At 45.7% G+C, this 72089-nt stretch overlaps 2 protein-coding genes and 1 long non-coding RNA gene across 3 annotated transcripts in view; all 3 read right to left on the reverse strand.

Annotated features, from left to right (window-relative positions):
• mindy1 (MINDY lysine 48 deubiquitinase 1) overlaps positions 1-862 on the reverse strand; it is a 32978-nt gene extending 32116 nt beyond the window's left edge. Inside the window, exon 1 of the mRNA XM_040024859.1 lies at positions 852-862. The gene's annotated coding sequence lies outside the window, so the exon portion shown is untranslated. The remainder of the gene's footprint in view (positions 1-851) is intronic.
• Positions 863-21341: 20479 nt separating this feature from the next.
• On the reverse strand, positions 21342-22169 carry LOC120729306. The gene is made up of 2 exons (XR_005694884.1): positions 22004-22169; positions 21342-21764 (listed from the first exon to the last, which is right to left on the reverse strand). It is a non-coding gene; the product is annotated as an uncharacterized LOC120729306 (long non-coding RNA).
• Positions 22170-55099: 32930 nt separating this feature from the next.
• LOC120729307 (toll-like receptor 13) lies at positions 55100-57538 on the reverse strand. Its single transcript, XM_040024861.1, has 2 exons — positions 57006-57538; positions 55100-55869 (listed from the first exon to the last, which is right to left on the reverse strand). Exons 1-2 carry the CDS (start codon positions 57170-57172, stop codon positions 55635-55637), a joined length of 402 nt encoding a protein of 133 aa, XP_039880795.1. The 5' UTR covers positions 57173-57538; the 3' UTR covers positions 55100-55634.
• Positions 57539-72089: the final 14551 nt, after the last annotated feature.

Here is a 72089-nt window from a genome sequence, read left to right on the forward strand (position 1 = left end):
TTCAGAATACCTGATCTGTAACTCACGCACCATCCTTGGATGTCATCGCAGCTTTTCAGTTTTCCTTCCACCACACCTGCCAGAAAGAAGAACATCAGCGTCGGCTATCGACCGGCAGGTCAAGTATCCGTGTGTCTCTGCGTGTTAGTCACAGTGTCCTGGCATATTGTGTGGGCAGGTTGTCTCTTAAAAGTCTAACAGGGACAAAGTCTGTTCATTAGCTGTGGTGCATTTATCTAAAGCAGCAGCGCTACTGCACAGGGAGAAATCCACTAAACTACATTTAAACGTGTATTACTCATACAGCTGCTCTTATTGTTCTGTATTTCTTCATATATTCTTCATATATTTCTGTATTGTGTATTTAGAATAGAATAGAATAAAATAGAAAACTTTATTTGTCAATTTCTTCAAATGTACTTGCCATACAAAGGAATTGAAATTACGTTTCACACTGTCCCATGCGTAGACATTGACAACAATAAAGTGCAGATGCACAACAAAAACAGCCCTAACAATAAGGTAATATTAAATAGGTAACAGGATAGACAAGACTGACAAGATTTTGTTCTACAGTTATTTTATTTTTAACTTTAATTTTGATATTTTATTTTATTCTTTCCTCGTTAAATTTACCCTTTATTTTAATTTTCATATTTATTTCCTATCCTATTCTTAGTCTTTTATTTTAGGTCACGAGCAGTTGTGTAAGCATTTCACTGCATATCGTACTGTGTACGACTGTGTATGTGACAAATAAAATGTGAGTTTGTGAAACTGTGCTTAGTGAGCCCGTGACACAAACCCGTTCAGCTTCCACTCTACTGAACCCGTGAAGAACAGAAGACGAGCAGAGGCACGAGGATGAAGGCCAGCTTGGTTTTTGGTCTCATGGTGTCGGCTCTCAGATTTCTTCTTCTCTTTGTGGTCCTGTGGATGGACGCTTTAAAAACCTCATGTGGAGCTGCAGGGCCAATCAGGCTCCTACGACTGATGCGTGTCACGTGCTTTACATGGTGGAAATGTGAGTCTGTGCTCAAAGGCAGGGTGCATCCTGGACAGGCCACCAGTCTATCACATAGAGACCAACAACTATTTGCACTCACATTAACACCTTTGGGTAAATCACAGTCAGCTGTTGCTCTAATAACTGCATGCCTTTAACTGAGGACGAACCAGAGAGAACCCCTTGCAAACTTGGCCAGATTGCGGATTTGAACCCAGGACCTTCTTCTCTGAGGGAACAGTGCGAACCACCACCACGCCACTGAGCTGCCAAACTTAACAAAAGCAGGAACGCTATGCTTGATGCAGAATTTTCTTCATGTTTCTTTCCAGGTTAAACCACAATCGACAGCCACAGCATACACGTGGTGTGTGTGTGGTTGTCTGCCTCTTATAACCCCAGTGATTGTCCTGTGGTTTGAAATCTCGTGTGATCTTGTGAATTTCGTGAGTGCAGGCAACTAACTGCTCTTCCTAGACTGTATCAGGTCATCTGAAGAAGAACAAACTAAGTTGTTGAATCTCATCCATCATGATTTAATTGGATTCACCATAGAAACATGAAACTATTTTGCTCAAGTTAGACTTTTGTAAATGTAACAACCACCCTATTTCCTTTTTTTGAGTGTACCTGTCTCTTCTGGGTTATGCCCCCCAGGACTGGATGTATTGGAAGTTGTTGTAAATCTGTTTTTGTTGAACGTTATGTAATATGAACACAACATGTATTACACACATAAGTTACATTTGTTCATTCAACAAGATTATCATTGGACAAACAAATATTTTACTAGTTCATGTAACAAGACTGACGTTTGATGTGCCAAAGTGTTTAAACAATATAACCTGAATTTAAATGAATTTAATTAGACTAACTTGGTACAAACATGTTGATTGAATAATTACATACAATTCATTCATTCCTGATGGAAGCTGTTTAAAGCTCCGTAATAAAAGCGCCCTGCAGGGCGAGCGGCTTCTCTGGTTCAGAGTAACCTGCTGTTTGTTTGCTGAGTGCAAACACTGAGAGGACAGAAGATGTTTGTACTCTTGTATAAATATACAAGTATATGATAACAGCTTCAAGTGTGCAGATCTTTATCATCTATCCAAGAACCCCCCCGGTGCCATTGAGACGAGCAGCAGGGTGACTGTAGTTTAGGGATTGACATGCAGGCTGAAGGGTCACGTACCAGCAGCTTGGACAGACGTGTTCAGGAAACTGGACTTTCATTATTAGTTATTCTGACTCAGAATAAAGCAACACCCCCTCCCCTCCATTTAAATTTCTTATTCAGCCTGAATTAATCCTAATTAAAGCTTTAAATCCTCATGTGATAACACAGCAGCAGAAACAAGAGCAATTTTCCTCCAGTAAATAATCAGTGAGAGCGTGCACAGTGTGACAGGAAGGAGCAATTCCATCATTATTATCAGCGAGGAAAGGCTGAATGTGTGACTGTGGCTCCCCCGCTGTGCTGATGGCAAATTAAAGTGCATTTAATGGAATAATTAAAGCGTAATCATACCCTCAAACCCCCCCTCCCGACCAAGGGGTAATGTCCTCTGCCATGACCTCACCGCAGGAAGCTTCGACCTTCCTGCTGAGCTGGAGCTGCATGTTGCCCTCATGCCTGGGCGAGCTTCTTCCCACAGTCCAAAGGGTGGGGGTCTCACAGCCTTCAGACCTGACCGCTGTCCTCGTGCGTCTGAACTCGACTCAGACGCACCAGTTTGTGTCCATGCACGGAGAAAAGAACCAGGTTGCAATTCGAAAGAAAGGGTTGGTGATGTCACATTTAATTATTTTTGAAAAAGGTCATGGTCACAGCGGTCGCCATAGTGACATAGTAGGTGTTTGTGATGGATGTAATTGATGTGCATGAAAGTGATGAAGATAATAAGAACAGATTGCTTCCTCTGACTGCTTGTTGTGATGTTCGGATGTTAACCTGGCGGCCTCACAGAGTTCCTCACACCCACGTATGGTCCTGGACTGTGGACCGGTCGACCCGAGATGCTGCTGAAGCCTTCTGTGAGACACACACGCTGGATTATTGTAGTGTCTTGACCTAACAATGTAAAGCCCCAGAGTGAGTTGAGTGGACCAGTCGCTCCCAAAGAGCAAGAAGAGCAGAGTCTCACATGATCATGATGCTGCTCGGTCCCTGAACCATCCCCACATGCCTGCATCAGCTGCAGAAGACCTGTCCAACAAGGTTGAGGAAGGAACGTGAGTTTGACACCTGATTCTATACCAGGTACATATAAGTTAGGTTTTGGATTGAGTGGTGTGTTTATGAAATGGTGCGGGTCTCGAGAGCCGCACATTTGTCAGCAGTAGGCTTGGGGCTTTGTTGGTACTTACAGCTAGTGCTGCAGTGTCACTGGATGTGTGTAGACATACATGGTAGTGGACGTAGTATCCTCCACATACACCTGTGTACTACAGCACCTTAGTGTTCACCCCATCATATGATATGGCATGCCAAAACATAATCTTAGTTTATAGCATAACATTTAACATCCGTCCATCCTCAGCGAGCCGTACTATTGCAATATGGACAAGTGTTCTTGCGACTGCACTGAGCTCTCAATGCATCCGCATGTCCCAGACATCCTGGTGATCCTAGACTAGACAGAGCCGATGTGTCGAACAACATCCTCACCCCTCCTCCAAAGTGAGATGCACTCTTAGAATAAAACACAATAGTCTTTTATTGTCATTGTACATGTGTAACAAAATTGTGGGTATGTCATACACAGTGTAGGGACCAGCGCGTTATTAAGTAACACGTTACAGTAACTACGTTATTATTGTGGTAACGAGCACGGTAACTAGTTATTATGCCAAAACCAGGAACGCGTTACTCGTTACTGGGATTTAGATAGGCTCGTTACTCGTTACTGGGATTTAGATAGACGCGTTACTGGGATTTAGATAGACTCGTTACTGGGATTTAGATAGACTCGTTACTGGGATTTAGATAGGCTCGTTACTCGTTACTGGGATTTAGATAGACTCGTTACTGGGATTTAGATAGACTCGTTACTGGGATTTAGATAGGCTCGTTACTCGTTACTGGGATTTAGATAGACGCGTTACTGGGATTTAGATAGACGCGTTACTCGTTACTGGGATTTAGATAGACTTGTTACTCGTTACTGGGATTTAGATAGACTCGTTACTGGGATTTAGATAGACTCGTTACTGGGATTTAGATAGACTCGTTACTCGTTACTGGGATTTAGATAGACGCGTTACTCGTTACTGGGATTTAGATAGGCTCGTTACTCGTTACTGGGATTTAGATAGGCTCGTTACTCGTTACTGGGATTTAGATAGACGCGTTACTGGGATTTAGATAGACTCGTTACTGGGATTTAGATAGACGCGTTACTCGTTACTGGGATTTAGATAGACGCGTTACTGGGATTTAGATAGACTCGTTACTGGGATTTAGATAGACTCGTTACTCGTTACTGGGATTTAGATAGACGCGTTACTGGGATTTAGATAGACTCGTTACTCGTTACTGGGATTTAGATAGGCTCGTTACTCGTTACTGGGATTTAGATAGACTCGTTACTCGTTACTGGGATTTAGATAGACTCGTTACTCGTTACTGGGATTTAGATAGGCTCGTTACTCGTTACTGGGATTTAGATAGGCTCGTTACTCGTTACTGGGATTTAGATAGACGCGTTACTCATTACTGGGATTTAGATAGACGCGTTACTCGTTACTGGGATTTAGATCGGCTCGTTACTTTGTGTGGTGGCATCGCAGAGCTTCCACAGATTCAGTAACATTAGCAAGTGGTGGAGGCCAGCAGGTGGAGGAGGGAAAGGGGAGGCAAGAGGAGCAGAGACCCGAGGCAGCTGCCAGTCCGAGTATCAGGTGAACTGAACTTCAGGTAAGAAGTTATGACCTGCAGTCTATCTGGGTCAGATATGAACCAAGTTTAGGTGGAGTTTATTTTCGTTGTGCTGACTTTTTTCGTACTGCGTGCTAGCTAGCATGACGGGGTTTCTATACAGCTGGGTAGGTGCTATGTTTCTGATGTTGAACTTTATTTTTGTTCATTTTGTTCTTTCACTGAGTTGCAGTAGAAACGGCCCTGAAATGCCACAGCGAGACCTCCTCCACAACCAGATCCCCGAGGCTGGCTGATGAAGGAATAGCCGTTCGGGCACATTTGAATGAGGGACGACTAGTCCAAGTCCCGCTGCCAGGTCTCAGGCAGAAATAAGAAGTCCAGTTTTTTAGAAGATATAAAATCGTTAAGCACGAATGATTTATTAGTCAATGATTGGGCATTAAAAAGCGCCATGTTCAGCGGGGTGGAAGCATCATTTTTAGCAGAGGCTCGAGTTAAAGGATGTAAATACTCGGGGTTTGAGCCTTCACGCTCGTAGATTCCACTCACCGAGGGGATGAAGAGCCAGTCAGCAGGAGAGTCTGGATGAACCGTCCTGAGGCAGCACGGTCTCAGAGAGCCGGGCCCTGCGTATCCAAGCAGGGACGTGGAAAACAAATTCCCCTCCACGGAGCTGTTCTGAGCAAATGTAACAAAGCTCGCTCGACATCGCTTTCCAGTCCGCCGCCAGAAAAGCCTAAGCTTCACCTGGATGTCAATGGCAGTCAGGGACCAGTTGATCAAATCCATAATTCCTCTTTTAGGTTTTAGAGAACAGACTGTGAGATTCTTCCAGGGTAGAGGGAGAGAAGTAGACAAGACTAGAGAGAGGCTACGTCCACACTGATGCGTTTTCGTTTGAACGCGCATCGTTTTCTCTCCGTTTTGGCCTCCCGTCCACACTGAGACGGCGTTTTTCCCAAGGAAAACGCAGTGTTTTGAAAACGCTCTCAAAAACCCATACATTTCAAAACGGAGCTGCCCCGTCACAGTGTGGACACTCGAAAACGCAGACTTTCTAAAACGATGACGCATTTTAGTCATGTGATGCAGTCATGTGACCAATTAAACAAAGACAGCGGAGGACGTTATACAGCAGCTGTTTTGTTTGCTCAATTTTGACAGCCCTGAAAAAGATTAATATCAGTTTGTACATGCTCCACGGTCCTTTTGTGCAGGACTGGAACGTAAGCGTTTTCAGCTGTTTCAATGTGGACGCACAACTCTGTGAGAACGACTGAAAACACTAGCGTGGACACGGAGCGTTTTCAGATGAAAACAGTTTTCAAATCTATCCGGGCTGGTGTGGATGGAGCCAAAGACATGAGAAAGCCAAGCAGGAAAGATAAGGGAAGGGAGAGGGAGAAAGTGCGACCGCCTTCGTCAAGAGCCAGAGACGAAGTTGAGGTGGTTCAGGCATCTCATAAGGATGCATCCTGGGTGAGGTGTTCCGGGCATGTCCCACCGGGAGGAGGCCTCGGGGCAGACCCAGGACATGCTGGAGAGATTATATCTGGGCCTGGGAACGCCTTGGTGTTCCCCCGGATAAGCTGGAGGAGATGGCTGGGGAGAGGGAGGTCTGGGCTTCTCTGCTTGGGCTGCTGCCCCCACGAGGCGGCCCCGGATAATCGGAAGAAGATGCATGGATGGATGATAAAAGGAAAAGGATAATCTTGTCACAAAATCTCAACACAAAGATGTCTCAGTAGCTCTCTGTGGAGATCACACAGTGTCAACCGCTGATGACGAGATGCTGGGAGGAAGATGAGTGGTGCAGCTGGAAACCTGTGGTTTTAACTAGCGCCTATACACACACACAGACACACACACTGAATGTCACTGTTCACTGTGTGTGAATTTGTGGTCAGAAACCGCTGGCATCCTCTCGACTATTTTCAGGACTGGTTGTCATGGGAACAGGATTGATATAAAAGTCACCAGGTTGTGGTGATTTTGCATGTGTGCGTGCGTGTGGACGGTAAACACACACTCCTACGTTATGGGTGAGGGCCTGATGTCATCTCACTGCTTCAACACGATGGCGGTGCGGCGGGCAGACGATGACATCACAGAGGTCGTGTCAGAGAGAAGGAGGAATTCAGCGCGTTTGTTTCTTTATCAGTGGATACTGGGTGTAGTTCACTGGTTTGTTGGGCACGCTGTAGCGTGCTGTACTCTGTCATCCACCCGTCGACCATCTGTCAGCCTCCATGCATGATGACTCACACACACACATGCAGATTATGGAAATACAGGCTAATATTAGCTCTCCATATGAGCGTCCACAGGGCGATGATGAAGCAGCATCTTCTTCCTCCAGTCGCTCTGTTTGTCCTGCAGGTTTTAAACTGAGACGTGTCAGTGAAACCCAGAGTCCAAGCAGTCGGTGAGGAGGCATCACAAACACAAAACATCTGAAAAACGCGTCACGTTTGTGTTCTGAAAACACACGAAGCCGTCTCCATTGATTATCGAATAAGTCTGTGTGTGGCGCTCTTTACTTTGACAGTTATAAAGAAGGAAACGATCAACCGTGTCGACACAGCGAGTGAAAACTGAAGAACTGAACCGGAGCTCATCATTAAAGCGCCGCCAGCTGCTAACAGCGACACCAACAACCGATCCGGTGCAGTGTTAGTTTAATATTAATCTTCTGTCCTCGATTGGGTTTTTATTTATTTATGGCCACATGTCAAAGTCCAACCCTTCATTTTAAACAGGAACACCTTTCATGTCATTTATATCTGCAGACTTTGTGGGTATAATGGGAACGTGTGGTTGCTTTTAGGGAACATGTTGAATAGTTTCACTGCTGCTGATGATGAAGGGAGCTCGTCTGTAGGAGGACGGTTCTCCCTCTGACTTTGTGACGTGCTTCATTTGAAGGTAGCACGATGTTTATGCTTTTTAACTCCAAGAGGCTCCTTCAGTCTTAAAAGTTCACGGGGACGGGTCACCTACGTCCACAGTAAACCACCATCACTCATCAGAACCGGTGACACCAAATATAAGTCACCTATCATTTTTGAGGTCCCTGGGCAGGTGATTCAGCTGCCGCTCGTACCTTGACCTTAACGACTCACATGACAACAGACCGGGCCAATGACTCGACAAAGAGTCCGCCATCAGCCCTTAGACCCAGAGAAGCCTGTTGGGTGAGAGGGAAGTACTTACACCCTGAGAGCGAGGGCTCCTGCATCTGGATCCCAGCTGCAACATTTAAGCAAAATCAAGCCAAAGAAAGAGAAGGAAATCAGTTTAGGTCCAATAGTTTTATTTCTTTACAAAACGAGAGCGCAGACTCGTGAAGAGCTCAGACAGAAGGCAGAAAGATTAGTCTACACTTCACTTTAGTCACAACAACTTTCAGCCACGTAGAAAATATAGAGGAGCTCTGTTCACGCACTGAAACACACCATCGGCACGTCACCTGCACCGTAAAAAAATAAGAGCAGATAAAAACACAGCTGAGAGACAAAAGTTTAAGCTTCACTGTGCTGCGTGGTCAAAGACGCAGAAACGTCTTTGTGTCATTTGTGTTTTCCTTACACTGAAACGGGAAATGTTTTATTTTGAAAATCACGTACCATTAAATGAAAACTACATAGCGAAGCATTCAATCACACCGCCCTGCATTAAGTAATCAGATTTCTGCTGTTTTCATTGACATCACCAGATTCAGTAATGCTGAAGTCAAAATGACCCAAATATTCATTTTTCTCACAAAATAAACAAAAGAACTGTTAAAGAAACATGCGCTCGTTCTTTTTATTTATTAAGTTACTGTGAGCAGTGACAGTTTCTAACTTCGTGTTTGTAGTAGGTATGACTGTGCAAAGACAATAAAGAGTTATCTTCTCGAAAATGCAAACAGTTTTGATCAGAAATTGTCCATTTGTGTCGGTTGTGTTTCAGCTCCTCCCACCGTACGGTGACACAACCCCCACCCATCTGCATCGTACTCACAACCCGTTGCACCCTAAAGACCGTCAACATCAACACGACCGCCGTCACCAAAGAGCGTTTCAGGAGCCTCACCCCAGAAACTGACTGCCAACCTCAGACTGAGTCATTTAACTCAGGCGGGAAGACTTGAAGAAGGCGGGTCTTCAGAGGCCTCGTCGCCTGACTGCTATAACCCCATCAGACTACGCTCTCTGAGCGAAAATTGGATAACATCTTGGAGAAGCTCACGGCTCTCCAACGGGAGATTGAGAGGCCAGTGGCGGACATTTAGATCAACTGTGAAATTGACACGCAGTTGTTCACACTAAAGGAAACCACCATCATTTCATGCGGCTACCATATCGGCGCCAGCTGTGGTCTCAAGGCTGGAGCTGAACATAACAAATTCTCACCCTGATAACAGACGTGTTCAGGCTGTTCCTTTCCATCCTACAGACCCCCCATCCTGGATTCAAACGCCTTCGAACGCTTATCCGCGGCTACTACCGCTCACCTCTCACCCCCTTACCCACCCTCGCTGCTTCTCATGTGTTTATGGTGTTGTGTTGTGGAGATGGTTATGCTCTCTGTGCAGAGGAAGGTTGCTGACCAGTATAGTAGAGGTCTTTTTTCCCTCCTCCACTTCCCATTGTCAGCAACCACTTCCCCTCACCATAACCACCAACAGTCACTGATACGTGATTTAGTTTTGGACCCGTATCCAGAAGCAGCCGTCACCAAAGTAACTCTCCCTCCGTACCACAGTCCTCCACACGCCCGTCAAACCGATGGTCGGGTCACCCAGTGTCACGTCACAGTGACAAAGTAAACCTTTCCCCCAAATCTCTGATGTTTTGTTGCTGTGTGGACGGAGGGAAGCACCCACAGATCCAACGAAACACCGAGCTCATGTTCACAGCTGCCAAAAACGTGATGGAGCTTTGTTTGAAATCAGCGAACCTCAGGCGGGCGAACGGTGTCAGATTCATACAGCAGGTTTCTGCACGTGTGTGCACGTGTGTGTGTGTTTTTAACTCTGGTAAATTGTTCCTTTTCCCAGTTTTCATGTCCCAACATGTAAAAACAGCAGAAATGATTTTCAGACTTTGCGACCTGTTTGTTTCCGAGTGCAGAGAGAACAAAAGCGGCTCACGTGTCCATGAAGCGCCAAGTTTTTATCAAAACTAAGAACTTTGCATTAATAAAACACAACATTCATGTCCAGACTGAGAAACAATCACCTGTTTGTTGGACTTTAAAAGGTTCACGCTGTCACCAGGTAAAGGAACACTGCAGAGAGAAGGACACGTGATTCGTACATCTACACGCCAGCGATCGCTCAGCTGTTTCTGTGACACGTTGTCAAAGCCACGACACAGAGCATAGAAAACATCATTTGTTGTGAAAGATTTAAAAACTGCATTTAATAGGAGAGACTTCACAGTTTCAGGGCATTTCCACAGGAGCTGCATAAAGGGAAAATCCACCAGTGCTTCCTGCGTGGGTCCTTAGGCCACTCTACAGTGGGTCCGTCCCACTGTGGTGGTTCAGTCGTTTGTGTTTCTGTTTAACGCTCCTGCCTCTTTGGCACAAGTCGTGTTTTTTCCTCTCTGTGGTTGTTTCACTCAAACTCTCACAGTGACAACCATCCACCACCTCTGGACCTCGTCACGTTCTTCACGTTACGAGAAGGTGCTGCAGAATTTCACCGGCTCTAACTGGTTAAAATGAACTATATGTATGCATCACTTATATAGTTCAGCAGCTCCGTCAGCTTCCACCAGTATGAGGTTGAAGTCCTCAACAGTTTCCTCTGAAACGCAGCGAGGAGCCGCTCACAGGAGCACCACGATCCACACACCGAGTTTTGGGGATGGTTTGAACATAATGGCGGTCTGCTCCCGAGAGTCCGCCAGGTGGCCGTAACAACAAACATCTCTGATTGCTGTAATTAAGCGTCCAGTGGGCGGGAAAGGCGAGCCAGGTGCTGGGCGGCTGTTCATGGGCTGTCCTCCTGGAGGAACCTAACAAAGCTAACCCAACTAAGTAACACGAGCAGGTTCTATTTGTGCGTTTGCAGACGTTTTCTGTCGCTACACGGCTCTAATGTGAGTGAGCAACGATGCTTTCACTTCTCTCACTCAGGTTAAGGAGTCGAGCGAGTTCTTGTCTCATCGCTTCATTGCTGGATTGGTGCATCCTACATATAACCTGTAAGACATTCGTATGACTGCAGCATACATGTTCTGATCGGACGCGCAGTAATACTGTGAATATTACTCGACTTAATCCAGCAGAACTAAGAATCTGAAATTCAGGTTGATCGTCGTTCCGATGCTGCAAAGCTGAACCGACACGCTTTGCAAATGTACGACTAGAAATGTGTATTTTCACAATATCTGAGTGGTTTTCTGTCTCTTTGCAGCTTTTTTGTCTGTTTCTGGTCATTTCACGTCACTCCCACAGTCAGTGGACTTCTTTTTGCCCCCCTCCCAGTGCTCAGTGCACCCACCCAGGACTCTGGGTGGATTTTCCCTTTAAATACAGCATGAACAAACAAAGAGTTTGGGTGAAGCAGCAGCAAAGATGAGCTCACACGTCGCTGCTTTCCCAAAGTCTGAAACACAGAAAGAAAGACACGACAGTAGACACGACGTCCCGACTCCCTTAAAGGGTAAAAAACAGCAGCGACAGAGCTGCTGGAGTTTCTAATCCTATGTAAACAGACTTGGTGTAAGGCAAGGAGGAAGAGGAGGATACAGTTAGAGAGAGACGAGGGACAGGAAGAGGAAGAGCAGATGGTTGAAAACGATTAAAGGGCTCAGACAGTCAGACGAGTTCTTTTCGACCAAATAAAGAAAACCAACGGCTCTGCTAAAGTACGGAGGCTCAGGGGCGCCATTTTCAGTCCATCATCAGTGTTTTTAAACTGGAATTTATTTTCCTTTGTTACATAGGAAAATCCTGCTTTGAATAACTATTTCCTAGAAGTGGATCATCCAAAGTTTAACATGTTTTTATTGTGTAAAATCAACACACAATGTTTAGATCAATAATTCAAGGTTTTTGTGACTTTACCTTACAAAAATGCAAAATGCATGTTTCATTTGAAAGCTGTTGAATTTTTTATTAAAACATTAAAAAAGAAAAAACTGGCTCACTCAGTTTATGACTGAAGCTGTGATTCTATATGAAACATAAATCTTATTTATGAAGCAAAGTTTCGTCTATGATTAAGAAATTTGAGACTTTCTGATATAAAAATACAGTTTTGAGGAAACGTGCTTTAATGTTATGCTCGAACATTTATTAACACAACGACACACTGTAAAGAAAACTGCACAAAACAGATTAGCTGTTCATTAGCTGTAAGTTTGATCAGTTTCAGGGTGAAGACGCGCACACTGAGATTTTACTTTGAAGGTTTTCATAAAAAGGAAGAACAAACTACATCTGGATCATTTTGTTTGTCAGTGTTACAAAAATAAAAGCTTCCTTCCTGTAACAGGATGTCACGTTTCAGTCATTTATTTTGAAGGTTTATCAGATTGTGGATAAATAGGTCGTGTCCAAATTCATGGGCTGCATCCTCCTGAGACCGCATTTGTAGGCCGTCACAGCGACGCGCCGAAGGCTGTCCAAATTCGTAGACTCCTCCGAATGCAGCCGACAAATGCGTCCTCCTTTTCCCCGAATTTTAAGGATGGGTCGGGTGTATCCTTCGTGACCTACCATATCCCAGAATTTGTAGCGCGGCCCAGCCAAACTCCAGTTTCCAACAATGGCGGCCGCTACTAAGTTTTAAAATCACTCTTATTAATCTTTCTGGGTCACAAAATAAACTTTTAACATATTTTCAGGCCAGAAAGTAGCTGTGCAAACATCAAATATCAAGATATCACATATTTGCAAAAGTGCTTCAACGTTTTCGGAGACGTCTGCTACCCACCAGCTCGATAGCTAGCCGGGAGCTCGAGGGTCACTGATGCGGCCGAGAACGGCACAACTCCCGGCACATCATGTTCAGATCACCGCGGAGTTTCGCTGCTCAGGTTAAACGTGATATGTAAGTCACTTAGACAACCTAAAAATGTTATTGTTGGGCTTTTTTCAGTGTTTTATTTGTTCCTGAGTAAATCGGTTTGGCTGAGATTAAAGTTATTAGATTAGATTAAATAAAACTTTATTAATCCATCGGGTGGGTTCCTCTGGGATTTTCACACAGCTGAATAAACGTCAAACAGAAAACTGATTAAACAGAAGTGTGAGACGGTCGAGAGTTTACTCCAGTGTTATATTTTAGACAGCAAGGAGCAGACGGACGAGTTTATTAAACTCCACCGAGACAGCGGTGACGCAGATCTGAAGGCGAGACCGTCCAATTCCACAGCCGTTTACTTCCGGCCTACCCGACTTTCTGAGGACCCGCCCACGTAGACTCAGGGGGATGCAGCCCATGAATCTGGACACGACCATAGTGAACTGGATACTTTGGCCCACCGTCAGCTCATTATCACTCTTCCTGTATTTGGCTCTCAGGTTCGGCTGCACGAATGACGACACTTCCTGCCTGCTGTGTTTATCCACGGAGGCTTAATGAACGTCTCACTGCCTCCCTCGTCTCTGACTCTCGCTGCTCTCCCTGGACTCAGCCGCAGGGTCTTTGTCGTGTCTACATTAAAAAGAAAGGAGGGAATAAGGGTAATAACTGAAGCCGTCAGTGTAATCCTGGGAGTTTAGCTGCTGTTTGAGCTCCACCTGCGGACGGAGAGCTGCAGGGAAAACGAGCTGGCTTCACTCCCATTTAGCAAATAAGACATAAACTACACAGGATTACCTCGGCTGTGCAAATGGCTCCACATTTGTGAGGAAACGAGCCTGAGTAGGACAGCCCCCCCTCAGACTGCATATCACTCGTGTTTGGAGCCTCTGGTACTCCACACATCACTGCATAATAATGTGGAGCCACTCAGAGAGCACACAAATCCCCACGGACAGAACAAAAACAAAGTGTGTCCACGTCTTTGTCCCCACAGTGCAGGTGTACGAGACTGCGTGCGTGCACACCTGTCCACGGCTTTAAAGCACATCTGCACAGGTGTGCAGCAGCTGACAGTAGCGTCATGAGAGTCTGAGAGACAGAGCCACTTACTCACACTTCTTTTACTCCGTTATCACAGTTTTTCTTCTTTATAAGCTTTAGCAACATGTGCTTCACCTGCAAACTGACTGATGGAGGCAGGAGGGGGACGGACGGGAGGGGTGGAGCTTAGTTTGGCAGTGAGTCGCTGTGTGTGTTACAGGAAGTGCACGTGCACAGACTGTATATGATATATTGTCACAGGTGTGCCTCGTGACAGGCAGCCGGGACATTTTGTGACACTGTGCGAAGAAAAGCAGAGATTAGAAAAGTGTTTGTGAACTATTTGGAGTAATATACTCAGTAATGCACTCATTTACTGCTGAGTGTGTGTTCTTACATGTGTTGAGTGTGACATACAGTGACCTGTAAACTCTATGGAGACACAGAGAGTATGATTATTATTATTGAAAGTAGTGTGAAAGAAAAGGACTCATGGAGGTCACGGTAAAAGAAGGTCTTCCTGTTAAACAAACGACAGCAGGAAACTCTCCAGCGTCCCTGTGAGGAAAACGTTTGAAGCCTCAAACAGGAAACGGGTTTGTTTGTCGTCACGTTGGTGTTTCGCTGTTTGAGTCGTGACACAGACGAATATATGACCTGAGTCTGTTTACACGATAATGATGTCAAATTATATTTGAATTATAACAATAATATTAATGTTACATAGTAAAAAAGCCCAAGTTTAACCTATGAGATCAGATTTTCTTCAGATAATACATGTTTATGCTAAATTTAAAAACAATCTGGGAATTTTAAGTTGATCAAATTATGAAAATCTGCTGAAATGTAGGACTGAAGTCATTCTTTCATTTTTAACTATAAAAATCGAACATTTCAGGACCAGAGTGCTGAAGCCCAAATATAAATTTTTATTTATTTTAAATGGAGTCTGAAGCCCGTTTGGAGCTGTTGGACACGGACGTGTCCATGACAGTCAGCGTGACTGGAGCAGCAGAGCGAACGAACTCTTCAGTGATGCTCACTCATGTGCTGAAGAAATCAAAACTGCTGTCTGTGATGTGACGGAGGGCTTTGCTGGGACTGGAGCGAGCCCCAAAACTTTAAAAATGAACGAAAAAGAAAATCCAAAGATCTCAGATCCACGACCCCGCTGTGCTTCGATGAGAAGAGGCCTCCCTCTGCTGCACAGGGACAACAATCACCCGTTTCGCTTTCTGCCGATGGCTTCTCCTTCAGGGTCCCCCCGGCAGCAGCGCCCCCCCAAAGTGCCTCAGAGACTTTTAGAGTTTCACAGAAAGAAAGAGGGAGGAATACTGGGAGGCAGATCCACGGAGGCACAGGAAACGGGTCGGGAAACCCCGTAAGTCCCAGTCTGAGGATCACAAACATCTTCAGGGACGCCTGACTGCTCATTGGGTTGGAGTTGGCAGTCGATGCCGTCTGTTTCGCGTTGCCATCCACACCTCAGCTGACCTGCATGATGAAAACCCGGAGAGGGGAGGCCTTTCATTTTCACTGGCTTCAAACTGTTTGTCTGCTCGAGGGGATTTTTCAGCTCACAGGTTTGACAGGAGACCTCCGACCACGAGGAAGCCCTTTACAGCAGAGCTTCTGCAGGCGGCCCGAGGAAAAAGCAAAAACACATCAGTGCAGAGCTGCTGCTGTGGGAAGAGGTCTCCTCCACAGCTGTTCTCTCTGCTCCCATCAAACTACAGGAAAAGCTGCACCGAACATTTAGTGCAGCAACGGAAATTAAAGAAATGCGTATTTTCTCTCATTACAGCGCGATGAGCCTCGAAGTCCCTCAGGTACTAAAGCTGCTCCAAAGCAGCAGGTCAGGAGAGCAGCGCTGTGACGCACGACAAGCTCGTCCATAAGTGTGTCACCAGGTCTGCTTCTGATAAGAAACTATTAAATCCATTAAGTCCTCCAGTTTTGAGATTAGCAGACTGTCGTGTAGCAGAACTTTGATTCTCTGCCTGAAAACAGGCTGGAACACGTTTATGGAGAGGAAATGGAGACATGGCCGTGCTTCCAGAAACAAAAACAAAAAGCACAACAGACAAAAACTCAAAGTCTTTAAAGGGTTAACCTTCGAGGACAGTGGGCTTCACCTAACATGACTTCCTTCTTGCCTCGATGGTTTCAGCCACTTTATGGAAAGTCTGCATCTCCAAACAGACGCAGAGTTTGATGGATTCAGGTTCATTAAGCACACTAAACTGATCATATAGAAGAATTTACAGCAGCTATTTCTCATCCTGTGTTTTAGATGGGAGACTTTTCTTCATCCCACTTGGCAGTGTGGTAAAGTGTTTGGCAGAGTGTCTGAACTGAGATTTAACAGTGAACCATGATCTGCTGCGATTGGAAGGCAGACAGAACATTCATGCTTCCAGCACAAGAACCTAAACCTGCTATATTTACTGAAATATTCATGTGACCAGGTGATCTAACATGTTGGATTAAACCCATTCATCATATTTGGAACTGAATATAATCACCACACCTTCCACACGGGAACATTTGACCCAGGTGTTCTGGCAGTAAAGTGTCTCAAATATACAAACTTTTTATGAGACTGGCTGAACCCAAACTGCCGTCACGGCCCTGGATGGGTCACGATGACCTGCTGACTGTTCAGATGTTCACAGGTTAAGCTGTGGAGTGCTCTGGACCTCTGGCAGAGAGGAGCACGGTCATCGTTCAGTGTGATCGCTAACTGAACCTGTTGAAGTCCATAAAAAATGAGTCCGTGTCAGCACTTCCAGAAACGTCGCAATGAAGCACACTGGCTGCGCTCCTCTGGGATGGCTGAAGGTGTGAGAGCAGTCTTCATCATTCCGGTTCTTCTTTCCTGTGATTGGATGCAGAGACTGAGGTCAGACCCACCTGTGGATGTGATCTCAGCGCCAGCTGTGGCGGACAGTCGGCTTCGGGCCAGACTGGTGAAACAGCAGCTGAGGATCGTTTGTTTTCTGTGTTTTGGCTGCAGACATCACCGGTTACTAAGCAACACCCGGCAGGAGGACGATGGAGAGATGTTGGAAACATCTCGGCTCTGCAGACTCATCAGCAGAGCCTCTTCCTCCAAATAAGGCTGCGCGTCCTCAGTGAGCTTCAGCAGCTGTCAGAGTAAGTTCTTTGAGTCTGAGTCAATAAAAGTTCAGAAAGAGAACAAAAAGTAAAAGAAAAACCAAAAAGACTGTCTTCTCCACGAGAGACGGCAGCCCTGACACGCTGCCCGGCAGGCAGCTCGCTGCTTGTAGAAATCCGTCACCTGTAACACTCGGAGCGCAGGGATTTCTAAACGTTGGTGGCTTCTGAGCAAAAATGGCACCTGCACATCTCAAACCAATCAAAACTCCAAACGTGCAAATTGATCTGCATGAGCTGTTTGTTCATATCTGAGGACTTTGCATGTCTTCAATACTTTCACACATTTCCAATTGCACTGATTTATTTGAGACAAATGCAGATTTTTACCCAGATGTGCTGCCTGCCGGGCAGACTGAGGCGACAATCAGACCGGAAGCTATAGAAACACAGAGCGCACGTTTCCCTTTCCCACTGCCACACTTCATATATAACAACAACGCCTCAGCAACACCAGGTAAGAGGCCTAACATCAGACTAAAGTGGCTGTGGAAGCAAACCACAGCTGCTCACATCATCAAAGTTATTCAGCGATTTGGAAAGTCGTGTTTTTATTAAACTTGGAGCTCACCTTTTCTGCTCGAACTTTTCACCAACTTTCTGTAGAATAAATAAACTTTATACACGGCCTGGTTTTGCTGATTTAGCAGCCAACAAAGTGTCACAGAGGCATATTTAACCCTGTGGCCTGTCGTCTGGTTTCTCTCCGCCTTGTGGGAAAATGTGCACCTGTGTTTGTGCTTCACCTGCTTAGCGTGATCGTCGCCTCAGTTTAACTGTCGTTTGTCAGGGTTGCTGCCTCTCAGGCTGCCTGTCAGGAAATCCGATAATCAAAGGTATCCTTCTCCATGTAGTCGGTCCAGGTGGAGGAGGGCATGCTCCGATACGGGTCCAGGAGGATACGGAAACAACGGACGATCAGGAGGCCCAAGAAGATGAAGAGGATGAGGACGAAAACGAAGGCCGCCCTTTGCTCGAGTGTGAGGAAGGCGGCTGAAGCTGAGGACGAAGACGATGAGGAGAAGTCTGATTCCGAAGCAGAGAAGGTGCTGCTGTAGAGGTCGTCTGCCATGTTGGGGTGAGAAATGTTTGGTGGCTTCAGAAGCTGATTCTCCTTCTCGGTCCAGAGGAGATGATCATCTTTGAGTCACGAGGTCAGCGTCTGAAATGCCTGCAGAGATAAACAGCAGAGACAGGAATGTGAAGAACACTAACCTCTTATTATTCTACCCTGCAGCTTCAGAGAGAAGGTTAAGTTACAACGACAATAACCAACGAAGTCGACGACACCGGGCTGTGCACTGAAACACAGCATCATCTGCATAGCTGCAGAAATGACCTGAAATCCTAAAACAGGAGCAAGAATGAACCCTGCAGCTCGCCGCGTACACAGAAAGGGTCAGTAACATTCATTGGTGCTTTCTGGGAGCATGTGCGTTGTGATGCTTTGTAACCTGCGATGGACAGAAGTGTTTCCAAGAGTCTCTTTGTCCTCATAAAGCCGAGCTGTGAACGTCTCTGTAAGTTCAGTGTTTCCTCCTGCTGTTGTTCTCCTGCCAGCAGCCTGTGGGCGGGTCTGTGGGCGTTGTTCCTTTGAAACACTGCTTCTGGAAACAAGCTCCTCATTTGCTTCCCACATGCAGATTAAAGCTGAGCTCAACAGGCTTCAAATGTTGCTGCGTTTTCCTCCTCTCTGCATCCAAAACCTGAAAGTCAAACAGTGCTGGACTGAACCTCTGCTACTCGCATCTCCTCTACAGGCCACAAACCAGGTGAACATCAGTCCTCGTCCAAACAGCATGGATATGAAGCATGCACATTGAGTGCTAATTGGAGAGAAGGAGGTTATCAAAGTGGTTTTCCAGGCCTCCTAATTTAGAGTAAAAAGAGTTCACAGAAATAGTTTGAGGATGAAGCTCGGGATGTGTGCAAATGGTTCTGATGCATATTTAACGAACTCTAAACCGGATTTCTGTTGTTTTCTACTGTAGATCTAAGAGTAATTACTTAAATCCTCATTCAGAGTGTATTACTATAAAATGCGATTCACTGTGAAAGTAGTATAACATATAAACTACAATATACAGCATAATTTTTAACTTAAGGAGTAAGTTGCAGCCACACTAAAATTTAATTCCTTGAGCTGAATGGAACCTCATATATTAATAAAAGTATTTGTTTATTCAAACAATGTGAAACATTAGTAATACTATTAATTAATAGTATACTTGTAAGGTTAGTATTGTGATAGAGTCAAGTATATTTTAATTATACCCTTGTAGACATTATGACATTATGCTAGTACAATTATGGTGAACAAAAAGTACATCTAAAAGTTAATTTCAAGAATACTGTTATGTACTAAAACGGGGGCCAATATAGTCCCAAGAAGCATTATTAGTATACGTACTAGGTAAGGTATACTTGGGGAATATAATTGAAGTATACTTATTTTTTGTATGGCCAGCAACAAAAACTAATGGCTACATTTAGAGTAATGTTTAAAAATGACTTCATTTAGCAGGATGTTCCTTTTTTCTCTTCTTATTCTTTCTTATACTGGACCTTCATTTGGTTTGTATAAGATGGTAATTTTTAAGACACCTCTGCCTAACTACAGTGAACTGACCTAATAATATGCTCTGGTCGTCATTTTACACAAGGTGTCACATCCATGAAACCTACACCACTAACCAGCATCAGTCCTACAACTTCACTCTCAAAATTAATAAATTCTGGGACAAGCAGAAACTGTATTTTTAGCGGTGCATTTTGTTGCAGGCCAGACTGCTATTAAATGCTCTCCTAAAGAAATAATTCCTTTGTAGCACCACTTCGTCTTGGTTCAGAAGAGATGTCCTGATGTACGTGATAATGTAACACATTATCACAGTTTAGCGCGTTGGGTTGTGTTTTTAAAGCGATTGTTACATTTTTAAAGCTTTTTAATGCGACAGGTGCGATAGCCGACACCACACCTTCACCTGACGTACAACGTGACGTATGACGCACACGTCGGGTATTCACTTTCTAAACAACAATGGGGATAGAAAATATTGCTCGAGGTGGTTAATGCTCCTTTCGCTGGTTGCCAACCACCATTAAATAACAGCAAGAAGAAAATATTGATCCGCTTCTCTTAGTTTTGCACGTTTAAGCCGCGATTCAGACAAAGCTGCAAAGCAGGAGAACAACATGGCCATCAACTATTCTGTGCCACAGATCCAGTTCACTGCAGCACAGAGTGATGATGAGACCGTTAACATGTGCAAAAGTAGTCAGAGGTAACTGGATGTTCAATCGGGTTAAATGCAAGGTTGATCGGATTATATCTGAAGATCATATGCTATTCGTGATAACTCTGCTAGACTCCAAATTGCTCGTCCATGCGGGAGTATCCCAAAATTAAATGAAACCACTTAACACTATTTCCCTAAAATGGACTGACATGGGACACATTAAAGTTGGATCGGAACCAGCTAATCAGTCTGAAGGTAAGTGTTTTATTCACTTATTCGAGAGAAGTCCGAAATGCGTCCTTAGTACTGTTTGTTTTGACTTTTAAGCTACCAGGATATTTTCATTCAAAGACAAAATGTCAATATCTATGAATGTGGAGAAAAGACTGGTTAGGTAATAGTTGCCGATGGATTTATGAGACTTAAAAGAAACTTGGACGTTTGCAACAGGTGAAGCGGTGAACTACCGAGGTTGCGCCCAAATGCTTAAAGCTGTTAGCTGGTCAGTGTTTTCAGGTGTGCTTGTACTACCTGTACGGTGCGGAGTGCTGACTAAGTCATGTTAAACCCATTAAAGCGTCGAGCTCAAATATCTTTTCATGTTTGTGCACTGCTCTCTTGTCGGCACACATTTTCTGTTTATTGAAGCCTTTTGTGAATAATTTTGATCATGTAAAAACTGGGAATTGGTCCCTATTGACAATACTCTTATTTTTTGCATTGCATATGTCATTTAGGAAAGGTAATTGGTCACTGAACTTTTTGCAACTGTGTGTATTTCTAAGTTTTGTGGCTTCAGTGCACGCAAATTTATATTGTTCAGTTTGTATGTTAAAAGCCTGCCAAGCACCCCAGGGCTGATTATGCTTGGTAAGAAGTCATTCATGAAATAGAGCTGATTAGACCATATTAAAATTTCTGTTTGGCACAGGAGCTTTTCGTGGACACAGGTATCCAGTCTCTGTTTTGTTAGCTCAAATTTCTGTGATTTCCTTTATAAACCAAGGTTGTTGGACATGTGTCTCAGTGAATCCAGCAAAGTAACAATATCAAATTTCACATTACATATTACTGATCAACATAGTAGTCTAGCTACACCAACAGCAGGAATACTGAAGTCAATACTGTAAAGTTTAACAGCAGCACAAACTATAAACTCCAAAATAACCATACAGTTGATTCACCTCCGGTACTTTAACTGGGCTGACTCTTTGTTGGGTGTGTTTAATGGGCAGAATAATTCCCAATTATGTACAATTATAATATGTTAAAACGGACTTATGTACATAAGGCCATTAATAATTAACTGTACGTAGCTATTTGCTTTATGACTATCTAGACAGTGTGAAGAAGTATTGAAATTATTTTATGTTGCATAATGACAACATGTTGCCCCTATACATTTAAGGAAAAAGTTCAATGACCGCCACCTGCTGGATGGTGAGTGCAGAGGGGCGTGTAATTGTTGAGCTGGACAAAGAGAACATCTTTGCTGATGCAATGTCAGTCTTCTTTGGTTCATTCTATGTATTGAACCTGGAATACCAGGAGTCAGCGTGTGCAAGGTTTTTTGTAAGGATAAACCCTGAAGAGGGAACAAAATGTACCTCCAAGGTTGGGACAAGCAGAAAGACTGGGACCACTGTGAAGCGAAAGGTTGTTCACATTAACCCTCATGTCACAACTTTCCTCCAGCGGCTTACTGAATTTGAGTGGAGAACTTCAAATTAGGTAACTGTTTTTACCATTTTTAGTAAATTTCTTGTATAATTTAAGTGACCAATGTGTGTTACCCATGTCTCCACAGATGATCCATGGCCCATGCTTTCTGGTCATTTACACGAGTCGAACAACAATGAAGACAAGCTCTCTCGCCATCTTGCAAGACGCTGTCTCTGTCCAATAGGTTTTTTGAGTGCAAGTGTTGATTTTTTTTCCTGCTTTTACCTGTTTGTTAAAAATTATTTCAACTACTTACACTTTAATTGTCACATGTATTGGCTCACCCTACAAATCAATGAACTCAGTCCACAAAGCAAGGTCAGGGTTCAGTGCAGGTCAGTCAAGTTCCTTCACACCACACACGCTCATCCATGTCGTGGACCCTGCTTTGTGCATTGATTTGGTGGTGTGAGCCAGTATTTTGGACAAAGTGTATATAAAGGCAGAAGTGTGGGGCTTGATATTATATTCATTACAATTCAGTTTATTTGTATGGTGCCAACAAAATGAATGCCACGGCACTTCACATTGTAGGTTTAAGACCCTACAAAATATAACTAAGGAAACCCAACACTTGAGCATATGTTGTCTGCCATGATATGGATATGACATAATATCGTTATTGTTTGTACAACCATCTGAGAAAATAATGGATTGCATGGTTTAGTAAAAACAAGTGCTTGCTCAATGAAAATATGTTTTCAGTTCTTTTCAGTTTTTGATTGTGGAAATGTGTATTTCAGCAGGGAAGAATCAGAACTGAAATAAAGTGGTGTAAAGCACATGAATTATATTTTGTGTGTGTGTCTATCTATCCATCCATCCATCCAATTTTTTTGGAACCCTCCAGTCTCTTACAGTATGTTACTGTTAACTGAAATTACGGTAAATTACGACCTGTTAAAAGAGTAAATGACTGCCTGTTGGGACACGGTATCCTCTAGCAGAGATGAATATTTTTGGCACTGATGATGCGTGATAACGGTAAGTTACTGGTTAATATATTGCAGTTTATTACCTTGCAGCGGGCTTACAGTGCCATACCGTGAATAAACGGTAGTATACCAATTTCTTAATCACAGTATGATGTTACTTTGTTGACATAATTTACGACATAACGACATAACGGTATCTCACTGGCGTCACTGTCGCCGTGAGATACCGTAAAAAAGGCTACGGTGCGTTACCATAATTTGTCCAAGAGTATTATACCACACCAGCAAAAAACGGTATCATCCTGCAGAACGGTGAGCTACCGTAACACGGCATGACGCTGGCAACAGTGACGCCGGTATGTTACCGTAAAGTGGCGATGAAAAGTCTAACAGTGCACCTCAGGCAGCTCTGGTTCACAGCTGCCAGCGCTACCCCTCGGGGAGCAGGATGATTGGGTGTGTCAGCTCCAGGTCACTAACCCTACACTGCATCATATCTTCCAACAGGTGCAGCTGGTAGCTTGTTGGCTCTTTAAACTTCAGGCATCCTGCTATCAAACTGAGGCCTGGCCTGCAAATCCACACAGTCACAGCAATCTGACAGCAGAAGGATGAGGATTATGAATGAGTTTAACCACGCTTTGGATGTCATGTCAGAAGACTAGAAGACGGCGCTGGTATAGCCTCATGTTATACTGCACCACTGAGAAAGCTGCAAAGTAAATATGCATGCATGCATGTCAGCGCCTGCACCTCAGCTGTTTAAACACACCTGTGGCATGGTTTAAAAACTCGCGGGTTGGCACATTCACAACATTTTCACAAAACTTGACCTCTGACCTTGATTTGAACGCATCCAAGCTCTATGTCGCCTTGTTCTCAAAGGTGGGTGTCCACGGCCACCTGACACCCACCCGCCGCCTGGCAGGTTGATGACAATCAAGTTTACTGAAAGCACAAGCTTCCACGTGTAGGGATAAAAACAATCCTCGTCCTGAAGTCAGGATTTCTCAGCAGTGTGGAAAATGCCCGGCGGCTTTCCGCTCAGCTGGAAGATGACGCGGGTCAGGATCAAGACGAGGGCCAGAGCACCTGGAAGGGTGTCTTCATGGCTCATTGTAGTTCCACTAAAGCTGTTTTCCTCCTTTACAGACTTTGTAGGGTGGACAGGATCACACACTTTGTTAAATGACTTGTTAATGAGGTTGTATTAGTGGTTTAGCTTTGGGGCTCGTCCTTGGATGGTTCACCTGCAGACTGTGTTATAAACACTCTGAACAGCATGCATCCGTCGGTGAGTGTACTCACTGATGTAAAACCTTTCAAAACATCACTTTGCATCGCGTCGTGATGGCGCGTGTGATCAGTTTCAACGAGGCGAGGGCAGGACGCCCGTGGAGGGTTTGCTGATGGTGCACAGCTAAACTTTCTCCTCCTTCCCTCTTTAATATTTCACCGCTGCCCGTCTCCTCCTTCATTCTCATTCAGTTCAGCTTCACTTTCTGAACTTCTGCAGGAAAAGAAAGCGAGGTGTGGACTTTTTGAGAACATGGAATCAGTCCTTTAAAGCTGATTTCCATCATGTGGATGCTATTTACAGTTTTATTAGAGGCCATGTTGAGCTGATTCATCACTGTGGAGGTGAAAGCACACACAGCAGCATGCTCTGCTTTATAATGCAGGAGTCTCAGAGTCCCTGCAGGCTGCAGCTGTGGCTCTGAAAATGCGTGAAAACCTAAAATAAGTAATTAGATTTGATGGAGCAAATCATGCTGACCTCAGAGGTGCCACTCTCACTCAGAGCGCCATCAGCGTGAAGCCTTTGAACAGCCGTCACCGTAAAGATCAAAGGAATGTCGGAAAGTTCTGGACAAGTTTGAACTGGGTGGAGGTCAGAGCTCACTGTGCTGGTTCATAACGTAACGGCAAGCAGCCCGCGTGTTTCCTACACATGAAGTTCATGACAGTCACGGTGCCACTCCACAGCTGAGTCGGGGGATCGGATGGTCGGGGGTTTGAATCCACTGAACGGCTACCCCGAGGCAGGTACTGTCCCAACACACTGCTCCCTGGGATTGGTGGCTGCCCACTGCTTCACAGAGTGAATGGGTTAAATGCAGAGGACTGATTTCCCTGCGGGGATCAATAAGTATACATCACATACGGTCCCGTTAACCACAGACTAACCAGAGACACTTATTCTCTGCTGAGAGCTCAGAACAAAGCTTGGGAGATGCTGCAGCTCTTAGTCCAAGCGAGGAAGAAGCTGTCATGGGGTCAGGGCTCTGGCAGGGCTTTGAACGCCTCACTGACTACAAGCCCCTCCCCCGCTGCTTTCTACCAGATAAACTGAACAACTTCTATGCGTGGTTTGAGGTTAACAACACCACCCGGGCACACATGCTTCCACTGCCACCGGGACACCTGAGAGGAGAAAGGCCAGCATCAACCCACACAAGGCGACAGGACCAGATAAGATTCATGAGCTTTAAAGACACTTCAGCACATCAGGCAGCCGTGCCACGACTCAAGAGCGCCATCATAACTCCAGTGTCAAAGAAAGCAAACCCAGTTCGGCCCGTGGCCCTCACACCAGTTGTGAGCTAATGCTTTGAGCGGCTGCTTTTGAAGCACATCAGGCAGTCGTGCTGATGCAGCTTGACAGAGATGGTGACCGATTTCAGGAGGTCAGGCGAAGATCCCGACACTGACCTCACCATAGATTGTGCTGCTGTGGAGAGGGTCAGCAGTGTTCCTGGGTGGGCACCTAGCTGACGGCCCATCCTTCTCCACCAGCAGACCAGCATCAAAAAGGCACAAAGCATTTCCAGCCCCTCAGGAGACTCAGGACCCCCGACACCTCGCCCCACAGAAAACATCCTGACGCTAAGCTTCACAGCTGGTTTGGCAGCTGGAACAACAGGCTTGTTAGGACTGCCAGTAGGATAGCTGGAGTCCCTCTCCCATCCCTGGAAGCAGTCTCCATCATCAGAGACCCCCCACCACCACCACCATGGCCTGTTCTCCCTCCTGCCATCTGGTGACAGGTAGAGCAGCTGCAGGAGCAGGAGGATGCTGAAAGGGTTCTTCACACAAGCTGTGAGGCTGATACAGGACTGTGACCCCCCCCCCCCCCCCCCATCCATGCAGCCACACTGTAAGACCCACAAACAGACTGTGACCCCCCCCCCCCCCCCATATACACACAGAGAAACAACACACTCCTCACACACTCAGCCTCTGTGTGAGGACTGCTGTAGCTGAATGAGTGTGACTGCTTACACCTGAGTTTGCTCTCTTTATCCTTATTTTAGGTATTTGTTATACTGATTATTGATTATTATAGACACTGGTGAGAAACAGCGTTTCGTTTCAGTCTGTGTTTTTCTGTACATGCAGTAAATGTGGCTCATACAGTCTGAACATGAACCCGGAGCCAACATCCGATCGAATCGGACGTATTATTGATCAGAAAACGTCGTCAGAAACAGCAAACGTTTGAATCACAGAGTTTAATTTTTGTTGAGCAGCCCGAACGCTTTGATTTAAAGAGTGTGTGACACACACGCGCGCACACACGCACGCACACACACACGGCGGTCCAGCTGTGAACGCTGAGGTCGGGTTACTTCCTGCAGATCAAACCTCTCTGCTGTGTCGTCTGTTGCGTAACATGTTTGCAGCCGCTCGAGTGAAGCAATGTGTTAGCGTGGAGAGAATGGAGGAGTGGGAGTGGGCGAGAGAGGAGGATGCTGATCTGAGTGGGAGAAAGAGAGAGGAGCCTTCGAAGGATGAGCTGTTTGTGGACGCTCTGAAACCAGACGGTGATTCAGAGGAGAGCAGGAAATGACAGCACAGTAATTCAACAGGTAGCTAAACTGTTTATGACCCTGTTTCCTTTATTTTTACATATATGTAGTTGTTTTTCACTGGTGCAAACACCCTGGACGGCTGAAACGAAGCCAGTGTGATGTCCTATCAGCTGCAGCTCCTCCTTTGCTGATCAACTGATGAACTTGATCGATGGAAAGCTGTTTCTGGTTATTAGTCTGAAGGGAATCTGAAAACCCAACAGTGTCTGCAGTGATGTGTTCACAGCAGTGGCGTGTCCAGCGGGGTGGCCTGGGAGGGGCACAGGCCACCCCCCCAACCAGACTGGCCACCCCAGGTGCCACCCCGAAGCTAAAACAAATACATTCAATGAAATATCAAATGTATGATTATGTTTTCACAGTGAAGCTCAGATATCCGAGTGTAAGTGAATGCAGCATCGGCTTCTGCACTATGAGCATCATGTTAGCAAAGGAAGGAGAGCCAAGCACGAAAGAGGCACCGCAGAAAACTATTTTTCGGCGAAAGATTAACACCAGGGGTCCCAGTCCACGAGGGCCGGTGTCCCGGCAGGTTTTAGATGTGTCCTTGATCCATCACAGCTGATTTAAATGGATAAATTACCTTCTCAACTTGAAGTTCTCCAGAGGCCTGGGAATGAACTAATCATGTGATTCAGGTGTGTTAACCCAGGGTGAGATCTAAAACCTGCAGGGACACCGGCCCTCGTGGACTGGGATTGGGGACCCTTGATTAACAGGTTAACATAGCTGGACTGGTCATCAGCCCACCGGTGATTTGCCCAGTGGGCTGATGACTTATTTATTTATTTATTTTTGTAATGGCACGAACAATGAGAGGTGGTGGATTGGCCAGATCCTGGCCGATGTGTAAAAATAACTCAGCTGTTTGGTGGTGGCTATGGCGGAGCTCCCACAGAGGCCAGCAGGTGGATGAGGGAAGGGGAGGCAGGAGGAGCAGAGACCCGAGGCAGCCGCCGGTCCGAGTGTCAGGTGAACTGAACTTCAGGTAAGAAGTTATGACCTGCAGTCTATCTGGGTCAGATATAAACCAAGTTTAGGTGGAGTTTATTTTCGTTATGCTGACTTTTTCGTACTGCGTACTAGCTAGCACTCTTGTTTGTTTATCGCCCACTTTGCGCCAGAAACAGGAAACCAGCGGATGTCGCGCTAAACAACAGCAGCACGTTTAAGCTTGATCAGCTGTTGTTAGAATTTATTTAATATTAATTTCCAGTATCAGCTGATGTTTGCTGGAGCCACAGCTGTAAAGCTGCTGGTCATGATATGGTTTGGATATCTGGTGAGAGGGAAACATGAAGATGAAACCAGGAGATGTCCTTACTGAATCATCAGAGCTGAACAGGTGATGGAGAAACAGGTTTACCTTTTAGGTCACATGAATGAGTTGAAGTTATGAACTGTTTCTGAGAGACAAATAACACCAGGATCCTTTTCTAAGTAGCTGACAGCTGGTAACTGTGCAGGGGCGGGTCTAGCAAAGTTTAACCAGGGGGCAGGTAGGGCATTTACAGGGAAAGCGGGGCACAAAGAAATACTTTTCTTTCTTATTCTCATTTAAAATGTCTTGCTTTTATTAAATAATTATCTGAAAGTTTTTATCTGACGTAAAACGTAAAGAAATCATACATATACCAACAAGACTGTACATCACTGTCACAGCAGCGTTTGTTTTCATTCAAAGGCTTTATGGCTTTACTACCTGGTGGGCCGGTCTGTAGTCAAAATGCCTGACTTTTTGTCCCAGTCCAGCCCTGCAGGTTAATACTGGCAGTGTCACCATGCCAGCTGACTGGATTTCATCATTAGCCAGTGTTGTTCTTGATCAATATTACCAAAGTTTACCATAAGGCAGCATATAAAGTATTTACTTGCTTTCAGGTTTTATTCAAATGTTAGTCTTTTCAGTTGTTTCTCCACTTTTTTCCTATTTCAAAATCAAACACCAGTTTGTGAGAAGATTATCTTGTTTTTTTAACAGGCAGATAAAGTTTTGCATTGGAATTGGCTAATTTGCCAATTGTATGTTAAAAATGTTCGTATTTTAATATTCAAAAATGTTTTTGCCCAAAACATATGTGCACTACATGTCAGTAAAAATACTCTGCAAATATTGCTGTCCTTGACTGCTGAGTAAACACTGACAAAGCACTGATTGTATCTCTTGTACTTTATCAACGCAGTATCTAAAAACTTTGCACCGTAGTGGTTAAAATCTCATTCTAATAAGAGTTAAAAGCGCATTCGGTTATTAGGTTTATAGTTTTATTGAATTATGGTGAACGGTTGGTAGAATTGTTTTTAACATTATCTGCCAATTACATCTGCCACCCTTCTCCAAATCTGTGCCCCTACCTGGCCCCCCCAACAAAAATTTTCTAGACACGCCACTGGTTCACAGGTGAGTCTGGTCCCATCGTTGTTATGCTCTCTGGGTCAGTCAAAGAGAGAAAAGAGCATCACATGACCTGGTCTGCATCACCCTCAGCTTCCCACTCAGGGTTCCTCAGCCTCAGCATCGATTCCTGGCTGAGGTCGTCAGCCTGGAGCCACTCTGAAGGCCAGTTTGTTTGATGAGGTAAACAGGCTGCTGGTCGCATGCTGATCAGGGCCAACCTGAAAAACAGGGAAAACAAAGCTGCTTGCCCAGCTAACCACTGGAAACCAGAGCTTCTTGGAAAGAGTGGGGCAAAACCAAGCAAGTGAAAATGTCAGGAGTTTGGTCTCTTTCTAATATGTTTCTGTTTCAGGGTTTTCCATGTCGCTGGCTCCTGGTTTACATTTATATCATACTTCTTCCCGTTCCTTTGGATTCTCGTCCTTCAGGTATGTGAGTCTGTCATTGGTTTGGTCACTTCCTGTCTCACTTTGGTGGTCTTCTGTCCCCTCTGCTGTCATTTCTAGTTTGAATTTGGTAAATCCTCTTTCTATGCTGTTTCCATCTAACAGGCTCAACAAGTCGTGCTCCGGGATTGAACCATCAACCTGCCCTACCACCTAAGCTACAGCCAGCTCTCCACATAATGGAGGGGCAGTCATCGCCATTGTTTTGTGACCCGTCTCTGAAAATGTCACGGTTAGTGTTGTGTGGCAGGCAGGATGGGGACCCAAATGCAGGACTCGAGACAGAGGAATAAACTCAAACAGCAGCTTTACCGCTGGAAAACTCACATCAAACACACAAAACTAAACTAGAAACAAGAAACTCAAACTAGAAAATAAACCAGAGCCATGGAGGGAAACACAACACAATGAGGGTACGACAACGGACAGAGGACAACATAGGGTTTAAATCCACAAGCAGGACAACGACAGGAGGGGGAACAGCTGGGACTAATCAGACCTAACGACACGAGGGGACGCACATCTAGATACACAGAAACAGGAAGCACACAGACTCAAACTCAAGACATGCAAGCTTAACACAGGGAGCGTGGGACACGGGACAAAGACTACACACAACACTGAGGAAGGAAGGACTCCACTATGAACTACTGGAAACCAAACGAACAACAATAACCAAATAATATAATTACAGAGTCAGAAACACTAACACAGCAGACTCGGTACTGTGACAGGAAACGATTTGGAAAAGTTCAAAATCAAGAAGGAAAAATGAAAATGTTACAATCTTGGAAAACCATTCAATCCCACCCAAAACCACTGCTCTATGTATTCTGTTAAATAATGAGCCATCCATACTTTTATTTTGGAAGTTCGTGTTCTCTGCATCGCCGTACTTCCTGTTTCACACTAAGCTTTCTGTACTGAATTAATCAGTTCCTGGGCAGATACTTGGATCAATCTTCAATGTTTCCTCTGCTGTTTCACACATTTATAACAGCAAAGATTTGACAGCAGGTCAAACAACAGCGGCCTTGAAAAGCCAGCAGGGGGCGCTCCCTGAATCCAGACCCACACTCCAAACAGTTCCTGATTATAAAAGCAGGAACGAGTCAACAACACACAGACAGCAACATCTAGAAGAAAAGTAATTAAAACTCCACCTTTAACAGCAGTGTTTCCTGCTGCCAGTCCAGCCTCTGAACAACAACCACACCTGGATTATTCATGACACATCTGCACTGCAGGTACAGCACACAGGAAGTCTGCACTGCCCCTTCATGGCGGTCAGTCTTTAGTGAAACACGGGTGGTGGCAGCATCGTCCTCCAACCAGGCTCAGGATGAGCATGAAGATGTTTTTAGAGGAAAATCCAAAGATGAAGTGTAAACACCACAGAAGAAGCCTGGACACAGAGCTCTACTGACCGACAGGTATGAATGGTGCCTGGCTCAGAACAGGGACAATAATACATGCACATATGTTTAATATAGATATATAAAGAGTGTACCACCCCTGCGAGCGGTCTGTCCTTCCAGCTCGGGTCCTCTACCAGAGGCCTGGGAGCTTGAGGGTCCTGCACAGTATCTTAGCTGTTCCTGGGACTGCGCTGTTCTGGACAGAGATCTCCGATGTTGTTCCTGAGATCTGCTGGAGCCACTCGCCTAGCCTGTGAGTCACTGTACTGACTGCACTGGGACCACTGTTACCTTCACCCTCCACATCTCCTCTGAGCCCTTGCTTCTCCTGTTCCTCCTTCCTGATGTTGGTGCTTAGAGCTTGTTGCTGCCATGATTACCCCCTCTGTGCAGCTTTGTCCAGCACACTGGATTACTTTAATGTAAAGTTTAGTGTTGGCCACGTGCAGCATTCCAGATAACAGTCCACTGCAATGTGTGTGTGGGTATGTCACTGGTGTTTGTTTTGGAGGGTTGGAGGCAGTGAGTAAGGTGGCAGGAGGGTGGGGGTCAGTGACAGTTCAACAGCCTGATAGCAAAAAAAAAGATCACATTCATCGCAGAGACTGACATAATCTGAGCAATCAGCGACTGCTGTGTCAGCTGTAACCTGCTGTCAGCAAGTCCACGCTTGCGTGCAACGTTTCGGTTTTAACTTTGGGAAACTGAGATTCTGCAGGAAGGAGAGCCGCGAATAAATCCCTGGATTATACATACTGTCAATTTACTGCTCTACTGTTTCCTCACTGTGTGTGTGCGTGTGTGTGTGTGTGTGTGTGTGTGTGTGTGTGTGTGTGTGTGTGTGTGTGTGTGTGTGTGCGTGTGCGTGTGTGTTGCTGCTTTCATGCAAGAAAGAATTCAATTAACAGATGATGTAGTTCCACCAAGTCTCCAGTTTGGCTTTGACAGCAGAGCTATGATGGTACACACACACACACACACACACACATTTTTGTCCAAACTGATATTTTGGAGACAACATTCTGCACAAACAGCTTTTTTTAGTTATGATGTAACTGCTGATTCGATGTAAGGAAGCATCTCGCTCCATCATCCACTCACACAGTGGATCTCTCCATAAGCCACTCTCAGTGACAGTGCATGCATGGTTGTTCAGCGTCTGCAGAACAAACAGCAGTTTCAAAGCGTCCAATCGTTTTGGGCTCCTGTGTCGGTCCCAAAACGATCTCCAGTTGAAACAAAGTGTTTCTTTTATTTGCCTTTCTCTGGGACTAAAGTGATACTCAGAAGTATTTTGACAAACTAAAAAGAGTACAGGAGTTATTAGTCGCTTATTGCTTCTTTGATACGATGCTTCTTCTCAAGTGGAAAGTCTGTTTATTTTAAAGGGTGCCATATTTATAAGGGCAATGCATTTGTGGGTGGAGCAGCAGACTTGAGTGTGTGCTATGAACAGATTCTTATTATTACAGCAGTAAGGTGTAAGTGTGTCAGGATCGGCTGTAGGGCAACTTCAAGCCAGTGTTGTTAAAACCCACAATTTGAACACAGACCAGTAAAAGCGACTGGTGTGAGCCACTGGAACTCTTCGCTAAGAAGAAAAGCTCCTAGACTCAGAGCTCTGAAGTGAAGGGTGATATTTTGAGGCTGTGCTGGAGAGACAGCAGCAGTGAAACACTGCAGGAATATTTAGACAGTGCTGAGCGCTGGGCGAGGCTGTGGGACTCTTCCAGGCTATAAACAGGAGCAAACACACTGTTCCTGGATCTGCTGCACACACTTCACTGTGAGGAGTGAGGATGAACAACATGCACAACACAGCCTCACAGCACTGTGTGTGTTTGCACAGCACACATGCAAACACATGAACATACATCCATCTGAGTGTGAAGCTGCAGCTGGGAATGACAACAATCACCACAACGTCTCACACACACACACACACACACGCTCACATACACACACACACACGCTCACACACACACACGCACGCTCACTCACATACACACACACGCACGCACGCACGCACACACACACGCTCGCTCACATACACACACACGCTCGCTCACATACACACACACACACGCTCACACACACACACACACGCTCACTCACATACACACACACGCACGCACACACACACGCTCACTCACATACACACACACACACGCGCGGTCAGACGTCAATGTAGGAGAGCAGAGGACAAACTGCAGGTTTCTTTTGAAATGTTAAAGGATTGTTGGAAATGTTATCAAAACACAGTGAAAAATTAGAAAAACAGCCATTTTTCTCAGGTCAAATTGTCATAATCCCCACGCACTTTATAAGACCATCAGTTCTATTTTAACCCTTTAAGACCGACCATAGAACCAAGTCCGCCAGAGCTTATATTATATTTTTACATGCTGTGGAGCCATTTCAAGTTGATATACATCAATACAACCATTATAGCCCAAATTTTAATAATATGTCTGCATTAAGTGCATAGAAATTACATAAATTGCAAAAATGTGCAATAAACTACAAAAAACTTGAAAATCGTTTTAGTTTTTTTAATATATATTTCTAGAGAAATTTAAGAGGCTTATCCCTCAAAACTGTAAATACAAAAACGTTGCACAAAATAGTTTCCAACAACAGGAAATTTATTTTGAGTGTCCTCATAGTTTTATTTTTGAAATACACCAATTTTTTTATACTGCAGGAAAAACGAAAAATAAATATTATAATGTAAATTTGCAAAAAAACAGCATATGCATCAAAATAAACTATTTCCAGCAGTGCAATATGAGTCCTAAGCATCCCAGAAACGATGCAGAAAGTCATAAAGTCAAAGTTAAGACCACCAGGCTCATAAGGCCCTGATGGTAAAAAAACCCTACATTTCCCCAAAATGACGTCACTTCCGTTTCGGGCAGGTCATGGCGGACATGCGATAGTTCGCGCTGAAGTGTTACAAACAGGGATCGGATCGGCAAAGCGTGTTTCTGGAATATTACATTTTTGTTCCTGCAAGTGCTTTTTATGCAGTTTTTGCAAAGCTATATGTGGAAGGAAACTGTGACCGAGGACAAGCTGATGGCACAAGATGTAAGTACAACTCCTCCGGTTTCATATGCAAATAAACCTTATTGCGCTAGCTTACGTGGTTGCAGTGCTACCGGGATTTAAAATTAGTTACGCAAAACGGAGCGTGCCCACTCCGACTGGTTTTAAAGGGTTAAATGTGCCCCAGTCTGCCACCCTGGAAGGCTCTGACAGATGAGTCCATCAGGTCAGCAATAGTACCTCCTACATATGACCCATACACGTTTAGCCCCTGTTCAGCTGTCTTACCATCTTAATTACACTTCTTAACGAGATGGTTAGACAAATTAAACCTTCTGGCTCTCCCGTGGATGTTATTCCTGAATGGCTCTTTAAAGAGGTTTTCCCGTCGATTGGAACCTCAGTCCTTGCTATTATAAATAGCAGTATTACTTCCAGGGTAGTTCCTGATGGTTTTAAACATGCAATTGTATTATTATTATTATTAAGAAAACCTGGCCTTGACCCTTTGCTCAAATTTACGACTTATTTCAAGACTTATGTCTGTGAAGGTTCTCAGTCATCCAGGTCATCGTAGTCTAAGCAGCTTGGAAAGAAAAGCGTCTGGACTGGTTTAAGTTGCTTGAAGACGTTTCACCTCTCGTCCGAGAAGCTTCTTCAGTTCTAAGGTCAAATGGTGGAGAGTCCCAGATTTAAACCCAGTGGGAGTGTCCCCCCAAAGAGGGACAAAAGACCCCCTGATGATCCTCTAATCACATGAGCCGAGGTGTGAAAGCGGGTGTGGGTCCCAATCAGCCAGGGTTTCGGGTGAGCTCATTGTGAAACCTGGCCCCGCACTATCATGTGATTTCCTGAGGTCAGATGGCCCAGAATGTGAGTGGGCGTTAAGGCCGTACCCTTAGGCCCCCTCCTCGATTCAGAGATGGTCTTTCCCTTTTCACGTAAATGGCCCCTTAACTCCGCGTTCTTCTGCCTCCCTGGCTGCTGTGTCAGTGGGGATGGTGTTCGCTCTGTGTTGTAGCGTCCTGATGACGCCCAGTTTGTGCTCCAGTGGATGATGAGAGTCAAACCTTAGATACTGATCAGTATGTGTAGGTTTACGGTACACGTCAGCTTGTAGATGTCCCCCATTACTGATGGAAATCTCACAGTCTAAGAAGGCTAACCTGCCACTGTTCATATCCTCTCTGGTGAATTTGATGTGTCGGTCCACCGAGTTAATGTGATCCGTGAAATGTGGAACGTCCTGAGATTTGATTTTCACCCAGGTGTCATCCACATACCTGAACCAATGGCTTGGTGGTGTTCCAGGGTAGGATATAAGATTGAGGAAACAGTCAGCTGAGACTGAAGAAGTCACTTGGATGTTGATGAAATGTTTCTCCCACTGAAACCGTTACGTCCAAATGAACAGAATCAACCTTTGGAGACCTTCTTTTGTAACTTTGAGAAAAGCTACTCTGTGTTTTTATTTTCCATCAGATGAAGGTTTAAACAGCAGATGCTTTAAAGCAGTGCGGTCATCAAGGTTACCAAAAATAGGAAATCTTTATTCACGGTGTAATAAATAAGAAAAATACAACAGAAAATGTTTCCCAGCTTTCAACAGCAGCAACGCGACCACTGTGTGTTTCCTAATGAGGGAAAGTGATTGTTGCCACGGCGATGCCCGACAGCTCGTCGATAAGTCACCTCAGCAGGTGGACAGCCGAGAGACCGTCACCGCCACAGAGAGCAAGGAGGAGAGTGGGCCTAACATGCAGATGTTCTCTGAGGTCCAGCTGTGCTTCACACCTGCAGGCTGATCGTGGCGCTAATCATCGACACAAAGTCGTATCAGTGTGGCAGCAGCTCTCACTGGGCTCAGGAAAACAAGGGTAATGGAGGATAATGGCACAAACTCTCTGTGAAGTGAGTGGTTACAACAATTCATAACAGACGGAGCCTTCCCCAGCACATGCGTCCTATAAATGGCTAAAAGCCTGTTTTGCAAACGCCCTGAGAGTTTTCTGGCAGTTTCTACCAGACGTTCCAGCCAATTCGTGTTCGTCAGAGTCATGTTACCAAACCAAGCAGTGTTTCAGACGAGACATTACAAGTTCTAATTTCCTTTAAAAAGAACAGACTGTACTGAATGTTTTGGTGGTGGCCTCAGTGTGAGGCTCGAAGCACAGTTTATGGAACAACGCCTAAATATTAGGGGTGCAACGATACTCGTATCGATATTGAACCGTTCGATACAGTACTTTTGGTTCGGTACACATATGTATCGAACAATACAAAATTTTTAATTTATTTTATCAACTTTCCTTCTGACGATGCTGTCTGTGTTGAGCGCTCAGTGGATCTGCGCTCGACAGTGCAGCCTAGGCGGAGTAGTCGAATGCAGATTCACTGAGCGCAGGGAAAGCTAGCGAGACAGAAGTTAAGCTCTCCTTGCAACATGGCAAATTGAACCTCCCCCACCCTCATTCAGATCTGGCCTTTGGAACTATTTTGGTCTTCATGTGACGTATGACCCTGAAGGTAAGCGAGTCATGGACTAAAGTAAAACAGTATGTTGGATGTGCCACGCAATGCTCAATTACATGGGTGGGAGCTAGTGTGTTAGCGCAGTTAGCTCGTTAATGTGTTGGCCGTCCAGCCCCACGCACGGGGCGATCCGCGGTAGCTCGTTAACGGAGATTTGCCGTGTTGTGGCGTTAACGTCATTTCAGATTAACGCTGACAGCACTAGTGGGAACATAACGAATATGACTGCACATTTACTCCGACATCATCCTAGTGCAAAGACGAGTGGAAGCAGACAAAAACAACAAGCACGCATGCTACAAACTTTAGCCGAGTCATTTAGACAGCCGTTAGCACCTGATTCTCCTTATGGGGACCTGATATGTTTAATAAGCTGCTGAGAATATAGCCCAGAAGAAGCGTATAGTATAGCTTTTATTTTGAAAGAGCCATTTCTCTGTAATAAACTCTCTTTTCCAAAGATGAGGGATTTCTCCATCAGATAGATTTATTTATTTATTACTTTGTTGTTTCAGCAACATTAAATTTAAAAACTGTACATTTGAGTTAAAATATATATTTATAATTTTAATAAATGACAAATTAAAAAGGCATGAACATTTTTTTGTATTGAAAAAATATCGAACCGTGACACCAAAGTATCGAACCGAACCGTGAATTTTGTGTATCGTTGCACCCCTACTAAATACCTGTCCACAGTCTGACTGTCTGCAGCGGTAATGACAGCAGGTGGGGAACTATGACTTCCTGAAATCAATAATCATGTCCAGGTCTGAGAAGGTTTGTTTTTACAGACAAAAATAAGTCAGTTATTGAATAAAATCACTGTCGGGTTAATTCTAATGCACAGTATGCATCATCAGAACTGTACAGTATGAACTGTGGCTAATCAGACAGAGGCGTAACCCTGGAGGTTGGAGGGTTTGTGCCTTGAACAGTCACACTTGTTTCAGTTTCATGAACTTTTCTTCAGGTTATCTGAGCCCTGCATTCTCAGATCTGAAGGTTTCCTTGTGTTTTTGTGACTCTCTCTGTTTGCAGTTAATGACTTTGAATTCAGCTATCGGACCTGTTTTCTCCGTCTGCACTTCATCTCACTTTATTTCAGCGCTGTAATTACTTTCTCTGTTTCTCATCTCCCTCCTGATGAAATGTGTCTCTGTGACAGCAGGAAGTGCTGCGCTGTCACTGCCCCTCTTCATATTTCAGGTTGATTGTGATTCTCTTGGATTAAACGCTGTTTTTGAGACCTGCACAGATTGAATCTGTCATCCAGTCTGGTGCTCGGTCTCAGCCACACCCGGCCTCCACATCGAGTCCATCTGTGCCCAGAACAGAGAAACGGTTGCTAATCCAACAGGTTTATTCAGTGTGTGGGAAACCTGCTCTTAGCGCCTATTTCTGCTCGTTTTCCATCTTTTACATGTTTTTATGTCTTTGAGGTCATCCTGCATCTCATGTTTTTCCTTTGTGTGAGAATGGGTCGTCTCCTTATGTTTGTTCATGTTTACTTTCTGCATCTGTTTTACTTTACTGTTCTCCTCTTTACTGTTGGAGTGCGTCTCTAACTTCTGTAATGTCTCTGTAACCCACCTGCATCTCTTCATTTTTTGGCTGATCTGTTAATGTCTCCCGTGAAAGGTGAGGAGGACCCAATAAAGAGAATTCCACTGAATCAGAATCAGTCAAGTATAAAAATCTGTCCTGTTTCTGAGTCTATTTCTGTGCGTCTGTTGTCTCAGAACTGTAATTAAATATGGATCTCACACATGGATCAGTTCATCTAAATATAAATGAAGTTAAAACAGGACGGTGTGGATATAAATATTCTGACAGCTCCTCTGTTCTGTCTCAGGTTGGTACTGAGCATGTGCAGTCCACACTCGGACTGTTTTTGGATGAAACACGTCGACAGATTTGGCGTCAGCGTGGCTCACAGTCTGTTTTAACACTTTTGCCTCTGATGGTGTGAAAAACATTTTCATGCTGCAGTTTCTTTAAACCTGCGATGGGAAGAGCTTCACACGTCAATCACGGCCTTTCATATGAAGTAAGCTCGACGGCGGTGCAGAGATTCAGATTCAGATCAGCTGACAAACATGTGAGCAAGAGGACAATCAGTTCAGTCCCAGAAACAGCTGATTCACTCTGAGCCTGCAGACGTCCTCACATCACCGTGGCTTCAGCCAACTCCAACTCTGTCTCTTTGTCTTTTTGTTAGTGCTGTCAGTGTTAATCTCGTTAAAATGACGTTAACGCCAAAACCACATTAACGCAACAAATCGCCGTCAGCGAGTTAGCTCTGTTCGCCCCGTGCGTGGGGCTGCGTGGCGTTAATGTGTTAGCGCAGTTAGCTCATTAATGCAGCCCCACGCACGGGGCGGTCCGTAAATCCGAGATTAACGCTGACAGCACTACTTTTCGTCTCTTTGTCCCTTTGTCTTTTTGTGTCTTTGTCTTTTTGTGTCTTTATGCATATGTGTCTTTATCGCTTTGTCTTTTTGTCGTTTTGTCTTTTTGTCTCTTTGTCCCTTTATGTATTTCTCTCTTTTTCTTATTGTCTCTTTGTCTTTTTGTTAGTGCTGTCAGTGTTAATCTCGTTAAAATGACGTTAACGGCATAACCGCATTAACGCAACAAATCGCCGTCAGCGAGTTTCTCTGTTCGCCCCGTGCGTGGGGCTGCGTGGCGTCAATGTGTTAGTGCAGTTAGCTCGTTAATGCAGCCCCACGCACGGGGCGGTCCGTAAATCCGAGATTAATGCTGACAGCACTACTTTTTGTCTCTTTGTCCCTTTGTCTTTTCGTCTTTTTGTGTCTTTGTCTTTTTGTGTCTTTATGCATATGTGTCTTTATCGCTTTGTCTTTTTGTCTTTTTGTCTTTTTGTCTTTTTGTCTTTTTGTCTCTTTGTCTCTTTGTCCCTTTGTCTTTTCGTCTCTTTGTCCCTTTGTCCCTTTGTCTTTTTGTCTCTTTGTCTCTTTGTCCCCTTGTCTTTTCATCTCTTTGTCTTTTTGTGTCTTTATCGCTTTGTCTTTTTGTCGTTTTGTCTTTTTGTCTTTTCGTCTCTTTGTCCTTTTGTCTTTCGTCTCTTTGTCTTTTTGTGTCTTTGTCTTTTTGTGTCTTTATGCATATGTGTCGTTATCGCTTTGTCTTTTTGTCGTTTTGTCTTTTTGTGTCTGTGTACCTTTTTGTCTTTGTCTTTTTGTGTCTTTGTCTTTTTGTCTTTATGCATATGTGTCTTTATCGCTTTGTCTTTTTGTCGTTTTGTCTTTTTGTGTCTTTGTCTTTTTGTGTCTTTATGCATATGTGTCTTTATCGCTTTGTCTTTTTGTCTCTTTGTCTTTTTGTCTCTTTCCATTTTTGTGTCTTTTTTTGTCTTTGTCTTTTTGTGTCTTTATGCATATGTGTCTTTATCGCTTTGTCTTTTTGTCGTTTTGTCTTTTTGTGACTTTGTCTTTTTGTGTCTTTGTCTTTTTGGCGTTTTGTCTTTTTGTCTCTTTGTCTTTTTGTGTCTTTGTCTTTTTGTCGTTTTGTCTTTTTGTGTCTTTATGCATATGTGTCTTTATCGCTTTGTCTTTTTGTCGTTTTGTCTTTTTGTCTCTATGTCCCTTTGCGTCTTTGTCTTTTTGTCTCTTTGTGTCTCTGTCTCATGTCAGCTCCTCCCTTTTACACATCCTTGCTGTTACATTACGTCCCTCAGACTTTGCAGTGAAGTGTTTATTAAAGTCATGATTCTGTGACCTTTCCAACAAAACGAAATGCACAAAAATGTGTTTACCGTGTAAAACAATATCACAGTTACTTACAAATTCCAAGAAATGAATAGCAGTCACTCAAACTGATATACTTTACGGATTTCAGAGCAGCAGACATGTGCAGGCGTGTTTCTGCTCAGTCTTTAAAAATCCATCACAGCTGCTGGTTACAAATGTGTCTTTGGTGGTTTGGCATCCAAAGAACAAAACATGGACAGGTTCTCATCTGAGCACTCGATACAACTTGCCTCGTTCACCCACTCACACGTTTTCTATGCTTTTCAGCTAACACACGCATCGGAGAGCAACCTGATGTAACATCTTAGCCAAGACATGGTGACTGGAGCAGACAGGGATCGAACCACCAACCTTCTGATCTGCAGATGACCTGCTCTGCCTTTACACTACCAAGATGTCCTGATGATGCGTCATGATCTCCCATCACACTTTCAAATCATAGCTGAAGTGTGACCTTTGTAGGGATGGGTATCGTTTAGGTTTTATCCGATACCGGTGCCAAACCGGTACTTTTGAAACGGTGCCGGTGCTTAAACGGTGCTCAAACGGTGCTTAAAGAATGGAGAACACAAAATTGGTCCAAAAACCTCCCATGTTGAGCTGTTTTTTTGTAAAAAGATAACAATGTCAGCCTTTTCTGCAGCTATGGGGCATATATGGTATCACTCTTGGCTGGAAGCAGTGCTTAAACAATGGAAAAAACACAAACTTTGTCCAAAAACCTCTCATGTTTAACTGTTTTCCACTTTTTCTTTGGTCATTTTAGCCTTTTTGGCCAGGGTGAAGGGAGTATCTGCCATCAAACAAGAAGACAGCCGCATGTAGCTACGATGGTGTTTGCTAGGTCACCTTACATGCATTAATGTAATAACGTGGTTAGCCTACTCAACGTAAATTACACACGAACAACATTAAGCTACTCACGCAGAGAAGAACGGCTGCTGCTGCATCATCATCCTCATCATTTCTGCTACACTGGCAGGGCTAGGGGCCAGGACTCTCCTCTTCGGGTTTTTGGGGGATGTTGCTCCGGGTCCGATAACAGGCACCACACCTGCAGTAGATGTGCACGGTGTGAGGTCTTGCAGCAAGCTATCAAATACGGCGCATTTCTCGGCTTTTAAAAAAAACTCTATGCGTCGCCAGGTGTTTCATCGGATTTGAGGTGTTACCTCCTTTGACAGTATCACAGTATCAGCTTAAAGCACTTGTTGCAGGCTGCTGAGTTTGCATCTTTTGCTGTGAAGTACAGCCAGACTTTTGACCGCTTCGCCTTGGGCATTTTTAATCTGTAGCTCTGCTCTAAAAGAACGTACGTACCTCGACCCACCTACTATCCTCGGAAACGTAAAATGATTGGCTAGAATCTAAAGTGTATCACAGCTCAGGAAAAAAAAGCACCGAAATGTGCGCTGCTTTTCGGTCTGGTTACTACCGTTTATGTCAGAACCGGTGCCATCATGGCACCGGACACCGGTACCCATCCCTAGACCTTTGACCTTCGGTCTTGTGTTGTTTAGCTTCTGCTGTGATTGGTGCAGTTTAACTCTTTTGACACAAAGCCACAGCTTCTCCACAAAGGTCAAAGGTAATAAAGGTCATTTGACCCATCACTGCTGGGGTGGCTGTTCCAGTCTAGTTCTTCTGATCAGGTGTGTTGGTATCAGAGATGGGTGTGACTTCCTGTCCCCAGGTGATCAGTGTTCAATTAGTTTCATATGAGTAAATGTATAAATAAATAACAGACATTCAGAAACTCTGTGCTGATGATGTCACAGAGGCGTGGCTCTGATTCTGAGCACAGACCAGTTTCACTAAATGGTGGTTATTAGGTATTAAATAGAGTTTCAGGTCTTTCTGTGTGCGAACATTTGTGAATCTCTGTGAGTTTATTTTAGATGCAAACTTCCTGTTCCCACAACGATCAGCTGATCAGAGCTCAGCTGACACCTTCATGATGAGTTTCTGCTCTCAGGTCCAACTGAATAAACCACAAAGGTCGAAGACTACACTCCCATCAGAGTCACAAACGCGCAGGAAGTGGGGTCACTACCCTATGATAGCCATTGTTTATATACAGTCTATGGTTTACATCAGTGAGTCAAAGCCTCCCCTGGTGGCCGTTGAAGGCACTGCAGGAAGGGCTGTTGGTATGTGTAACATATTCTTTTTCCTTCTTTGACTAGTCGTTGATCCTCAGCTTGTTGCGTCTCGTTGTTAGCTTGAAACTTAATTTGGAGGTAAAGCTGTGAATGAAAGGAAACACTTTTTCCCGCTCGCACGACGATCAGCGGCACGTCTGAATGTTTGGGTTAGTTTTGTTTAGAAATGGGCAGGTTTGAAACGTTTACCTAACAGGCCGACGGCTGTGTCTGTGGTCAGTGTCTGTGGTCAGTGTCTGTGGTCAGTGCCTCTGGTCAGTGTCTGTGGTCAGTGTCTGTGGTCAGTGTCTGTGGTCAGTGTCTGTGGTCAGTGTCTGTGATCAGTGTCTGTGGTCAGTGTCTGTGGTCAGTGTCTGTGGTCAGTACCTGTGGTCAGTGTCTGTGGTCAGTGTCTGTGGTCAGTGTCTGTGGTCAGTGTCTGTAATCAGTGTCTGTGGTCAGTGTCTGTGATCAGTGCCTGTGGTCAGTGCCTGTGATCAGTGTCTGTGGTCAGTGTCTGTGGTCAGTGCCTTTGGTCAGTGTCTGTGATCAGTGTCTGTGATCAGTGTCTGTAGTCAGTGTCTGTGGTCAGTGCCTTTGGTCAGTGTCTGTGATCAGTGTCTGTGATCAGTGTCTGTGATCAGTGTCTGTGATCAGTGTCTGTGGTCAGTGTCTGTGATCAGTGTCTTTGGTCAGTGTCTGTAATCAGTGTCTGTGATCAGTGTCTGTCGTCAGTGTCTGTGATCAGTGTCTGTGATCAGTGTCTGTAGTCAGTGCCTGTGATCAGTGTCTGTGATCAGTGTCTGTGGTCAGTGTCTGTGATCAGTGTCTGTGATCAGTGTCTGTGGTCAGTGTCTGTGGTCAGTGTCTGTGATCAGTGTCTGTGGTCAGTGTCTGTGATCAGTGTCTGTGGTCAGTGTCTGTGATCAGTGTCTGTGGTCAGTGCCTGTGATCAGTGTCTGTGATCAGTGTCTGTGGTCAGTGTCTGTGGTCAGTGTCTGTGGTCAGTGCCTGTGGTCAGTGTCTGTAATCAGTGTCTGTGGTCAGTGTCTGTGATCAGTGCCTGTGGTCAGTGCCTGTGATCAGTGCCTGTGGTCAGTGTCTGTGGTCAGTGCCTTTGGTCAGTGTCTGTGATCAGTGTCTGTGATCAGTGTCTGTGATCAGTGTCTGTGATCAGTGTCTGTGATCAGTGTCTGTGATCAGTGTCTGTGGTCAGTGTCTGTGGTCAGTGTCTGTGATCAGTGTCTGTGATCAGTGTCTGTGATCAGTGTCTGTGGTCAGTGTCTGTGATCAGTGTCTGTGGTCAGTGTCTGTGATCAGTGTCTGTAATCAGTGTCTGTGATCAGTGTCTGTAGTCAGTGCCTGTGATCAGTGCCTGTGATCAGTGTCTGTGGTCAGTGTCTGTGATCAGTGCCTGTGATCAGTGTCTGTGGTCAGTGTCTGTGGTCAGTGCCTGTGATCAGTGTCTGTAATCAGTGTCTGTGATCAGTGTCTGTAATCAGTGCCTGTGATCAGTGTCTGTGGTCAGTGTCTGTGGTCAGTGTCTGTGGTCAGTGTCTGTGGTCAGTGCCTGTGATCAGTGTCTGTGATCAGTGTCTGTGGTCAGTGTCTGTGGTCAGTGCCTGTGGTCAGTGCCTGTGATCAGTGTCTGTGATCAGTGTCTGTGGTCAGTGTCTGTGATCAGTGTCTGTGATCAGTGTCTGTGGTCAGTGCCTGTGGTCAGTGTCTGTGATCAGTGTCTGTGGTCAGTGTCTGTGGTCAGTGTCTGTGATCAGTGTCTGTGGTCAGTGTCTGTGATCAGTGTCTGTGGTCAGTGTCTGTGGTCAGTGTCTGTGGTCAGTGTCTGTGGTCAGTGCCTGTGATCAGTGTCTGTGATCAGTGTCTGTGATCAGTGTCTGTGGTCAGTGCCTGTGGTCAGTGCCTGTGATCAGTGTCTGTGATCAGTGTCTGTGGTCAGTGCCTGTGGTCAGTGCCTGTGATCAGTGTCTGTGATCAGTGTCTGTGGTCAGTGTCTGTGATCAGTGTCTGTGATCAGTGTCTGTGGTCAGTGCCTGTGGTCAGTGTCTGTGATCAGTGTCTGTGGTCAGTGCCTGTGATCAGTGTCTGTAATCAGTGTCTGTGGTCAGTGCCTGTGATCAGTGTCTGTGATCAGTGCCTGTGATCAGTGTCTGTGGGTCAGTGTCTGTGATCAGTGTCTGTGGTCAGTGTCTGTGGTCAGTGTCTGTGATCAGTGCCTGTGATCAGTGCCTGTGATCAGTGCCTGTGGTCAGTGCCTGTGGTCAGTCAGGTCTGCTGCCATTAACTCAAACAGAGCTGCAAACGAGGGCGAGAGAGCGGCAGCACCCACACCTGTAGCTGCCATTATAAAGGCACAGTCAAGAGACCACAGACGCGCGCGCACACACACACACACACACACACACACACAGACCCCCTCTGCTCTCCACAGGTCTGTGGGTCTGAATGTTAATTAATAATAGTTTGGGGATCAAACATGGCCATGGCGGGCTCCTCGGGGTGAAACCTTCTAACATATGAAACGGTTGCTATCACACGGAGACATCGTTGCTACGATGTCACAGAAATTAGAAGCTGATGTTTTGTGCCAATGGAAACGACACGGCGAGGTCCACGGCTCACCTCGCTGCACCACCCTGAACCCTGCTGCTCTGCACCCACAGGACGCCTGACAGGCACGATTCAGGTAGAATGAGATTGACAGGAAGTTGGACTCACCCTGCAGCGGCAGCAGGTGATGTCGGCACACTCTTGCTCGGCGGCAGCAGGTTTGGCGTCGGGGTCACCGCCTGCACTGAACAGACACTTTCCTGCATGAACAAGTTGTTGCCATCCTCTTGTTGCACTCTGAGACGCAGGCAGCAGAATGCAGGCGTCTGACTGGATGCTGATGTCTTTATTTTGCTTTTTGGGTTTTATTCCGGTGGCAAGGAGAGGAAAGCGTCTTTCTTCTCCTCTCGTCTCTGCTGCTCTGCACGCGCCGCGCCTTCTCTCCCCTCTGCCTGCCTGCCTCTCACAACAACTGCGAGGAGGAGGAGGATGCTGACTGGTGCTGGCTGTGTCTCGTTGCCCATGGCAACCCGTTGCTATAGCAATGGACCCGAGCTCACTGGGAGATGGAGCTGACGATGGAGACTGGGGGAGACCTACAGAGGGTCGGAGAGGAGCCGGGTTTGTTTACATTTAAGTTCAGACTCTGCTGACGACCTGCGAGCTCAGGCAGTCTGACACAGAGAGTCCGCTCAGGCTGCACCCATCAGCGGGAGCAGGAGGACGGTTAAAGGGTCTCTGATGGGCGGAGACTAACGCCACCATGTGACAGGAAGAAGACGCTGGAAACAAACTTCAACTGAGCAAACTTCTGCTGTGACCCGTCCACAGCTCAAAGTCCATCACTGATCTGCTGCTGCAGTCTGGAAACGTCCTGATGTTCACGCTCAGCCACCCATGAGCTGCAGCCACGCCACGACCTTTGAACTCTGAGCTTACCGACATCCAGTTAGCGCCGCTCTCCTGGATCCGTCTCTGTCTGCCTCTGGCTCATGCTCACTCACACACACACACACAGATGAGACAAACTTTCTGCTCTCTGCACAGCTGAAGAACCTTTAACTCGTGAACGCCCTCTGGTGGAGGAAAGCTGCAATCACACTTAAACATCCAATCACTGTGCAGCGTTTCTCTGTCAGCAATCAGCTGATTGTAATGAGTGGAACACACAACAGCCACAGACACACAAAGTTAACCCAGGATCTAAGCCACACCTGCTGCACATGCACTCAGGTAATCAGCAATGACACAGAAGCGCCACCCGGTGGTTTGAGATGGAAACTCAAACCGGATCTCTTAATCTGCTAGAGCAGACATGCTCACTAAACTCTGTCCCCAGCTGAAGCAGTGTGAGCGTGCTCAGAAAACACAGTTCTGTGGTGATGATCGATGGTTTAAACCTGCCAGACACTTCCTGTTTACCTGTCCGGGTTCACCATGCTTGGATGCAGTGCTGTCACCATCAGCTCTGACCACACAGGTGTGTGCACTCCCCTGCTGAGCCTTGGTGATATCATAGAGCCTAACTTCTACAACTGAGGTGTGTCTTAAACACATGAGGGCGGGCACCGGTTTGTGGAGCCGCCATGATGTCTCACTGTGTTTGGCTAAAGTGGATGGACATCGCCCTTCCATATGTGGCTACAGACAGGAAACATACGTGTTTCCGGTCCTGGAGGGACATTTGGATTCATGTCAACACCTTTAGACTGAAGCAGTGAAGGATCATACCTGTTACATCATCAGGGAAAGGCTCAGCGCTGCCACCATCTTTACAAAACCTCCACCTCACCTCAAGCTTCTTCTCCTGAGCTGAAGTCAGTGCTCCAACATGAAAATGTGCTCATTCATTCATTGTCACAGTTACTGATGCAAACGGTTTTATTCATAGACATGTTCCAGACACAACATCATGTCACGCAGCTCAGCATGTTTATTTATTAATAAGGGTTCAGGTGTTTTCAGGGAGAGAGCTGCAATAAGTGCCGGCCAATCATCATACAGCACAGCTAAAGTGTTCAAGTTTTCTTTATTTGATGAGGACAAATCCTCAGAAAAGATGAAACATTAATAATTCATTTGGCAGGAAACAGAAAATGTTATCAATAATATTAAAGAGGAAGAAGTTGTTTTTTAAACAATGACTGCAGCAGACAGCTGCACGGAGCTCCTCACTGTGAGCAGCCCATTGGCTTCAACCTTCACCGACATACTGCTGCCTCACTCATATTAGCGTTCTGTTTACACAGAGGCCGTCAGCTGACCTGGAGCCAGTCTGTGTGCCGAGGTGGGCGGAGCTTCAGCGCTCGGTTCAGCCTCACGGAGATTTCAGTCATCACCACGAGCAGTGCAGCACATCAGGTTTAGTCCAATCATCTGTGACGCAGGCCACCACACACACACAGGGAGTTTCAGTGTTCACAGGTTGGTTTGAGCATGAAGTGCAGTTTCTGCTTTCTTCCACCAGGTGGCAGCGCTGACTCAGTCTGAGCTTCTCCCTCTACAGAGGGGAGAGGTATTAAAGAAACAACGATAGCAGCACACATCAGGTTAGAGAGCGTGGAGGCGAGGGTGGAGAGGGTGGAGGAGAGGGGAGAGGGGAGAGGAGAGGATGGGGGAGAGTGTGGAGAGGGTGGGGAGGGTGGAGGAGAGGGGTGGAGGAGAGGGTAGGAGGGAGGAGAGGGGGGGGAGAGCGTGAGAGGGGGGAGGAGAGGGGGTAGAGGATGGGGGAAGAGGGTGGAGGGATGGAGGTGAGAGTGGGAGGGTGGAGGAGAGGGTAGGGTAGAGGAGAGGAGAAGGTAGAGGAGAGATTGGTGGGAGAGGGGTGAGAGGGGGGGATGAGAGGGTGTAGAGAGGGAGGAAGAGGGTAGAGGGGAGGATGGGGGAGAGTAGAGCGGAGGTAGGAGAGTGGTGGAGGAGAGGATGGTAGGGAGAGGAATGAGGAAGGTGGAGGGTAGGAGGAGGATAGGGGGGATGATGGGTGGGAGAGAAGCTGGGGGAAGGGTGGTGGGAGTAGGGATGGGGGAAAGAGTGTGGAAGATGGGGTGGAAGGTGGTGGAGAGCATGGCGAGGGTGGAAAGAGATGGATGGGGAGAGCATGGAGCTGGTGGCGGAGGGTGGGTGCGAGCCTGGCGAGGGTGGCGGAGAGGATGGGGAGGAACATGGCGAGGGTGGAGGAAGGGGGAGAGGCGAGGCTGGGAGAGGGTGGTGGCGTGGGAGGGTGGGGCGGGTGGTGGCGCGCCGATGGTCGCGGGTGGAGGCGACGTGCAGAAGGGGGCTTGTGATGGCTGCTGCAGGTCGCCGGATTGGAGTTGTATGGAGGCAAACTTTCAAGGTTGTCATGGTTGTGACTTACATTGTATCTAGTTGCAGGCAGCAGGATCAAAGACTTCCTCCCCGGCCTGTCCTGTTGGAGGCGGGGCGGCTGGAGGGTTTTATCATAGGCACATCCTGGGGGAAGGTTCTGGTTTCCTGCTTAGTAAACTTCCTGCCTTTAGATTAGATTAAACTTTATTAATCCCTCGGGTGGGCTCCTCCGGGAAATTTGGTTTGCAATAGCACCGACAGAAGTTACAGAATGTGAGCAGACCTTTTATGACCCTTTTGTGGGCAGGAGGTCACACAAACGCACCCCCAAACACACACTCACATGCACACACACACACATACAGATGCTCGCACATACGTGCACACACATACACACATAGCACCTTATCTTTTAGAACCACAGGGGGGGGGGGGGGGTTTACAATGGGAGGTGCTTGTTTGTACTGTAACTGTTTTCAATAAAAGGAGGCAAGCGGAGGGTGAGGGAGGAGGAAAAGGTTTTCTGTAGCTGTCCCAGCTGCCCCAGTAGCTCTCCATTGAGTCTCTGATGTTTCACAGTGTGACCTGATCATAAATTAGAGCAGCAGAAGCAAAGTCAGAATACAAAAGAGCAAAAGTTATAGTGGAAAAGACGAGTGAGACAGTGAAAAACTGCACTGTCGCCTCCAGCGAGCTGGACAAAGCCAAACACAGGCGCCATCTTCAAGTTTAAGATCCTAACCAGGGAGCACCTGGTCAGGATGTTAAACTGCCTGAAGAGTGCTGCAGGGACATCTGTCCCACACAGAGGGACAGATGTCCCACACAGAAGGAGGTTCCTGCTGGCATACTGAGACATCCCATAATGGTAACTGAGTAAATAAATGATGTGGATAACTTTCTTTCAATTGATGTTGTGATGACCCGTCAGTGTGAATGACCTGCAGCACTGGTACCAGATGTTTGACTGCAGGAACGGTGCATATATAACAGACACGTGCACCAGTTGCCTCGAAGATTTTTCTTCAGTGGTCCGAGACCACATTTTAAATCCACGGAGGAAAAAATGTCTGAAAAATTAAACATTTTTAGATTAAAAGTAAAAACTATTTAAAATAAGTGAAAAAGAAAAATCAGCGATACACACAAAATAAGCAGATTTTCATATTTATGACGGAAACACTGGACAGATGTGCGGATCATGTCTACACTCGGTCCATCGGTCCAGGACCAAACCTGGACGTCGTGGGTCATGTTTTTGGACGTCTATGACATTTCTTTATTTACATTGCTGTTATTAAAATGAGACGTATGAATAGAGATTATTTACAAAAGAATATGAATTATTATGTGTTAGCGTGTCGATTTATTCAGTACATGTGAGATTTTTGTTTGTTAGTTTACATTCTACAATTTTATTTCTTTGTAACCAGGTGTAAACTGTCATTTATTAAAATGTGTTGAAATCCATGTTGAAATGTAAAATAATAATGGTTAAAGTGTTTTGTCGATGTGCACATTTTGAAACTGTCTGTGAGAAGCTCGGGACATTTCTGCTCCGTGTCCACTGAGCAGCTGCGCGCTTTGGTTTTAGCTCAACATCCTTCGCCATCTTGGAGACGTCCGCTGATCTCTCTGCAGTCCTTCACACATAACTGTTGCTGTACAGAAGACTACAGAGCCTGTACATGTAGAAGCATTAAAACAACTAAAAATGAGTCTAAATGAGTTTGACTTTGAAAAGACGTCCACATCGACCACATCTGGACTTGAAATAGCCCGTACACGGAGGTCCTGTGGACATCAACACCAGACGTTCAGCAGACGTTAAAAAAGACGTCCCTTGGCGTTACAAGTGGACGAAAATTAGATGTTCAAAAACGACTCATAAAAGGCGTCCCGTCGTGCACGTGTTCAGTCACGCGCAGCCTGGAAGCTTCATTTCTCACTGTGATAAACAAAGGCAGCACCAGGGGGCGCTGCTGGCCTTCCAGTGTTATGTAGACTGATGGCAGACGGGAGCCAGGTGTGGGGCACGTGGGCAGGTTAACCAGTGATAAGGAGTTTTTATTGGCTGATAAATCACAATAGGACATGAGAAAACAACCTTTCAAAATAAAACAGGAAGTAACTCAAATACAAATGACTAATTAGTGACACATGATGACATCACAGAGAAAGAAACCAATAAAATCAAGGAGGACCCAACTCGCAGTCACGGACGTGCTGCAGCAGCTAAAAGATCAGGAAAGAAGCTCCCGCTGCTCGCCGTCAGCTCTGCCGGCGTCTTCCTTCCTGGAACATTTTGGAACAGGTGAGCGCTCGCCAAGCGAGCAGGAAATACACTTTTCTCCAGCTGGACCAGACCGGAGGCCTCCATCAAAGTCCTAACTCTTCTAAAAGTCTGATTGTAGGAATATTCACAGGATCCTAAACAGCTGTGGGCAGCCAATGAGAGGAGAGCAGGAGTGAAAAGGGAGGAGCTAAAGCAGCAGAGGATGGCGAGGGCCGGAGAGGAGAGGAAGATTCTTCAGAAAATCTGCTGTAGGATGGTCCAGAATGTCAAACATGAGGCCCGGGGGCCAGAATCGGCCTGCCAGAACCTCCGATCCGGCCCGCTGGAAGGCTGTGGAAAATAATTTTAAACAGACGCCTTGTAACCATCTGCCTGCACCGCAGCACTGTTTCAGATACCCCCCACTCCCCGGTTAAAGGATGAAAGTGGCTGGTGAGCTCCTGCTGCTCGCTGACTTGAGTCACGCTGAGCAGCTTTATTAGAAATCCTTCACACAGACAAACAGGAAGCCAGATCCTTCTGGTTAGACAGAGAAACACAGACTAAAACTGAGAGTCCAGAAAAGTCAGACGATGCAAACCAAACACAAAGAAATGAAGAAAACAAAGAGGAGCAGGAAGAGGGCATGGTGAGATGTCACCCGCTGTGACCTAGCAGCACAGAGGTGAATGTGATTTGCTGTGAGGGAAACTAACAAAATGCTGAGGGTCAAAGCTGAGGGTAAGGATGGAGACATGACTGCATCATCTGTACGTCTCCTCACCCTTCAGTCCTTCCATACCAGAGCCCACAAACGCTCCAGAAGAACAGAGACAGCGGACCACCAGGCGGGGGGAAGCTCGACTCCCCGTGCTTTACATTTAATATCGTACGATATCACCTCACAGGAGCACAGCCCACCTAACCTGCAGTTCCTCTGACGTCCAGCAGAGGCAGCAGGGAGTCACTCCTGACAAACATGTTCACACAAACTGTACGCGGGGAGGACATCTCTGTAACTCACCTGTTTAAAGTTTGGTATTATTAGGGGCGTGGCCTCTTTGACTGACAGGTGGCTGCTAGCTGTCTGCCCCGTGTTTGTGCTGTTGGAGCATTTGTAATTATCTGACCCATGACGTGGCCACTGTGAGGCTAATGTGCTAACAGAGCGTCCAAGAGGTGTGAGCTCCAGGTTCAGGATTCTGATTGGATGTTAGTGATCAGCAGGTGTGATCTCTAATAAGAGCCTGAGATTTAAAATCCCGCCCACTGACCTGCTGATCCGCCCACGTCTCTCGCTGATTATCCCATCAGAAGCTGCCCGAGTGTTTGTGGAGAAGTCAGAGGAAACACTTCCTGGTTGTTTCTGTTGAACTTTTACAGACATGAGGAAGAAAGTGGACTTACTGCTTCCTTTAAAGACGGATATTAAACCCATAAATTTGGACTGCTGTGAATTTATTGGGTTTAATATGAACTGCAGTGAAACTGAACTGAGGTTAATCAGCTGCTTCAGCAGAGCAGCAGGACCTCGAGCACAACGACACGACGCATCTGATTCGTTAATGACCATGGGAAGGTGGAGCACGAGGGGCCGGTGAACTGGTGTGATGTCAGCACTAATCGTCGCTCGCTGGCCTGCTCAGAGCAGAGACGCCATCTGATCCCCGTCCCTCGTGGGCTCCATTTGGAGGTTTTCCAGGTGTGCTTAGCTGGAAGTGGACCCCAGAGAGGAGCCAGAGATTCCTGAACATAATTTCTGTGATGAGGGGGCGTGTCTGAGAAAAGCAGGTTGTGTTGTGGGAAACCTAACAAGTGAGCGAGGATGATGAGGGTGAAGCCCAGCAGTGAAATTTCTCAGTGAAGCAGCCGTCAGTAAATCCTGATGGTGTCTCTCTGGGACGGTCCCTCTCAGCTTTCCCTGGAAACCAGACTCGGGAAGCTTTGGAGCAGCGTCTCTGCTTTCTCACTGAAATCGGCCACTCGACGTTTGAGCCGCTGCTGTGTGAACGTGTTTTCAGTTTGTGTGTCTGTGCCGCAACGTTAATGAAGTCTGGATGTAATAAAGTCGAGCTTTTCCTTCAGGAGTCAGCAGTAAATAATCTCACCGTCCCCACAACAATAACAGCTGGCCTCAGGTATTACACAGAGCCGACCTCCGAGCTGACATCGAAGGAATCATCGACGACATCAGCACGTCGGGGTTTCTGAACATGCAGGACATTAATCAACGTGTTGCATCCTCAGAGTCTTTTCCCGTGTTTCTATCCCGGCCCTGTTCCCGGCTGTTAGGCCCAAGTGTAAGCACGCGGCGTGAGCCCTGCAGAGAGGGATGGTGAGGACACATATGGACGTATGACGCACAAAGACGCTTTCTCCAGGCTGTCTGCCTGACCCGGTGTCTGCAGGATGTGAGGGCGTCTTCGGCACTTTGGGGGCGGCTGAAGGCGTAAAGGTCGCGCCGGTCGCTCTCTGGATGTTTCCTGACAGCACAGGTGAGCTTCTGGGCGAGCTCAGGTGCAACAGATTTCTCTGCACGTCTCAGTCTGAAGGTTTCCTCTCTGCACTCTAACGCCTCGGGAGGAAGAGCTGGTTGCCAGGTAACAGCCTCATTAAGGCTGTGTTCACTTAATGTGTCTCGGTGGGTTTGTTTTAATGTGATTCCAGTTTTATTGTTGGGCTTTAACTTTATGAGCTTTAATTTCCTTTTTTATGTTTTAATCTCCATCATTGTGAAGCAGTTTTATTGCCTCTGTAAACTCAGTGTGAGAGAGCGCCTGATAAATAAATCAGAAAATTATGGATGCCATCGAGGAGTCCACAGATCGTCTTTGAAAGATTCGAGAATTTAGATTCTGAGTGTCTTTCGATGGGACTGCTAATCCAGAGCGCTCTCATACCAGGCCCGTCAGACTCCGCCTCCCTGCTACACGCTGTTATAACTTCCTGTTTAGAGACCACGCCTATGTTGGGGGGTGGGAGGGTGGAATCAGCATAAGTCACATGTTTTTAATAAGGCTGCAGCAGAAGTGAGACAACGACCACAAGAAATGATCCAGAAGGTGATTGGTCAGGGATAGGAAGTGGGTCGCTGGGACGTGTGACGGCGGGAGCATCATTCTACTGGATTTCATCCATAACCCTGCATGTAGCATAAGAATGCGGACGGTCACCTTTTGCGTTCCTCAGGAACGCCGCGGGACGTGACAAATCATCAGTATATTAGGCCTCGTGAGTGAGAATGGGCGGGGACAGGTGAGGGCGGGGCAGGTCAGGAAGCATGAAGAAACTCAGAACAATCAGAAGGTAAAACCACCCGAGTTTACTGTGTGAAAGCTCCGTGGTTACAGACGGTGGTTTGGCTTAAAACAGACTGATGAATCACCGCCACCATGTCTCCGTGTCCCAAACAAAACAGGAAGTCCCGTCAGTTTCTCCTCATCATCAGCGTGAGGACATAAAGTCTTTGAAAAGGACAAACATCGGCGAGCTTCAAACTGTCTGAGTGATGAGAAGCGTCACAGCAGAGCTCAGATGATGGCCCTTCAAACATCAGGCCTGGGACAGCTGAGATAGGCTCCGCCCCCACCCTGACCGCAGTAAGCGGTTAAGAAGGAGGACAAGCGTTTAAAACTGTCACTGCCATGGAAATCAGAAATACATCAATTTTCACGCAAGCACATTTTGCTGCTGGGTTTTAACTTTTTGTTGACACAAAGGGAAGCAGCAGGCTGCATGACCTTTGACCCAGAAGAATAAAAACACGGTCGCAGTCAGAACATGACAGCGTGGAGCCCGATCAGCTGACTCAAAGCTTCCTGTCATGCTACCTGACTCCACAGGGCGACTAGTGATGGTGACTTACTTGCAGTATTTCTTGTCAGTATTAGTTAGCAGCACTGGTTAGTCGCAGTTATCAGTAAGAAGCAGCAGTTTCCTGATCGGGGTTTGCTGGTCGTCTGCAGCTGCAGAAAGATTTTCATACAACATGAACCACAAAGAGCAAAGTCAGATTATAAATGAGTCCAATAAAGTATCTCTCACTTTAATCTGAGTTTGATTAATTAGACTGAGCGCTGCAGCCACACTGCCTCGTCTGATCAATACTGACAAATTAAGGAGGCTTCGTTTGAGGAAATTAAAAGTATAATTAATCAGTGATGGTCTGGGATTTTTTTCTGTTCTGAACCAGATTAATGTCCCTGATCAATAACGCAGTGACGCTGCTGCCTGCTGAACACGCTGTAAACACAAAGACACGCTCTCAAACGGCAGACAGCCAATCATCTGTGGATATGAAAGTGTTCTCACACAGATCGCTCTTAACTGAGATTAAATGATCATCTGAGTCATAATTTAAATCGTCATTTTAAAGATTTGATTAAAACAAGCCAATGAATGAGAGCCACAAAGAAACAACAATTTCATGAACAAAAGGTTGACCAGCAGAGCCACCATATCTATTATTAATGCAGGCGCAGGTCATCCTCATGTAACTGAAATATGAGCACGTGTCTGTGGATTAGAGCGTCTTGGAGCCAACGACACGGAGCTGCAGGCTGAACAAAAACGTTCCCAAAGCTCTTCAAACAGACTCGTTCGTCTCTCCAGCTTTGACGTCACCTCCGTCTGTGTGGACGAGCTGCTTTAACCTAACAAACCATTTCTCCCAGTCACTGATGTTTTACTCAGACCAGTGTTAGCCCAGCAGTATTCAGTGAATCTTATCACCTATTTCAACCAAATATTCTGCAGTGCAGCTGTTATAGGTGACATTTTAGTACAGTGTTAGTCAGTGACTGCTCTGAGCATCAAAGGTCTGCTCTTATTCTCAGCATCCTGCCGGTCCCCTCAGAAGCTCGGGATTCTCCTTCCCAGTCTCCAGAGCTCTCCGGACGTTCTGCCAGAAGACTCCCGGGTGTTGGCCGGCCTGAGGCCAGCTCAGGTAGGTGCGTTTCTTCACCAGCTTCCTCATGCGGTAGCATGGAGACAGCTGCCAGGCTGGGATCTCCTCCAGAAACAACAGGATCAGCACGTCCTTCTGCTCGTCAAACAGCCGGAAGCTGCAGCAGCACAGGACACGTTTCCTCTGCTGTTTAACATGGACCACACTAACTTAACAAGACAGCTTCAAATAATTATGTTTTTGAATGCATGTCAGTCAGAGGTGGTAAGTACAAATCCTGGGAAAGATGTCAAAGAAAATAACACAGTCAAGCCAAGCAGACAGGATAATAGCAGCCAGCAGGGTTAATATAGTTGACTATAGCAAACTAAACTCTGAGACAAAAACATCTCAGAGCACTGAAAAGGAAAAAAACTACCTGACATGTGTTAGCTCACAAAGCAAACAAACGTACAGAAGAAATAATCTTAGTTTTAGTATTAATTTGGTAAATGTTCTGTCACAGGTTGGATAAGATAAGATAACTCTTTATTGTCATTGCACAGTCATACATAGTACAGCAGTACAATGAAATTGGAAAACTGTCCTACGTCGGCACTACATATAACACAACATGACACGACACATCACAACGCAACACAAACAACACAACACAGTATAATAACTTAGTAATAAAAAAGAAGAATAAGTGTATGTGTATTGCACACTGTTATTATTGCACCTTGTTATAAATATGAATATTATTATTATTACTGTTTTTACCGTTGTTAACCCCCCCCTAAAAAAGTCCAGGGAGGTAGCCAGTCAGGTCAGCTATTTGCATTGATCAGGGCTGTTGCCCTGTTGTAAAAGCTGTCCTTGAGTCTATTTGTTCGGGACCTCAGCAGCCTGAACCTCCTGCCAGACGGCAGCAGCTTAAACACCCGGTGTCCTGGGTGTGTGCAGTCCCGTAGGATGCTGCGTGGATGATGAGGCTTTGAACGATGTATTTATTGCAACTTGTCTACAAGAGTCGAAAACTTCTGTTTATATTGAAATACCTGAAAGCTTGCTTGTTACAAATGCCCTGCATATAATAATCATTAACAAGATTAACACTCAAACTAAGGAAAAGTCAAATTGACATTTACTTAAAAACTAATTAGAAAATTATTATTGTTGCTTCCAAAACATATAGCGTATGCTGTATCAGCATAAATGAGCCATCTTTGTTATGCAGTCCTTTAGTTAAGCTAATCAGAAAGTGATCCATATCCTGAACAACAGATAGAAAATGGAAGACAGCGCCCCCTCCTGGCCATCTGGATCTCTCTGGAGCACCACTCGCTCTGCAGGTAGCTCCGGCTGATCACACAGATGGTCTTCCTGCTGCTGTCGATGGCGTCTGTGATGTTCTCTATGATGGGTTTACCTGTGGATGGAGAAGGGTTAGCATAGATGTAGCCATTAGATGTTCCTGTCATTGGTTCTGCTGGTGACACTTGTCAAAAAGATGAAAATGACATCAATGCCAAAATCTTCACAGCCCTTTTTTGTAGTGAGAAGGCCTCATCAAAGTCCAGTTAAGGAAGGACCAAAATAAAGTCTGCAACAATGTAGCCATCAGACGCTTTTTAAAGGTCCTTTTTTAAAACTGCGTTTCTTTGTCTGGGTTTGTTTGTGACATTCAGAATTTAAGTAAAATCTTAACGAGCATGGGGACTAAAACTGCAGTGGTAGATCAGCCAATCTCATTTCATCATTAACAGCACAACGAACTCTTGCAGGACCACCTGACCACCAAATTCAGCACAGTGGTTTGGGATGGGCACAGACTGGAAGTAAAATATAAACAGAAAAGGGCAGTACAGTATGACTCTGACACCACACATTACATCGACCCAAACCAAGAGTTTTACAGTAAGCAAACATTAGCTGATTTGACAGACTGAGATAGAGCCGAGGGAGGGACGCGAAACAATCTGTGCAGCTCTGCATTCACTGTGTCTCTGACAGGAAGCTAATAAGAATCAGAGGAAGCAAAGATGGAGAAGTGTAGACATTACATTCACAAACATTTTAAAACAGTTAATCTTTATCATCAGAAACAGTCTTTAAAAAATCATTAAAAAGTCTTAAAAGTCAGTAAAATTAACCAAGCATGAAGTTTGATTCTAACCTCAGCCATCGTACCAAAGCACCAATATATATACATATATTTCTAATATACTTTACAATATAAAAAAAACCCTCTATTTAAATGTAAAAGTAAGTAAAATTTGAATAGCCTGGTATCTGTAGTATATTTATGTGCAACAAGTTGAACCATATCTAACATCTGTGTCATGCAGATGTAATTACTAGCATGTTATCAGACACAAAACTGAGAAACGTGTTAATTCTCTCCTGAAATTAATCACATTGCAATTAATATAAGTAACTTATAATCTCCAAAAGTTGATTCTGTTCATCTGGACAGAATCAACTTTTGGAGATTTACTTACCTGGATCATTGAGAATTGAGAATTGTAAGTTATAAGACTGTTTCTGCTATCGATACAATTTGGGTTGTTAATCCTGAATGATTCACCGTGACATTGTGTGGACAACAGCAGGCGTCACTCTGATGACTCTGAGGTTTGAACTGGGAAACTTACAGCAAACACTTTGCCTTAGCTCTCTCCTTCTTTATCATCTGTCTCCATCTCTGAGTGAACTTAGCTCTCTGTCTTTTCTCTCCCTGTCAAATCAGCAGCCGGACTTTAGCTGCAGCACACTGTGAGACAAACTGTTTGCTGATGTTGGCTGAGCTCATAGAAACGCTGCTTTCAGATGACCTGACACTTAAAATCGTCGCTCCCTTCATGCTCGCTCCTCTTCTGTAGAGCTAGCTAGATGCTGACCACAGCCTATGACACCTGCAGTCGTTCTGCTGTTGTGCCAAAACACAAAACGACACACAAAAAATCACTTTAACCCCTAAATGCAGCTAACGGCAGCTAACTGCAGCTAACTGCAGCTAATGGCAGCTAACGACAGCTAACTGCAGCTAACTGCAGCTAAAGGCAGCTAATGGCAGCTAACTGCAGCTAACGGCAGCTAACTGCAGCTAATGGCAGCTAATGGCAGCTAACTGCAGCTAACGGCAGCTAACTGCAGCTAATGGCAGCTAATGGCAGCTAACTGCAGCACACGATTTTGCCTTTTTCACCTGTTTTTATGCCACATGTATTAATAATATTTATTATAAATATATGAACAGGATTTCCACTCATGTGTTTCTGCTTCGGTTTAAATCAGTTTGATGTTTGAAGGTCACGATGTCGTGAAATAATAACTTCCCTCAAATGTGTTAAACCAAAAGTAACGAGCCTGCTTTGAAAATGTGAGAAGTAAAAAGTGCAAACATTACGGTAAAATGTAGGAATTAAAAGTAAAAAGTCCAAAAAACAATTACTCGAGTAAAGTACACACACCTGAAAATGCTACTTAAGTACAGTAACAGAGTATTTGTACTTTGTTACATCCCACCTATGGCCATCTTTGATGTATAGCCTGAGAACAAACAGAGTCCATATTTGAACCATGTGCTCAGAGATGATGAAGAGCATCACTGCTGAACATAAACACAACCAAACACCGTCCACGTTGTTGTTTTCAATAAAGTTACGATCCTGTGGGGGCTGGCTTTGAGTGGAGGTTTGGAAAAGCGGCATGACTGCAGAGTGTTGGAGGGTTTGACAGAAAATGGATGTGCTCCCTCTCTTTGGATCGCTCTTCATGTCGTTTCTCCTTCTTCATCTCCATCTGAGCGAGGCCACCCTGGCAGATGGTAATTATGACTTCCTGTCAGCCTTTCTTCTTCCCGTGTCTCCGTCATTAAAGCCAGACCTGACAATTAGCCTTCAGTCCTCCCACAGCTTTCATCTTTCCTCGAACCTTATTTCTGTCAGAGAGGCTTCTTCTGTTGCTGGATTCCAAATTTTGGATGTGAAAATGAGCCTTGCTGTCACGTCCACCCACAGAGGGCTTCTGGGTAACGCAGTTCAAAGTGGACTGACAGGACTCAGATCTGCTGAACAGGAAAAACCCTCCGTCGGTGTGTGACTTGGTCCTTGTCCTCTCTGGGTATAGAACAGCATAGTCCGCTCTTTGGGATTTCCCTGTTAGCCTCGTGTCTCCATTCCGGAGAAATGGAGCTCCAAATCAGTCGAAGAATCGACATCCTGGTCGCGCTCCCTCAGCCATGTCTTGGAAAAAGCCATCACGCAGCTGTCCCTGAAGTGTCACTGGAACCGAACGTTCCCTGCAGTTTAATAAAAAAACACAGAAAAACAAACTTAGGACTCCAATCTGTCATTCCCTGCTGTGTGACGGCCATCCCATCATGTGACCTCAGTGATTGTATGGGGTCACATGATTGTCGGGCTTTCTCTGTTTCCTTTTTGTTATCGTAGGGTGTGAGGGAACTGTTGTTTGTGTTGTGATTGTACAAATCAAACTGAAATGTAAACTCAGGCTTCAGAAAAGTTCTTTTTGTTTTTCTGAACAATTAAGAGCGAGCGGAGGCTTCACGGCGCCTTCACGGCGCCTTCACGGCGCCTTCACGGCGCCTTCACGGCGCCCTCAGCAGGCTCCACAGAACAAGCCATCGTTTTCTTTACTGAAAGAACAAACACAGAGCGAAGAAGACGTTCACTTTGACTACAACAGAAACATCTTTATGTAACATAGTTAAATAGAGTTGAAGTTAAATCCCGCTAAATGGGACATTGGCGCCACCTACTGTCGAAAAAGTCACCCTGTAATAGTCACAAAGGGCAAGGGATTCTGGGTAATCCTCAGAATAATGGAGGATTCCTGCGAGGTAAGGAATGCGCAAATGTCGTGGGGAGGAAAAATCATATCGCAGGCTGTTAAAGTAATACAGTCTGACCCGATTATTTTTGTTGTTTATACATCATTTGTTGCGGGTCATTTCTCCAGTCTTTATGTTGAACTGAGTGCACCTTTATGTGAGATTTCTTTATTGGGAGGAGAGGAAACAAAATGGGAGCATAGTTAGCTAACTCTGTTGTTGCTTTCCCGTTTAGATTTTGTGCTGATTGCCCACGACATTAAAAAGAGAGCATTCTAACCATTGCCTTTTTGTTGTGAATGCAGGTATGTGACTGTGCCACACTGTTTAGAGAATTTACATTGTTTCATGTACAGCTTTAAAATATATTTCTATATTCCTTTCATTTGGGAAATTTAACATGTAATGTTAATGGTGTTGAAGTTTTTCTATTTTGGTTGTATAAATTTACCACTATACGATCACACTGCAAGTGGAAATGTAATCCTCAGAATAATGGAGGATTCCTGCGAGATTTTGTGCTGATTGCCCACGACATTAAAAAGAGAGCATTCTAACCATTGCCTTTTTGTTGTGAATGCAGACCAGAGAAGACACTACACAGAGGTCACATTGGTGCCGTGACTCGTTCGTGACGCTGCTGAATCGGGCTGGTGTCTTCTCGTCGCAGCATCATCGTGGAGCATCAGCTGCCTTATTGTTTAGTCTGTTGGGTAACGGAATCAAACTTTGGGGACTGTTGGACATACTTTTATATTGGCTTTGTATATTGCCATATTGTATTAAGTCCACCCTAGCTCTATTAATATTCTGCTAGATATGGATCTAAGTGACTCTGATGACACCCCAAATGTGACTCCCCTTGTTGTGGGTAGGGGCAGAGGGTTCACAACTGTTCCTTTTTCACTGGGTGACTGTCGGGTGGGGCATAGAGCAGCAGATAGTTCTTGTGAGCTTGTGGCTGAGTCGCAGTCAGTACAGGGCACTAAGTCATCTACCTCAGACCCCCCAGTAACTGATGTGAGTCTAGTCGACCAAATGAGCGACATTGTGCAGCAAATTGGGCAACGCCTGGCTGATAGCATTCTGTCACACCTGACTACGCCACACACTTCGAGCCCTGCATCTGCTACATATACATGTCCTGAGGTGGCGCATGAAACAACAGATCTCCCCTCCAGCCGCTCACTAGATCTCTCTCAAGTCCAGCTGGTGGCTCCACGACAGGTTAAAGACCCACCTGTGTTTCGGGGGGAGAGTTCAGACTCATTGTCTGTTGATGAGTGGCAGGAAGCCATGCAGAGTTACATAAAGAAGAGTGCCATTCTTCCAGAAAACCAAGCTGAGGAGATTTTGATGCATCTGAGAGGCAGGGCAAAAGATGTTGTGAAATTTGGTGTGAGGAATGGTGGAATTGATGTCCAGCATAATCCACAAGCTATCTACAGACTTCTGCACAAACATTTTAGTTCCACCCAGTGCTCGTCTGTGCCCCTGGCTGACTTTTATTCCACCCTGCCGAAGGACCGAGAGGATCCATATGAGTACTGGCTGAGGCTGAACAAGGCTGCTGATGTTGTTGGCAACTGTCTTAAGGAGCAGGGGAAATCTTTTGAGAACTCTGGTGTGGAGGTTGCACGCATGTTCATCAGACACTGCCCCTGCAGAGACTTGGCTCTTATTTTTAGAACCAAAACATGTGATAAATGGTCAGCTCGTGAAGTTCAAGAGGTACTGGATGAGTATCACCTGGGTAAGGGGTTTCAGTCTCCTCCACAGACGGGTAACTGTGTCTATGTGAATAAGGCAGAGGTTAGCACAAATGGTACTCCTTGTTTGGCTGACCATGAGCAGAGGCCAGCTGTGAGTCAGGATGGCTCTGCTATTGAGAGGTTGATCAGCATGCTAGAGAAGGTGCTGCTTCAAGGCCCAGGCTATGCTCGAGCTAATGCCAGGCGACAGAGTGCCCGACTGCCGAGAATACCGGGCTTAGATGACACACCATGTTCCATCTGCAGAGATAGCTCCCACTCCACACTCACGCACTGTCGGGAAAACAGATTGTGCTTCCTGTGTCACCTACCTGGTCATTCGAGACGTAACTGCCCAGAGGGCAAGTGTACTCCTTCCAGTGGTCATCAGGGAAACTGAACGATCTGCGTGGAGGGGAGGACAGCGCAGATCCAGCAAGTAAGCCTCCCATCTTGGATGTGACTGATATTAATGATTATGACACTTTGTATTCTACTTACAGTGGCATTGTCCCGCCAAATAAAACACTGATTGCACAGGGCTTGCATAGGCTCTCAAACACTGACAGTTTATTCTACTCTGCAGTGACTACTAGTGGTGGACAAGTTCTTAAAGCATTAGTGGACAGTGGATCTATGGCGTGCACCATAAGTGAGACAGTTGATGAGAAACTTTCACAATCGATACCTGATATTGAGAGACGTTCAGCTGAAGACGTTGTCATTGTTGGTTGTGGGGGTCACCTCGTTACGCCTTCTGCTATGTATGATCTTACAGTGTCAATATATGGCTTTAAGGTGGTGATTCCTGTTCTGGTGGTTCCGGGCCAGGCTGATGACATGATTCTGGGCAGCAATGCGATAAAGTGGCTTATTTCACAGTTAAAAATGACTGTTGGTACCCAGGATGATGCTTTTCCTCATTTGGCAACTTTGCTGTCCTATTCTGATGACTGTGGTGGCAGAGCAATGCCTCCAAGTTTTGGCACTGCAAAGCTTAAGAGACGCATCACCTTGCAGCCCTTGTCTGAACATTTAGTGTGGGCTAAGCTGCCTGCTCCTGATGCCTCAGCGGTGGGAAGTGCTGTCATTGTTGAACCCACTCAGTCTCGATCCAAACCTGCACAGATCCTAGTGGGGCGAGTTGTCACTTCCTTGTTTGGGGATGGTTGGGTCCCTGTTAAAGTGGTGAATCCCTCCGACAAGCCCCTCACTCTCAGGAGAAATGCTAAGGTTGCTGATGTGTCCCCCTGTCTTTCTGTGCAGGACTTACCTGAACCTGTTCAAATTCGATCCAGTACACAATACACACAGAACTCGGCGCCCGCACCAAGATCAGAAGCGGAGATGTCACAACGCTTGTGTGATTTGGGCCTGCAGGACCTGGACCTCTCGTCCTGTGAAGTTTCCCCAGAATGGAGAGATAGGCTGCTGCGACTCATTGAGCAGTATGAGTCCATCTTTTCAAGGCACAAAATGGACTGCGGTGAGGGCTGCTGACTTTGTCCACAGAATCCGCCTGGTGGATGACAAGCCCTTCAGACTGCCATACAGACGGGTCCCACCATGCCATTACGAGAAGCTTCGCACTGCCCTAGATGAGATGGAGGAGTCAGGGATAATCCGTAAGTCCCAGAGTGAATTCTCATCCCCCCTTGTCTTAGTTGTTAAGCCAAATGGTGACCTGCGCATATGCAATGACTTTAGATGGTTAAATGCAAGAACAGTTAAAGATGCACATCCATTGCCTCATCAGTCAGACGCCCTCGCAGCACTTGGTGGGAATGTTTTTTTTTCTACTATGGATCTCACATCGGGGTTTTACAATGTCAGACTCCACGAGGACGACAAAAAATACACGGCATTCTCCTCCCCATTTGGCCTTCATGAATATAACAGGATGCCTCAAGGCCTGACAAATAGTCCTGCTACTTTTATGCGAATGATGATGTCCATTTTTGGTGATGAGAACTTCACAAGTTTGTTGTGTTATCTGGATGACCTTATGGTCTATGCCCCATCCGAACAGGTGGCTCTTGAACGTCTGCAGATGGTTTTCTCACGACTTTCTGCCAACAACCTGAAGCTCGCACCAAAGAAATGTCACTTTCTTCAGCGGTCTGTGAAGTTCCTGGGACACATCATATGTGGTGAGGGTGTGAAAACAGACCCAAGTAAAGTGCAGGCTATAGACAATGTGGAGGAAGCAGACCTGATGGAGTCTGACGGGGTGACACCATGTGCAAGGAAAATCAGATCCTTCCTGGGGATGGTTCTCTACTACCATCATTTTATCGAGCGGTGCTCTGCAAAAGCTAAGCCACTGTTTGATCTTGTGGCTGAACCAGCTGCGCTACGCAAGAGAGGTAGAGGCCGTAAGCCTAAATTTAAAAGGGGCCACGTGAAGCTGTCTCCGGCTGACTGGACTGATGAGTGCAGGGAAGCATTCAAGGCCCTAAAACATGAACTTGTGCATAGTGTCACATTAGCCCATCCAGATTTTACTGCGCCCTTTCTCCTTGCAGTTGATGCTTCCTTTGACGGCCTCGGAGCCGTCCTCTCACAGTTGCCCCCTGATGGTAGCATCGCCAGACCAGTGGCATTCGCCAGTAAGACCCTGTCACACTCTCAGCTAAACTATCCAGCGCATCGTTTGGAGTTTCTTGCTCTGAAATGGGCAGTCTGTGACAAGTTTAGCCATTGGCTGAAAGGGAGCCACTTCACAGTGTGGACGGACAATAACCCGCTGACATACATCTTAACCAAGCCTAGGTTAGATGCATGTGAGCAACGATGGGTTTCAAAGCTTGCAGCATACAGTTTTGAACTGAAGTATGTCCCTGGCACCAAAAATGTTGTCGCGGATGCATTGAGTAGAGAGCCATTTGTCCAGTCGTGCATAGGCCACAGGCTAGTCACTGAACCTTATGCTGCCCTATTGAACCAAATGCACGGTCTGGTGGATGGGACTGTGCAGGATATGTTTCGGTGTGCTGCAAACTGCCAGTTGGTTGTGGATCAGTCTGAGGAAGGAGCTACAACTATCCTAGCTAACCCTCAAGGTTCTCTCTCGTCACAGGATGTTTCTGCTGTGTTGGCTGCACATGACACTGGTGGTATCAGCCATGTGAGAGGTGTGGGATCTGATATCCCTCAGGTCCCAACTATTGCCCGTCCAGCCTGTACGCCGAGAAGTGAACTCGCTAACCTGCAGGAACAGGATGAGGTTTTGGGCAGAGTTTCCTTTTATGTCCGGCGTCACAAGAGGCCCACCAGGCGTGAACGTGCTGGCGAGTCCCGTGGTGTGATGAAATTACTCAGACATTGGTCCAGGCTCTTGATTAAAGATGGTACGTTGTATAAGGTGAAGAAAGACAGGAACATGAACATGACGATTTACCAGTTTGTTGTCCCAGACACTCTGAAGACTGAAGTTCTCCGAGGCATCCATGATACGGCGGGTCATCAGGGCCAAGTCCGCACCCTGTCTCTTGCAAGGCAGAGATTCTTTGGACAGGGATGGAGCGTGACATCATCAATCATGTGAAAGGCTGTTTTCGTTGTGTGGTTGGGAAAACCCCAGAGCCGAATGACCGTGCCACACTGGAGAGCATTTGTACCACTGAACCGATGGAGCTAGTCTGCATCGACTTCTGGACTGCTGAACAGACTGACAAGAAGTGCGTTGATGTTTTGGTTGTCACAGACCATTTTTCCAAATTAGCGCATGCATTCCCTTGTAAGAATCAGTCTGCCAAGCAGGTTGCTCGCCGCCTGTGGAATGACTTTTTCTGTGTGTACGGCTTTCCCAGACGTATACACTCTGATCAAGGAGCCAACTTTGAGAGTCAACTCATTAAGGAGCTCCTGGACATGGCTGGCATCCAGAAATCACACACCACTCCTTACCACCCAATGGGGAATGGTATTGTCGAGCGATACAACAGGACCTTGGGAAACATGATACGGGCTTTGCCCCCTCAATCCAAAGCCAGGTGGCCGCAAATGCTTCAGATGTTGACGTTCTGCTACAATTGCACTGAACATGAAACAACAGGTTTCGCACCTTTTTTTCTCGTATTTGGGAGAATTCCTCGTCTGCCTGTTGATGTTGTTTTCCAGCATGTTCTCCCTGATGGTGCCGTTGTTGACCACGGTGAATTTGTCGCCCATTTGAAGCGTGACCTGTCTGAGGCTGCCCGCATTGCCAGGCAGAACAGCCGTATTGCCCAGGCTCGCCAGGCGAAGAATTATGACCGCAAGGCTAAGGGTGCGCCCCTCTCAGTCGGTGACAGAGTCTTGCTTGCTAATCGTGGTGAGAGAGGAAAGAGGAAGATCGCTGACAAATGGGAATCCACAGTTTTTGAGGTGGCATCTGTGAAACCTGACATCAATGTGTACCACATCAGAGACCCTGTGACTCTCAGGGAAAAAGTTGTTCACCGAAACCTACTACTTCCTGTGAGTTTCATTCCTGCAGGAAACGAGTGCATACCAGTGTCAACCTGCCCCTCTGTTGCGGATAGTGGACAAGGTGAACCAGAACTTCCAGGTGATGTGCAGGATGGTGAGACGAAGACGGTTCGCTGGCTCATGCAGATGGACCAAGCAAGTGACAGGGACTCTGCGGTTGGTCAACCTGGTTGTTCTCTTGGTGCGGCTTTCAGCGTCCCAACCTCTGAGGCAGAATCGACTGTGGCCCCGCCTGCTGGGTGTGACCCGTTGGTTTCCCGGTTGCCCTCCCCTGCCCCCTCTATTGAATCTGTTGTGTCCCGGAGTGCCTCCTCGCAGCTTCTGGCGGGAGATGCTCCACATGTCCTTTCCCCTGATCTTGTGACTGACACACGACTGAGTACAGAGGACCGTGTAGTGCGTACACAGCCACCACCTCTTTGTACTAGATCAGGTAGACCTGTGAAACCTCCAACACGTCTCATTTGTGAGATCAATGAACAACAGGTTGATGATTCAGTGTCGACAGTTGACTCCTTGTTTTCATTTGTGCGAAATATGTTTTCAGGATAGATTACTAGCTGTTTTGTAAATGTGCTGTTACTCAGAACGTTTTGGGTAATACCTGCGTGGAGCAATGTTCACATCATGGGAGGTGTATACGGCATCTTTCATATCTGGGTTGGCAGGGGAATTGGCCGCTCTCTTGCTTGCCTTATTCCATATGGAAAGTTTTTTTAACTGACTTGAACTATAATGTGCTCCCACGGTCACACTGTTATGTTTTATGCATTGGAAGTTTCTGTTTTTCTGTTGTCATGCCCCAATTTAGCAGGATTTAAGGGGGGTGTGTGTAACATAGTTAAATAGAGTTGAAGTTAAATCCCGCTAAATGGGACATTGGCGCCACCTACTGTCGAAAAAGTCACCCTGTAATAGTCACAAAGGGCAAGGGATTCTGGGTAATCCTCAGAATAATGGAGGATTCCTGCGAGGTAAGGAATGCGCAAATGTCGTGGGGAGGAAAAATCATATCGCAGGCTGTTAAAGTAATACAGTCTGACCCGATTATTTTTGTTGTTTATACATCATTTGTTGCGGGTCATTTCTCCAGTCTTTATGTTGAACTGAGTGCACCTTTATGTGAGATTTCTTTATTGGGAGGAGAGGAAACAAAATGGGAGCATAGTTAGCTAACTCTGTTGTTGCTTTCCCGTTTAGATTTTGTGCTGATTGCCCACGACATTAAAAAGAGAGCATTCTAACCATTGCCTTTTTGTTGTGAATGCAGGTATGTGACTGTGCCACACTGTTTAGAGAATTTACATTGTTTCATGTACAGCTTTAAAATATATTTCTATATTCCTTTCATTTGGGAAATTTAACATGTAATGTTAATGGTGTTGAAGTTTTTCTATTTTGGTTGTATAAATTTACCACTATACGATCACACTGCAAGTGGAAATGTAATCCTCAGAATAATGGAGGATTCCTGCGAGATTTTGTGCTGATTGCCCACGACATTAAAAAGAGAGCATTCTAACCATTGCCTTTTTGTTGTGAATGCAGACCAGAGAAGACACTACACAGAGGTCACATTTACACAAAACAGCTGATCTGACACATCACGAGTAAAGACAAATGAAGCAGAATCCTCTCTTTGCTCGGACCCTGCGGTGATTTCATCAATCTGCATCACGTCTGCTCTGCTTCACTGCTGCAGTGAAGTCAGTGCCACATACCTGACGTGTCCTTATCTGGGCTCGCTCACCCGTACATCAGCAGTCAGGGTCAGAGGTCACCAGCATCTGGTTATCACCTGGCAGGGCCAGCAGTAGCTGACCAATCACCAACAAGGTTAAATGTGCTGACAGCTGTAAAGCTGTAATACCCGACAGATATGAAGAGAGAACAGGAAACAGACTGAAGCTAACTCAGCGGTGTGACCAGCTGTCAAAGGTCCCATCAACATGAACTAAATCCAAATCCAACTGATTTATATAGCACATTTAAAAACAGAAAGTTTGCTGTACAGAAACAAAGGAGTGAAACACAAGATACAACCACTGACAACAACCCAGCCAATCGGCCAAAATCACTCCACATGGACCATGCATCCTTCACCTCAATGAAAACGTCATCAAGGTCGAGGAAAAGTGGGGTTTCTAAGGACGTAGGAAAAGAGAAGAGCTGAGAATTGAAACTGCCTTTCAGTCATCTCACCTTAAAGACGTGACACCGGATGTCCACTATGTTGAAACTCGCCACGTGTTGAACCTCGTTGTTTTATGGAGGTCGTGTAAACGAGAACAGGCTCTGACAAGAAGAAGGAAGATTTAGCATCAGGTTTGCTGAAGCGGCGCAGAGTCAGTTTGTGCCTGTGCAGAGTATGAGGATTTCTGCTCACAGCAGAATATTTAAGTGAGTTATAAGAACGAGCGCGTGGATGCTCAGAGCTGTCCTCAGTGACGACAGCGAGCCCACTTATTGCGTATAAAGCGTAAAATCAATCTGATTTTCTGATATTTTTGCTTTTTGACCCAAACTATCTCGTTTCCTCCTGTTTAGGATTTCTGTGACTGCAGTCTCTCCGTTCTGCAGACCAAGCAGCTGTTATTATGGCCACCACGCTGATGCCTCCAGGTCTCCCAGTGAGGAACCTTCATGAGCAAACTGGGCTGTTGGAGCGCACCGCCTGCACGCACCTGGAAGCAGGTGAAGCTCTGTCAGAAGTCTCTGCTGTTACCCAGAGGCAGAAGGCTTTTTGCAGGTTGAAAGCCCTCGTCACATGTTTTATTGCTGCTTCTTTACTGCATGGCTCTTTGTTGGGGTAAAATGTTCACTCCTTTAGCTCCAAACTCCCCCCAAAACATACAAGAAGACTGAGAAACACGTAATGTGACCCCATAAATGAATTGCGTAAACTGCAATAACATGAGTAACATGCTCATGAGGCCATGAAGCAATGACTCCTAACATGAAATGATGAAAAACATGTATCACTGAACAGATCATTACAGTAATAATTAGCTGCGGCTCGTCTGGGTTTGCATTTCGCTGGACGCTCGGGCTGTAAGCGAGGTTTAGTCTCGCGAATCTGAGGCCGCTCCTCCGGGACTCGCAGCCTCAGCATCGCCTCCATCTGGAATGTAACCACCTATTTGTGCAGCGTTGGTGATCCTGGTGGGATTTGAACCCCTGACCCTGGCGGTGTCACCGTCTCGCTTCTAGCCTCACACCTTCGCTCTGTGAGTCCACAGGTGCAAAGAAAGCAGCTGCTGGTCCCCTCACCGCATTCAGCCGTTTTCCCCCTTGAAACATCGCTCTTTGAGATATTTTTTAATGAACTGACAAAAAGCCGTTTTTACCCCCAGTGAAGAATGTGAAACATGTGCAATACTATGAGTGCAATAAGAGGTAGAGAACTACAAACTCTGTACAGTTTTGTTTTCTCTTGTATATAGAAAACAGTACGATGACCCCACTCCCGACTTTATTTATATCCTTCTGCTTTCTCTGTCTTTATATTCTTATATTGTTAAAGTGTGATTTGGCTTGGAAAGCTCTGTACAAGAATTCCAGTGTGCATCGACTGTTGGTCCTGTGTGCAAATGGCAAAATAAAAAATCTTGAATCTTGAAGAAGACTCTGCATTTGGATCTGATCCAGCACACCTGAGGAGGGCAGCGCACACAAATGATTGATGAGTTACTGTGTCTGATTGTGAAAAGTGTGGGAAGAGGCACAAAGGCACTGTGGAAAAGTCACAGTCTGCTGACGTGAGTGTTTCGAGCGCCGTGTGTGACTGAAGAGGACTGTTGTTCCTGGGGTCCCTGGACCCCGTCTCCCCTGCACATTCTGTAAATATATATGCATGCTCGTTCTTATAACTCACTTAAATATTCTGCTGTGAGCAGAAATCCTCATACTCTGCACAGGCACAAACTGACTCTGCGCCGCTTCAGCAAACCTGATGCTAAATCTTCCTTCTTCTTGTCAGAGCCTGTTCTCGTTTACACGACCTCCATAAAACAACGAGGTTCAACACGTGGCGAGTTTCAACATAGTGGACATCTGTTTCATCAATAATTCAAGCGTTTCATTCAAAATAGTCAACAGGGTTGCAAGAAGCGTGTGGAGAAACCAAGGCGCAAAATAACTGCCCATGAACTGAGAAAAGTCAAGCGTGCAGCTGCCAAGATGCCACTTGCCACCAGTTTGGCCATATTTCAGAGCTGCAACATCACTGGAGTGCCCAAAAGCACAAGGTGTGCAATACTCAGAGACATGGCCAAGGTAAGAAAGGCTGAAAGACGACCACCACTGAACAAGACACACAAGCTGAAACGTCAAGACTGGGCCAAGAAATATCTCAAGACTGGTTTTTCTAAGGTTTTATGGACTGATGAAATGAGAGTGAGTCTTGATGGGCCAGATGGATGGGCCCGCGGCTGGATTGGTAAAGGGCAGAGAGCTCCAGTTCGACTCAGACGCCAGCAAGGTGGAGGTGGAGTACTGGTTTGGGCTGGTATCATCAAAGATGAGCTTGTGGGGCCTTTTCGGGTTGAGGATGGAGTCAAGCTCAACTCCCAGTCCTACTGCCAGTTTCTGGAAGACACCTTCTTCAAGCAGTGGTACAGGAAGAAGTCTGCATCCTTCAAGAAAAACATGATTTTCATGCAGGACAATGCTCCATCACACGCGTCCAAGTACTCCACAGCGTGGCTGGCAAGAAAGGGTATAAAAGAAGAAAAACTAATGACATGGCCTCCTTGTTCACCTGATCTGAACCCCATTGAGAACCTGTGGTCCATCATCAAATGTGAGATTTACAAGGAGGGAAAACAGTACACCTCTCTGAACAGTGTCTGGGAGGCTGTGGTTGCTGCTGCACGCAATGTTGATGGTGAACAGATCAAAACACTGACAGAATCCATGGATGGCAGGCTTTTGAGTGTCCTTGCAAAGAAAGGTGGCTATATTGGTCGCTGATTTGTTTTTGTTTTGTTTTTGAATGTCAGAAATGTATATCTGTGAATGTGGAGATGTTATATTGGTTTCACTGGTAAAAATGAATAATTGAAATGGGTATATATTTGTTTTTTGTTAAGTTGCCTAATAATTCTGCACAGTAATAGTCACCTGCACACACAGATATCCCCCTAAAATAGCTAAAACTAAAAACAAACTAAAAACTACTTCCACAAACATTCAGCTTTGATATTAATGAGTTTTTTGGGTTCATTGAGAACATGGTTGTTGTTCAATAATAAAATTATTCCTCAAAAATACAACTTGCCTAATAATTCTGCACTCCCTGTAAATACAGAGACATATGAA

This window comes from Simochromis diagramma, unplaced genomic scaffold (genome assembly GCF_900408965.1).
Source record: "Simochromis diagramma unplaced genomic scaffold, fSimDia1.1 OVJJ01000297.1, whole genome shotgun sequence".
Classification (NCBI taxonomy): Eukaryota; Metazoa; Chordata; class Actinopteri; order Cichliformes; family Cichlidae; genus Simochromis; species Simochromis diagramma.

Bases quoted from the DNA above. Each gene is read 5' to 3' on its own strand.
- LOC120729307 (XM_040024861.1), bottom strand. From the start codon at position 57,172: ATGACAGGAACATCTAATGGCTACATCTATGCTAACCCTTCTCCATCC. The intron at 55,870-57,005 runs CAGGAGGGGGCG...CCTGTGCTGCTG, and splicing joins TCCAGAGAGATCCAGATGGC to CAGCTTCCGGCTGTTTGACG.